At 44.1% G+C, this 72,089-nt stretch overlaps 1 protein-coding gene across 2 annotated transcripts; it reads left to right on the top strand.

The window, feature by feature from the left end:
* The first annotated feature begins 28,363 nt into the window (after positions 1-28,363).
* Positions 28,364-37,083, top strand: PPP1R3B (protein phosphatase 1 regulatory subunit 3B). Of its 2 annotated transcripts, none has more exons than XM_081129541.1 (2): positions 28,364-28,704; positions 32,499-37,083. In XM_081129541.1, the coding sequence occupies exons 1-2, from the start codon at positions 28,568-28,570 to the stop codon at positions 33,379-33,381; spliced, it is 1,020 nt and encodes a 339-aa protein (XP_080985667.1). In that variant the 5' UTR covers positions 28,364-28,567; the 3' UTR covers positions 33,382-37,083. The 2 variants fall into 2 exon arrangements, with proteins under 2 accessions (XP_080985667.1, XP_080985668.1); XM_081129542.1 differs by lacking the exon at positions 28,364-28,704 and adding an exon at positions 29,326-29,420.
* The last annotated feature ends 35,006 nt before the right edge of the window (positions 37,084-72,089 follow it).

Genomic DNA, 72,089 nt, shown 5'->3' with positions numbered 1-72,089 from the left:
GGTCCTGATGCAGTGACAGACTGTGGGCTGAGGGTTTTTCAGTGGTGCCCAGCGCCTGGCACTGCCACCCGCACAGGAGTGGATCCCAGCACGCTTTGGTGGGTATCTGTTACGCACACAGTATTGGCTAAGGGGACTGGTAAACTGCATACACATCAGCCCATGACAGGGCTGCTGTCGTTCTCAGCTAATCCTCTAGAGAGTCCCATATCTGAAGAATTGTTAGAAGTAAGCATTATGTCTTCCAAATTTGCTAACATTAAATCTCACCAGTTCACAAGATTGGGGGACCTGGAGTGGACATCTAGGTGGAGAAGCACACGACCCAGAGATGTGTCTGATCCAGCCTGAATCATGACTGGCTGTGCATGACTCCTGCTTCTCTGAGGCTCTCGAAAGAGTCAGGTCAGCCTGGCAGGGCAGAGGTTTACGTCCAGAAAGGGCATGAGTATGGCGCCAGGCAGACCTGGATCAGAACCCTGGGCTCTCCCACTGAGTGACCCTGGCCTTTGAGGTCAGTGACCTTCTACTTCCTTACTTGTGTGATGCAGACAGAGTCGTTTAAAGACTAAATAGCCTAATAAGCTGAAAAAGTGAAAAACAGCACAGTGCCTGGGCACGTAGGAGGTACACATATTCATTTTCTGCCCTTTATTGGACAATAAACCTGTGTACATTTCCCCAAAACTTTAATTGTGGTAAAATACACATAACATAAAATGGACCATCTTAGCCATCTGTAAGTGTACCGTTCAGTGGTGCTAAGTGTATTCACATTGCACAACCCATCTGATCTCCAGAACCCTTCTCATCTTACAGAACTAAACCTCCGTACTCGCGACGCGGCTCTCCATCGCCCCTGCCCCCCAAACGTTTTCATTGAAAAGAACAAATCAAAACCAAGAACTTCAACCATTACTTTGAATAGCTGCTAAAATCAGGTTTTTGAATTCAACTGAGTTCCAGATTTAAAAAAACAAAACAAAAACATAGACATCATAGTTTTTAACAGTTAGAAGTTCATAAAGGAAAGACCGATGAATTACAGCTGTCAATATAGGAAGACTGACCTGGTAAAACTCCATTTTATCAAAATCACTATATTCCATTCAAGCTGCCGAATGGGGGCGTACAGCTTCGTTACAGACAGCGTGCATGTGCGCCAGCTATTTAGCAGGTCTGTGTTACTGGGGCGGGAAAGAGAGCAGGAGTGTCGAGTATACAATAAAGCAGTGTTTTCCAGGCTTCTCTGATGATAAGAATCACCCGAGATACTTGTTAAAAGTACAAATTCCTGGGCTCCATCCCAGACCCACTGAATCAGAATCTCCAGGTTGGATTCCAGATATAAAGTTTTAAAACAACAGTCTTCTAGAGGGCAAGAGATCTGTATCCAAGCACATGTCCATCTTTCAGAAAAGCTGCCTGGTGCTGCTGATCACAATATAAAACAGTAACTGGGTGTGGCAGCTCCGATCTGTCAGACCCTGAGACGTAGCTTAAATGTTTATTCCAAGCACAGAGGCACACTTAGCCACAATGGGGCTAATTGTTAGGGGACACTGTTAGGGGCGCTTGGAATAGAATCAGAGACAAAGTGGCTCTGGGATTTGAGTATAACATGGGAGGGGGAAGGGCTGATGCACACCCATGTCAGAGTGACCCTTCAAACATCCAAGAGAGAAAAGCATAACTTATTCAAACATGACAGAACGTGGAACCAGTTTATAACACATGGCTCTGTTTGTTCTTTGACAGTAACAGCATTGCCAATTTTTCATCAAGATGGAGAGTGAAAACAAAGAAAAGCCAAGCACCACCTCCTAGAAGACCTGCCTGCAGGGCGGGCCTACTGGACCCACTGCAAGTTACCAAGCTGATAAAAAGAGATCCTGGGGACCGAGATGGAAAACTAGATGACAAGGGGGGGGTGAACTCTGGGTCTGTGTTGGGGTACCTGGTTATTTCATGCCAGATGAAGCCCCCAGCCCTGTGTCCCCTGCCCAGCTCCCACTAGGATGGGTTCTAAGAGAACAGCCCCTCATAAGCTTCTAACTTGATTCTTCCACTCACAGTTACAAGAGTTTTTTGTTTTTGTTTTTAATATGTTTTTATTGATTTCAGAGAGAGGAAAGGAGAGGGAGAGAGAGAGAAACATCAGTGATGAAACAGAGTCATTGATTGGCTGCCTCCTGCCCATCTCCTACTGGAAATTGAGCCTGTAACCTGGGCATGTTCCCTGACAGGGAATCAAACCGTTAGCTCCTGGTTCATGGGTCGATGCTCAACAACTGAGCCACATCGGTGGGGCACAAGTAAGGGTTTAATGCCACCATCAGTAGCAATGATTCCTTGCTCAATATTGTTTATTTATAACAATACTTCTGACAGCCATTGGAAAAGGAAAATACAGACGAAATACTTCCTTGCAAAGCTCAATCAATGATCTCAATTTGCTGAAAGTTTTTTTTGAGTTTGTTTCTGCACGTCTTTCACTTGCAATAGTCCAAGCCCTGACTCATATACAATTCATTTTGCCAGGTTTTCCATTGCTTTTCTTTCTCACTGTTGAAGGATTAATAGATTAGTCTTCGCCAAAGTCATTTAGAAGGTACTGGTGTGGGTGGGAGAGAAAGTGGGGATTGTATTAAAACCATGCGCTCCGTGTTTAAAGAAATTCCACGTACTTCTAAATTCTGGGCTGAACCGCATGGCCTCAGATAAATCAGTCTGCTGCAATTCCTGCTTCCTTCAGATCTGCATTAATGAAGCATAACGCATCATTCTGAACGAATGATGTTCTTCAGCTTGCTGATGAAAAGCTCGAGCAATTGGAAACCCCTTTTGCTATTGCAACATTCCATAGATCTGCGGCTGCTGAATCACGGCTCGGCAGTAAAGTGAGAACTATTCAAGGTCAGAGCCTGGTGGGCATGGCAGGGAGGGAGTGCTGGGAAAGATGGAAAGAGTTGAATACGTTTTCTAGGGTCCTTAAGTTTTGAATATGATTAGATTTTCAAATCTGCCCAAACTTACAGCATGTTTGCAGTTCCTTCAAATGCACATACGCGATTAAAAACTGTGCCAAATTCTCAGCAAATACGTAGGAAGTGGTCTCTACAGAATAGAGTAGATTTTTAGAGGGCTGCATTTCTCTGATAGGAGGATCTTAGAGATTACTTCTGCTATAACTAAAGAATTAGAGAGATGTGTTTGAAGTTAGATTAACCTTTCAGACCTCCTAAGAGTAAGATGTGTACTTGGGAAAGGATGGAGGATGAGACTAGAACTCTATCCTCAGTCCCAGGGAGAAATGTGATGAGCAAAGTAATTTTCAACAGCAGAAGGTACATTATTTTTCCCAGGATTTCCAGTCATCCTAATTATTCATTGGTCATTGTGTCAAAATAATAGAGACAGAGAGGCATATTATACATAGGGATAGAGTTACAGATACCAGGAGTTTGTCTGGATTCCACAAAGGAAATGCCCAGGTACAGTGCTATGAGAGAAAGTGCCAGGGGAAATGAACCTAAAGCAGCAACCCCTAGAAAGAGGGAGGAAAGCTCAGCCAATGCAAGCTAATCCCATGGCAATTTATGAGAAAGTTGGCGTTGCGCGGCCAACGTGGCTCAGCGGTTGAGCATCAACCTATCATCCAAGAGATCGAGGTTCAATTCCTGGTCAGGGCACATGCCCGGGTTGTGGGCTCGATCCCCAGTAGGGGCGTGCAGGAGGCAGCCGATCAATGACTCTCTCATCATTGATGTTTCTGTCTCTCTCCTTCTCCCTTCTTCTCTCTGAAATCAATAAAGATATATATATATATATATATATATATATATATATATATATATATATATTTTTTTTTTTTTTTTTTTTAAACAAGAAAGTTGGCATTATGGGGGCCTTCAGCTCCTAAGAGAAGACCACAGTGACCAGGAAAGCTGTGCACCGACACTGGTGGCAAGAAGTCTGGTGACACACAGGGTCCCTGGGGCTTGGAAGATGAACTGATAATGATAATTGAGCAATTAATATTTATCAAGCCCTTCCTACCTTCCAGGCACTATGATGAGGGCTTGACATACATCTTCTCGTCTAATCTACACAATATTCCAATGAGGTAGATGCCATTATCGTCCCAGTCACAGGTTAAGAAACTAGGTTTTGTTGGTGAAGCAAGTTGTTCAAGGTCACACAGCCAGTGAATAGAACTTCTGTTCATGGTAGAACTCGCTGTGTCTCCTTAAGGTCAGCGTCAGAGCTCTGTAGTTCTACCATTTTGAACCACAGTCAAACAGGAGTGTTGCCCCCCTGTTCAGAAGAGCTTTCTCCCACCTCCCCTTGGCTAATCAACCTCTACTTTCCTTCCAATCTCAGTTCAAATGCCCCCCCCCCCCGGAAGCTTCCGCTCCTTGGTTTTCCCATGGTCCTTACACTTCCCTGCCATTGAACTTAACTCCCAATATTGCAAGTGCTCGATGACTTGGGTTTTTCCCGATTTCCCCCCAGAGGACTACCCTCTTTCTGCTGCACACTGTAACACCCATGGTGCTTAGCATGGTGCCTGATGCACAGCAGGTGCTCGAAAAGATATTTCTTGAATGGATGAGTCATCAAACTGCTCCATTTACTGTTAAGGAAAGAAAAATTTTAAAAGGTATATAGCTTGCACCCAAGAAGCTGGGGTGCAGGCAGGAAGCGAAGACGGAAAACCAGATCTCCTAACTCCTGGCTGGGGCTCCTACTTTGCTGCTGCCGCTCTCTTACCTAGAATGTCTCATTTCTCCTCTTCACCTATGAATCAGCTCATCCTAGAGCCCCCGCTCCTGTCCCCTCCTTGCTCAGACGACCCATTCAAGGTCTAACGCAGTCATCAGCTGATGGCTCACAGGCCAGCTCAGGTTAGAAATTCCACCTTGATTTCCAGTTGCTCCCTAAATCTCCCCTGCCTATAGCTGATGTTCTTCAGTATCCCCAGCTATACCTCCGCTTGGCTTTATAGCCTGGAGCAGAGGCTCACATCATTATGAACTTGATTTGGTGGCACCACACAAAATGCAAATGACCCCCTCCTCTTTCCCAGGGCGATGGCAATGAAACAATAAACAAAGACCCACTCCTCAACCCCAAGATTGCCAGAGAAGTCACAAGGTATTCTCATTCCATATTCTTGCCTTAGTTCTAAGAATGCCAACATTTAATACCCAACAATCCTAGCCCCAGGGGCCCCATGTTCCCTGATACCTCCTCCACTATATATTTACTGAATGAGGGGCCTCCCCTGTCTCCATTACTCAGACCCATCACTTGCCCTGTTAGCTATTCTCCAAGTTGAGATATTAAAGCCAATTCATCAGATTACCTCCAGAAATATCACAGGCTGTCCAAGGGGGAAGAACAAATATCATGGAGATTTCAAAGCCATTGCCCAATGGTGGGCTAACGGGTGAAAACTGAACCTGAAGGAGAGAGAGGAAGAGCTTCAAGGAAGCCGTCGAAATGCCCGAGAAATAATGTAACGCAGGTGTGGACGGAGGAAAGGGCACAGGGCCAAGGAACCAGGGTTTCTCACCCCGTTCGTATCAAATTGTCACTCTGACCCTAAATCGAGAAAAATAAGAGGAAAACCACAGTCTGCCCTATATGCATTGTCCCAAAGAGGAGGAGATATTAAAATATATTACTGAAGTGTAAAAAAAAAAATCTGGTTTCAGGAGCAAAATGTTGGCACATTTTATTCCTGTTACACGGTAAACACATTCATTCATCATCTAGCCACCCTATCTCTTTGAAATTCTGTAAAATGCTGCCCACTTCATCTTGAACTATCTGTGCTTGGAGAAGAAGAATGTGCAGTTTAAGCACAAAAGCTTTAAAATGCCACAGGAGTAATATCAAAAATCAGCTTAAGAACTTAACGCAACAAGACAAAAGAGCGATAAATCTCGTGTGTGAGCATTTTAATAAGAGAATTCTTGAGTACAGCGTTACCGCTTTGCTTGCCAAATATATTTTCCAGTATTCTACGTTCATAATTGTAATAAAAGGTCTTATTGTAAATGCTGCAGCTAAGAGCAGGGGGGGCATTTTGGATTTAAGAGTTTTATTAAGGAGGTTGATTTACGGTTGCTGGGAAAACTTACCATTGATTTTACCTCTCAAATCTTAGATCTGAAGTTAGGCAATTGATTCTTGCCTTTTTACATATTTTTTCCAAACACATTTCAGTTTTTTAAAATGGTTGTTATGAGGGAAGATTTCACATCTTTTATCCCCCTGCCCTCATTTTTTGCTGGATCAGAGACACAGTATTTACCGTAATAATAGCCCACACATTTGTCTCTAAGTGTTCAGAAATATGCAGGAGTGCTGTTTGGTGTTAGGAAAAATAACATGTTCCAAACCTTCACTTTGAAATATCAGTTTCCATTCACCATGCAGCAGGTGAAGCGAAAAGTTCGAGGTGTCTGGGCTGCTGGAGGCCTTGGAGCAGACGAACTGCCATCAGGGTCAGCAGGTTGAAAGGCGGGCTGAAAGAAGGGCATTGGGCCACGTGTCCCTCCAGGGACATGAATTTGCTTTCCTGCATCCCCATGTGGGTGAGACAGAGTTAGAGCAAAAGTTATTTACACATCGATGCTACTGAAATGTCCTATCAGATGACAACTTGTTTGTGGACAGAGAGGAGGGAAAAAAAGACAAAGGATTTTTTGCCACTCCTGAAATCATGAGTAAACGACCTTCACTTTAGGATAAAATCAAGGTGAATCTCTGACTGTCCACTTTCTGTGACTGGGAAACACACAGACATACACACATTCCCCTGCCTCCTGTTAAAACAATTGAGCAGCACTTAGAATGCAGGCCCTCCCTCCCTAGAAAGGCCAGGCAGAGAAAGCACAGCCATTGCAGACACCCAGGACAAAGCCCTGAAAAGGCGACTCTGAGGAAGCCTTGCTTAGGCCCCTCAGGTGTCATTACAGGCAGAAAGTTTGAAATTGAATTTTAATGTTATTCAGAAAGGAGGGTAAGGTATGGGGCCCCATGTAGCCCAAGGGAAGGACCTGAGCAGCAGGTTTGAAATGAGTAAGACTCATCTTTCTTAGAGTTGAAGTACGACATCACCGTTGGAGTGTGTGTGTGTGTGTGTGTGTGTGTGTGTGTGTGTGTGTGTTGAAAGACAGCACAGTACTTTCTACCAATCCCCTTTGGGCTCATAAGCAAGTGTTGTTTACAGGAAAAGAAAAGAAAAAGTGGCTCTTTAGACCTCATATCGACAAAAGGAGCCATACAAGGTGTGTCATTGATCAACTTGCTGACAGCTCAAACTCAAAAGGTCAAAGCCAGAGAGGAGAAGACTGGACGGGAAGGCAGCAGACTTGGCCAGAGTGCTAAGTGCCAAGTCATTAGCTCAGCTTCTGATCCCACTGGCCAGAGAGCAGAATCCCTCGTCTTAGCTCCTGGCATTTATTTCTAGACTCAGAGAAGTTTATCTCCCAAAGGACCCAGAACAGTCTCCCGTTCCCCCTGCCCCATTTTATGATTGACAAAACTGAAACCCAAGTAGATCTGGGGGTTTTCATGAACTTCTCATAACTGTAACAGGTGGTGACTAAATGACAGACTGCAGATATGTGCAACATGTGACAACAGTGGGAGTGGAGGTAATGGGAGCAAAAACCTGTTCCCAGTCTTGTCCTGCGGTGGTGATGACATGCGCTCCTGTCCCCATATTAATAATGACTAACATTGCTTATATAGCACTTTGACATTTAAATTCTCCTTATAACCTGCATTCCTATTTTACAGATGCAGAAACTGAGGATCCAAGAGCTGAGCTGACTTACCAAAGTCACCTAGCTCATAAGTTACTCTAAATTTTACTCTGCTGCTGCCCCTTTCTGCTGGGTCCAATATTTCAAAACTAGACCCAAGGCAGATGTCCACTCCCTTACACAAACCTTACAAAGATAAAAAAGAAGGGAAGGAAGGGAGGAAGGAACTGAGGGAGGGAGGAACAGAGAGGGGGAGAGAGGGAGGGAGGGAGGACAAACAAACAGAAAGATCCGTATACCTATTTAGTGCTCAGAATGCTTGTTTTAGATCCATTTTCTATATAAAGGCGAACCTTTGTTTTTGCAGTATAAATTGAATTAAAATTGAAGAGAGGTTCTTCAAAGAACGATGTGATTGCGCCCTGATTCATAGACTATTGTTACTGCCCTGTGTTTCTTTAACTTTTAGGAATGTCTAAAACCCACGCTCCTTAATGGAAAATTAAGATGGAGTTGCTATCATTATTACAGTTCTCTGGTAGGAGTCCATACTTAAACCTTTCCATTAAGCCATGGTTCATCTCTATTCCCCCAGCATTTTTTCATTGAAAATGAAAGTCTAACCCTAGGCCAGCCCCAAGGACTGCTCTGCACGTTTGCAGCCTCTCTGCTCCAACGCAGAGGATTAAAGCTGTCAGCTGCAGCCCTTTAGAGGCCGCTCCCGGATGTCAGCTGGGAAAGCAGCAAATCTCCAAACCAGGGTGTCTGGTCTCCGAGCTGTGCTCAAAGCAGATGTATATCATGTAAATGGTGTTCTAATATATAGATTGGTGCATTAGCCAAAACTCAGGGACATGTGAAATGTATTAGGTAATTTACAGTCCAACATGTTTCCTGTGGCGAAGGCAGCTAGAGAAACATGTCCAAAATAAATGTCATTAATTCTTAATTGAAAAAGAATCATCATAACCACCACTAATTTCCCCTTTACAATTCTGCATTATCATCTATAATGGGCCGGACACTATAAAACTGCGAGGACCCTCTGCCCCTGCTAAAACCAGTTTGAGGAAAACTTAGCACCACTTGGCATTACAATCACATCTCTCAAATGTGCAGCAGTCCCATTCATTTCCAGGAAATATATAAACCCAAGGACTTGGCATTATTGTGTAGACCGTGTTAAGTATACTTTCAATCAACAATAATTGCATTTGCTAAAAATGATCTTTAATCGTTGTACATTTTGCCACATTTAAAATACCCATGACATTGCATTATGGAAATAAAAAGAAATGGAAAAATCTCTCATTACCCGCAGAGCCACGATTCTATGTAACTATAGCTCTAAAAAAAATGGTGCAATGGAATTAATGGTAAAAGAAATAAATTGCAGTGATAGAAACTTTTAAATTTTTCATTTGAAAAACGAGACACCAGTTCATGCAGGGGGTAGCACGTTCTACTAGTAGAAATTGCCAATAGCAGATAATACTCTAGAACTTTCCATTTTCAGTTCAGCTGAGTATTATCTACCATGAAGGCTGCTGCTGCCTCTCAGAGCCTTTGTGCTAATTAGGAAAAGATTCTCTTGCTTGTTTCCCCTCCACCTGCCCTCCGCCTTGCAGCCTGGGGATGTGAAGTCCTGGGTTTCAGCCTCCCCCCCACACACAGGAGCCCTCATGCGAAAAGGAAAAGACACTCCTTGATGGAGGCCCTGTCTGTACAGGTAAAGAAATTGGGGAGCAGATCAATAAATCACGGGCTATCTGTATGAAGTTAGATAAACTCTTCAGGACCATAAGATAGCTGCGTAGTTAAGAGGTTTCAGGGCTGGTATTTCAAGTCATCAAAACTGTGTTTTAAAGAATGTTTAACTATTCAAACTATTCTTTAACTATATCAGTGAACGGGTAAAAAAACTTTATAAACAAGTTATCAGATGGCAATAAGCTGAGAAGGTGTACCTCAAAATGTTAACAGTTATCTCTGGATAACGCAACTACTGCTAATTAATTAGTTTTGTATTAATAAGTTTCTGCATTTGAAAGATTTTCTTCAATGAGCCTGAATTACTTCTCTAATAAAAATGAGTTCTAAGTAACAAAGAAATACCTATAATCCAATCTGCTTTTCAATCCGGGAAATAATACCGTCTAGTAATTTACTGTGACTCAAATTCTAAGACATCAGGCCAACTCCTCACTCCAAGGTATGTGGGGAGACCTGCCATGTGGGACTAGGAAATCCAGGGGGTGAGACTTACAACAAGTTAGATAAGCTCTTCAGGACCACAAGGTAGCTGCTTGGTTAAGAGGTTTCAGGGCTGGTATTTCGATTCCTTCTAGGCTTTACTCCTACTATTAGACTCAGACACTCTACCCTAGAATCCTAACACTTTTACACCATCTTTTTTCTCTAAGTCTCCCTGTCACTTTTGCTTCGTTCGTTTTGCAGACAGCAGCCTGTCTGAGGGACCAGGGTTCAGCGCTGAGGGCCAGGACCAGGGCTGTCCTCCCACACCACCCTGAGCCCCCCCTCACTCGGGGCACTTTAGAGAAGGGGCGGCCACCTCCCCAGGGCAGGGTGGTGCAGGTGACAGGGTGGTGCAGGGCTTGGGTTTACCGTGAATTAACTCCTTGAAGGGGCCTCTCACTCGCCTGGGCCCCCCTAACCCTGTAGCACACTGTGTCTTATGTGCTTTCCTGTGCGGAGGGCTCCCAGGCTGCACCAGCTCCAGCCCCACGCTCCCGCACCCCCACCGCGACTGGGCGAAGCAGCGAGAAGACACAGCGGGGGCGGCCCCCCCCCCCCCCCCCCGGCCGTCTTCCGCGGGGTGCCGCTCCCGCTGCCGGTCCGGTGCTGGTTCGAGGGCTTGGGGCACAAAGATACAATGGAGCAGGACCAGAGGCTCAAACCGCCACCTCCCCGGCCAGCACCGGCGGAGGCTTCAGAGGCGGGGCGCGCTTTCCAGCGACCCGAGAGGCCGGAGTCCGGGGGGGGGGGGGGGGGGGGCTCAGAAACGGTCCGGGTGGGCCCCCCAGCGCGGAATTGGCCACACAGCCGGAGCCCTCCCCCCCCCCCCCCCCCCCAGTCGGTCCGTGCGGCGGCGCATCAGGGGGGCGGGCGCTGAACGGCTCAGAGCAACAGGCGGAGGAGCCCCGCCGTGTGTCCTCGGCGCGCAAGGCCCCCCTGGGCCTCCATTCAGCCCCACGCGCCGGACTCCGCTCCGGGAAACCGCTCCCTCCGCCTCTTGGCGCCTTCGCTAGTAGCGCTAGTAAATGATCTTTTTCGGGAAAAGCAGGGTAAGATTTTTTATATTCAGTATTATTACAGCCACATACATATTTTATGTACCCAAACGAAAATACATCAAAATATCAATAGCTATTATAATAAAATAGTGATTTCCCCCCAAATCTTCTTCAATATATTATAACATAAAAGGGGCATTATAAGCTTGGGAGGGGAGAACATTTTATCAGTGGTTCCGTCCCCAGCACTGGGCCTGCTGAAAGCACCCAATATCTGCTGTTCGCAATGAATGATCCATAGGAAGAGCTGGGGATGCCAGGCTTGTCAACAGCCTTTGGGGGAAGCCACCGAAAAGCGGAGAGGCCAGCCCGGTAGACGAGGCTGCTACCCTCCTGAAACCATTTTCATTAGACTCTGCCTCCACATCACTATTCCTCTGGCCATTTGTATAGGTCCAGCAAAGCGGAAAAATGTGATGAACACACACCATGATGCTGCTTTAAGTGACAACAGAGAAATTAAATTTTTTTTTTTTTTTTTGCCCTAAAATCCCTAGGGAATTTTGAACCACCTAAGTTCTTTTGCAAAGTTGATTTGTGATTCTTCAGCTTTTTTTATTATTATTAATTTTCATTTGCACAACAGAAGAATATGCCTCTTGTTTCAAACAGATGGGCGAGTTTCAACTGGAGCCAAGGCAGTTATAAAAATTCTGATTTAATGCTGACCACCTGAGGGTCCCCTCCATGGGATAAGTTGCCCTGGCAAACCTTGTGTATTTATGTTAAGTACTGTACCCTAGAAGAGGGAAAACACCTGTCTTGGGGGGCAAAAAAAGAGAAAGAGAGACAGGCTGAAGCAAGGTTTATTAAAGTTTCCTTATCTTGCTGAGGAGCCCAGCCTAAGTCACCCACCCTAATGGTCCTGAGCCAACGTCAACTTCAACAGCATTTTAATCAGGCTGCCTGTTCTCCATTTAAACTCTGCCCATACACTTTCTCCCCCAACGGCTCCTCTACCTTGGGTTGATTTCTCCCTGCTCCTAACTAGCTAGGTGTGTATAGTTGGCAGGTGTGTGGTTCCTTCGGTTCCCACCAAGAGGGGATGGCCATAAACAACCTAGGTTAAGAGCCACTTAGAGGAAAATATCTCTCTGGTAACTGTTGGGACATGATAGAGCCAGGTTTATACCAGTCAAACCACTGAATAGCTCCAGGCAGGATGGAGGTCAGCCCCTGGTTTTTATAAGCCCACAGGTTGCCCAAGGCCACAGAGCTAGTTTGTGGAAGAACTGATTGGGAGCCCACATGCCTCCCTGACTCCCTTAGTTCCAAGTAATGAGCAACTTGATATCATCCATGGGTGACTCGGAAAAGTCTCAGGCTTTCTGGTGGTTCAGCTACTTACAGTGACTCTGATAGACTTTTCCAGCATCAAAGCCCATCTTTCATAGATATGCAGATGCATTATTTTCGAGGGTGTGTGTTCAATGGAACACTGGTAACCAAGAACTCACAGTAGGGTGAAGTCTTGTTAATAGAGTGTGGCAGATGTATTTTCCAAAAAAGCTTACAACAATACTTCCAGACCTACATGTTCTTCCAGAACCTTGATATTCACCCATCAAGTGGTAGAGTCTATGTCGTCTCCTACTACCTGGGCAGGCCTTTGTGACGGCCTGGATCAATGGAATGCTGTAGAAGTGACACTGCAAGACTTCTGAGGGTGGGTCATAAAGGCAAAATGGCTTCTGCCTGGTTCTCTCCCCAACCCCCCTCCCATGTACCTTCTGAGCTTTGAGCTGCCATGTAAGAAGTCAGGCTACTCTGACATAGAAAGGCAAAGAAAAAGAGAGAGATGCCTCCTGGGGAGCCCCAGCTGTTAGAGTCTTTCCAGCCCAGGTTCTAGACATGTGAGTGAGCAAGTCCTCAGATGATTCCAGGCCCAGCCATAGTCCACCTGCAGTGGTATGAAGAACCCCAGCCATAGCCCACCTGCAATGGCATGAAGGACCCCAGTAAGTGATGGAGGCAAGAACAAGGCACAGTGCATCTCGTGGAGAAGAGGGTGGGCTGGGCTGCAGGTTATCTTCACAGAGGAGGTACAGCTGGAGTTGGGTCTCAAGGGATGAATAAGAGCCCACCAGACAGGCAAAGGAAGAGGCTATCGAGGCAGATGACAAGGCCTAGAGGCATGAAACAGCCACAGGAAGAAGCAAGAAGTTCCAGGGAATGGAAATGAAGGACTCCATTTACAGAACCGCGGAGGGACGCAGTAAAAGGAGATTGTGATCTGACTTCCATTTGAGAAAGATCATTCTGACTGAAGAGAGGAGAGCTGGGGGTGGCAAGACCAGTTAATGCTTTGGGAACAGTTCGGGAGAGAGATGATGGAAGTCCAACCTAAGGGAGCACTAGCTAGTGGAGAGGTGGCAGCAGCTGGGAGAAGGGAAGTGCCTCAGAAAGGACTCGTGACCTGTTAGGGGGAAGAGAGAAGTCTGAGGTGGATTCAGCTTTCTAGCTCAGAAAGCAGGGTGGCTGGTGATGCCATTCGCTGAAGGGCAGGGGGACTCATGCTCTTTTCACCTGTCTCTGTGCTCCCAGGGGGGATGCTCAAGGACCAAGAGCATGTCCAGGTCTCATCAGCAACAGACACATTTTTTTAACTTTATTTTTATTGTCAATACTATTATGCAACAGGTACATTTTTAAGTCCAGAAAATGAGTGAGCCTTGGAAGAGTTAAATATAATGATGAAGGAAGAAGGCGCCGACAAAATCCTGAGGAACGCCAGCCTTTGGTGGCTGGACAGAGGAAGTAGATCCTGGAAACGAGAATGAAGAGAAAGAGCAGAGAAGCAAAGACAAGTCCAGGAGCCAAAGAGCTGAGTACTTGCCTATCCTTGGGCTAAGGCATCAGCTCTGAAGGATGCTCGTCTCTGGATGGGGTTTAGGTGGTGCCCCCTTCTCCTTGCTCTGGGTCCTTTCACAGCTATTCATTCATTGCATAACATTAGAAGAAATGCATGGGCCAGCATAAAACCCTGATTTCTAATTTATCAGTAGGGGTAGTAATAACAATACTCAATGGCTTTAATGGTTTTGGCCAGGGGTTTGCTTAATTCTTTAGGCATTCATCAGAATTTTCAGTAAGAACACACTTGAAATTCAGGAAGCAGAGTGTTGTGGCCTTTGGATGTGGCCCAATTGATACAGTAACCAGATCTGCAGGTATATCCAAATTCCTCTTGGGCACACAGGACGGGTAAGCTTGCACTTTTTTGAGAATACTAAGGAATCCTGAGATCTGCCAGCACTTAATTAATATTGATGGTCCCTTCCTAGAAATGTTGGACTTTGAAAGCACCTTAGATGTCATCAACTCTGACCTCTACAGGCTTTGGGTGGTGTCATTAGATGGCAGGGGACAGGGAGTTTGAATTCAATTGGAAGCAGAAAAGTAGGGGAAACTTGATTCTATGCAGAGCTGACCTGCAGGTGTATATAAATTATTGATGCAGATGCAGCCTGATGAATTTGGGGGTAAAGGTGGGTTGGCTAGAGATGAATCATAGACTTTCTCTCAACTAGAGTGCCCAGGGCCAGGCCTGTCATTTTCCAGATGAAGAAACAAAGGACTACAGAAGTTAAGCAGCTTGTCCAAGGTCAAACCCAGGCTAGAGCCAGAGCTGGATGATTCCTGGGGCTGAGTACCTTGCAGTGTCCGTTTCCTTCTGCAGAGCCATTTCCAGGCCACCTCTGGTTTTGTCTTATGTGTTTTATGCCAAATGCCCATAAATATAGAAAGCAGAAAATATTGTTGACGAATGCTTTTCCAACATCGGCCACCATTTGCATCTGGTGATTTTGAAAAAGTTTTTCAGTGTCCTGCAAATGCAATTGTGGAATATGCAAACAAAATGTATACTGCAGATGGGTTAACCTAATGAATCTTAGAATTAAGATGCTTATTGTATCCTTAAAACAGGTTTGGAAAATTATCCTCAGAGAGAAAATATAATTGTGCTAACTGCTTCTCAAAATCAAATTGTTTTTATTTCTTGATCAAGATGATGGCATCACAGTGTGTTATTAGGGACCCAGCGGTTACAGCTTAAACGTCCCGGCTCCCAGCACAGAGCTCCCTTGGGCAGTCAGCAGGCCCTGCCTGTGCTCTGGGACGTGCAGAGGTGAGGTGAGGAGACGTTGCTCTTCCTTTCACAGAGCTTGCTCTCCCCTTGGTGAGGACAGAGCACAAACAAGAAAATAAATAGAACTAGAAACAACTACAGAGGGTGACAGCTATGAAGGAAACAAACAAGAAGGAGCAAGGGTAGCTAGGGTGGACGGTGGCCAGGGGACCTCTCTGGGCATGTGACATTTAGGTTGTGCCCAGGAGGAAGAGGAAGAGTCTGCCAGGGCTCCCTGCACAGCGTCTGTCAGTACATACTTACTAATCCTAGAGTGGGAACTTCAGCTGGAGTCTTTCAGAAACGGGCTGGGTGTCCAGCTCCCACCACATATACATAGCAGCACCACCAAGAGGCAGATGGACGGAAAGGGTGACCCTTGAAACTGGGCTCTTAGGGAATGCTCGCAACAGCTGGACAGCAAGGTGCCCTTGGTGACTCTCAGGCCGCTTCCCATTGTTTGCAGGTGTCTGTGGTAAAGCGTGCAGTTAGAGTTTATAGCTTAGTAATAGCTTGTAGTCCATTTTTGAAGATTAGGCCAAGTGGTGTTGATGTGATTACTAGAGACATAAGTGCCCAGCCCATTACTGCAATTAGTGCTTTATTAAAACAGCATTTGCATAGAGTTGGGAGCTTCATAGGCTAGAACACAGGCAACGTGAAAATGTGGCCAGAAACTAGGAAACTTAAGGGCCAAATTCCCCACACACGTCTCTGGCTGACACATATAACTTGATAAAAACCCTTTATCTCTGGAAAGGGGCTTTGTGAGTAGCTTTCTATTTTTCCATTTCTATAAGAAGCAATTCTTCATTCCACCCAATGCTCCTGTGAAGTACACAATCCCCATACTGCCGCTCAACAGAAGTTAGAAAGCAGGGCAGTGCTCGGGTTGAATTCTGAGTTTCCATGTTTTATTTTCTTGATGTTTTTTAGCATCTTCCAGAGCATTGTCTGATAACTGCTTCCAGAGCCTTCAGAAGAAGAGATATATTGCCAAGCCCTGTAGTTAATGTTTGGTTTTATAAACAATTAAACAACCATCTGTTGGTTTGCTTCAGTGACTGAGAAAGCACCGTTTAATTGCTGTAGGCATCAAAATGGATAAGCTACACAGGGACCGACGATCACATTCTGGGCTCAGTCCTGTGGCCCTCGTCATCACATTCCCAAAGAACCTAACACTGTGGCCTGTAGTTATTCATTTCCATCTCCTCTGCCCAACGGGGAGAACAGACACAGCAGGGATCCTGGCTCGAGTGCTCTGCATCCTCAGTCCTGAGGCACTGATAGGCAGTCAATACATTGTATTGAATGAATGAATAAATGAATGGATGGATGGATGATTTTTGATTCCTACAAAGATTAAAAACTCCTCCTTCTAAATTTTGGCTTAAAACATTAGAAATTCATTCTCCCACATTTCTGGAGGCCAGAAGTCCAAAATCAAGATGCCAGTGGGGACACACTCCCTCTGAAGTCTCTAGGGGAAGACCCCTCCTTGCTGCTTCCAGCTTTTGGTGGCTCTAGGTGTTCCTTAACTTGTGGCTGTATTTGCCTCCGTCGTTATATGACCTTATGTGTGTTTCTGTCAAAACTCCTCTATTAAGAATGTTCCCTTTCAAACCTGCACAAAATGTTGCTGCAAGTGGGTTTATTACTAGTCCTAGGCCTGGTGTCAGGCGAACACTGATGTCCTGTCCAGATGTGTCTGTGCTCTGCAAGGATGGCTGTTTTGTTTGCCTTCATTCCTTATGGATAGCCTGGCACTGGCTGGTTTACTCTCCCACTTGGTTCTCTTTTTTCCACCATGGCTTGGTCCTGTGCTTGGGTGGGAGAAAGCATCCTCCTGATTGTCCTGTTCTAGGAAAAGGTGTTCCGTGCATATCTCTTGGAACTATTTCTCTCCTTGCTCTCTGTGGAGAAATAACATTACACAGAATTAAATCAGGCATAATACATGTCCCAATTCTGTTAGAATTACTTTTCTAAAATTTCAGTCGTGGTTACCTATGTTCAATCTTCTTCTCCTTTACTCCTTTCCATGGGTAAATGCAGCATCAGTGCAGCATCGCAGGAAACATGGGTTCTCAGGGCAGCCCGGGAAATGCCTGCTATATAAAGAGCCAGCTTCCCCACTGCAGGCTTCATCAGAGCCTTCGGGATGCTCTCAGGCTCTAGGAATCTCCAAACGGGGCTCCAGGCTGTAACCGTCTCCAGATTTACTTGATCCCAGAAACATTTTGGTGACAAAGTTCTCAAGAAACTAGCATTTCAAGCAAGGCCCTTTGGGGAACACAGGGTATAGCTCCTTGACTGTTTTTCTTTGTTTCTTTATCCAATCTTTTCTCGAACGTTTCTCTAAATATAAAATTATTTCCCTAGCTTTTCCTTTACCCAGCTTTGGCTTACGCTCAGCCAAAGGTCTGACTCAAACAAATAGGTATTAAATACATTTGAAATTAAAATTAAATTAAATACGTTTAAGTGTTTGGCAAATAGAGAGGGCTTAGGGAATCTCAGGCCCTGAGAGCTATGATAGGCACAGCCCCTGTTCTGCCTCCCCTCGGAGGCCAGGCGGGCTCTGGCAGCTGGGGCTAGAATAGAGTGAGGGTCTGGAGGTGTCTCTATAGCGACAGTGATTAGAAAGCACTAGAAACACCAGGAAAGGTTTTCCAGAAGCCTTATAATCCCAACGTGACTTTCCAATATCTTCAAAAGCCTTAAAATGTTAATTACTCACTTTTGTAACATTTCCTTTATTCATAAAAATGCCAGATGGCGCATATTCATGTTTTAAATCAGAGTGAATTCAAATTAAAGTTAGTCTTTGTTTTGGCAAGATGGCTGTGAGGCTGGGGTGGCCCCCTAGAGAAAATTGTCTGGTTTCAGATCCCAGAAGTCCTAGAGGTACAAAGGTGAGGGGAACATAAAATGTCCAGGATGATCCATGCCCAGTTCTCCCCCCCCCCCCCCCCCCCCCCGCCATCACCACCAGTCTCCTGATGTCTTACAAGAGTCATTAGCTTGACAGGCATGTGACAAGTGCCAGCCCTGACTGAGGGCCATGGAAGGGGGTCCGGAGATGAGAGGATGGGGGTCGGTCACCCAGAAGCCTCCTCTCCCCAGCACAAACCACAAACTCTTTTGCACACTGTAGCTCTGTGCCCTCCACCCCCACCCCTTGTTGTGACAAGCCAGAGACGACAGAAGATTTCTGGCTGCTTTGGCCCCAAGGTATTGACCATCCTAAACAACTTTTACAAGGCAGTTCTGAATAAATGAACTCCTTCCAGGTTTACTATAGAATTTCCTACCTTCACTGCAGGTTGGTTTATTTTATTTATTTATTTATTTATTTATTTATTTATTTATTTATTTATTCATTTATTTATATTGCTGTCTCAGGATGTGGGGTGTACTTAATTGTTTGGGGCCAGAGGGCTTTTTTCCATGTCTGGCTTCCTCCTGAAAACACAGATATTTGGCACCCATTCATCCATTGTGTGGCCTTCCCCTTTTATCCTGTGCAAGCTCAGAAACCCTCCCCACATGTCCCCGGCCTTCCTCCCTTCCCCTCTGGTTCCTCCCGCCCCCCCAGATTTCCTCACTGCCCACTGCGCAGCAGCCACCGGGGAAGCTGCGGACCTCTCTTCCTGCAGCCAGAGCCACAGCCACAAGTAACCTAATCATCCTTCCCTACTGCCCGCCCGTGAATGAGGTGGTTGTCCCAGCAGTTAAATTGAATTAAAGGCTCTGCTTGCAAAATCCAAAACTTATTCTGCTGGGGCCCCGGTTAAGGCCCTAAAATTCAATTTAGCAGATGGGGCAAGCAAGACAAGAAATCCCTGAGGTGGGCCTCTCAGCCTTTCCCACCTGGTTGCTGGGAGCCGCAGGCTGATGTGGTAGAAATAGCCTGGACTTTGGGGCCAGACACATTTGACTTTGAATCAAGACTTGGCCATTTGCTGCTTTGTGAACTTAGGCAAGTTACCTAACTTCTCTGTGCCTCGGTTTTCTTACCTATAAAAGGGGGCTCATAAAAATACCTATCTTTATGGTGATGGGCGGAGACTTGACTTGGGGCGGTAAACACACAATACAGTGTACAGATGATGTTTTGTGAAATTGTGCACCTGAAACCTGTACGATTTTGTTAACCAGTGTCACCCCAATAAATTCAATAAAAAGGGAGGAAAAGAGAAATACTTTTCAGGCTATTGGTATAAAGTATATAAAGTGCCTGATACTAAGTGAATGCTCATTAAATGAGAGTCCTTACTGTTTAGATTCGGCCTGTGGAGCATAAAAACAGCTGGCAAGAGAGCTTTTTCCTGAGGAGGTTGTAACTTTTGCTTTGCTCGAGTTCCACCAGATGTCTGGACAATGATGGGACCAAGACTAACCGGGTCACCAATACTGCTCAGAGCTGTGTCCCCTAAGGTTCGCCCACGTTCTGCTCCCCACCTGATGAACCATGAGGGCAGCAAGAACTTGGGTGCCTCCTACTCCTCTGTTTGTGTCTTGCTTGGTACCAAGTGAACTTGCCCTCCTGCACTTTCTGCTGGTGACCATCACATAGCTAGGGGAGGGAAGAGAGCACCACCATGACCCTGGAAGGAGCTCTGAGAGTGGAAATCCTCCACGAAGCACAATGGACTTCTGGTCACCACTGTAAGGTGCTAGGTACTTGCTCTCTTTGGCTGTCCTTCCTGACCAAGAGACAGCATCCTCTTCCCTCTGGAAGTAGAGCTGGCAACGGTGGTGAAGGGGAAGGCAAAGGAAAGGGATTATTCATTTCTTTCCTCTTTTCTTAGAAATACCAGGTGGCAGTAACACTATATGAAACCTGCTATGGATAAACAAGCAACGGCACCTTTCTGGGTCTCCATTTCCTCACCTGTAAATGTGGGGGTCTAGACTAGGAGACACAAAGTCCTTTTAACTCTAGTAGCCTATGATTTTTCAATAGGATTTATAAACTAAAGTCTTGGCATTTGGAGTGAAATTAAGGAGAAGAGTTGGTATGCTGAGCTCTTCCACCTGAGCAAACACTACACCCACAAAGTGTAAATTCCCACTGGCAAGGAAAACAATAGACCACCCTTGGAGTGGGAGAGGTGAGATTAAAGACGTCATTGGGAGGGAGACCTCTTTCCCAGCAGCAAAGAGCACTACAGCTGCCAGATGAGATGATCTGGGCAGCATAAAATAGACTTTTAAATGTAAAGTTAGAACCTCATCATGGAAAGAAATTAGCATGGTGGATAAGCTATAACTACCTTTTTTGACTACCACTCAGTCTCATTGCTGTATTTGTAATGTGGGGGGAAATGGGATGTTTCAGGAAAAGAGGTCATATACACAAAAAAGTAGTCTTGGTCAAGCATAAAATTGTTGTAGATGCTTCTCCATGGTTTCTGACAGTTAGTGCTACAAAGAGGTCAGAAGCCATCTGGTATTTGCTCTTCCATCAATAACTGGTTTAAGGGGGTGGCGGGGTGGGTGGGGGGATAGTTATTTCCTACCCCGATACTTGTAGCTTTTTTTTGTCCCTGTAATTAAAAAATGTTTTCAGTATTTGTCTAGGTGTGGGTCTTTCTAAGCTGGTTTTATCTGAAATATGTGAGCCCCATTCTCTTCTTCAGGATCTCTTTTCTTTTTTTCAGTAATCCTGTCTTTCCTCTTACCATTTCTGACTCAGTGTTCCTTTCCTGTACATCCTGGTGGACTCCTGAGATTGAGCTCCAAATCACTGATTCCATTTTCAACACTGTCAATTTTGCTTATTTCCACTTCCACAATGGAGTTTAATTCTTTAATTGCATTCTTTGCCATCCACTCTTCTTTCATCTCTTTTCATATGTCATCTTACCTTTTTTAACACCTTTTATTAAAGAGCAGTTTCAGGTTCACAACAAAATTGAGAAGAAGGTGCAGAGATCTCTCATATGCCCTCTGCCCCACACATACATAGCCTTGTCCATTACCAACATCATTCACCAGAATGGTATTTATTTATTTATTTATTTTTTACCAAGGATGAACCTACATTAAAACATTATAATAACCCAAAGTCAATAGAGTTAACTCTTGGTGTTGTATATTCTATGGCTTTAGACAAATGTATAGTGACATATTTTCATCATTATAATACCATACACAATATTTTCACTGCCTTAAAAATCCTTTGTGCTCCACCTGTTCATCTCTCCCTGACCCACCCCTGACAACCACTGACCTTTATACTGTCTCCACAATTTTGCCTTTTCTAGAATGTCATCTAGTTGGAATCACACAGTATGTAGCCTTTTCAGATTAGCTTCTTTCACTTAGCAATATGCATTTAAGGTTCCTCCATATCTTTTCATGGCTTGATAGCTCATTTCTTTTTAGCACTAAATAATATTCCATTGTTTGGATGTACCAGTTTATTTATCCATTCACCAACTGAAGAATGTCTTGGTTGCTTCCAGATTTTGGCAATTGTGAATAAAGCTGCTATAAACATCCATGTATAGGTTTTGTGAGGACATATGTTTTCAACTCCTCTGAGTAAATACTAAGAAGTGTGATTGTTGGCTTGTATGAGGAAAGCATGCTTACCTTTGTAAGAAACCATCTTGCTGTGGGGTTAGAGATGATTATAATTCTCACCTCTGTGGGGAAGAGTGACAGGAATTAGGAATAAAAGGGGCTTCTGTGGTGCTAGTGGATAGATATTATGACAATTTATTAATCTGCACACTAAAAATGTGTTTACTTTTCAAAATGCATGCTAGAGTTTACAAGGGTTTACAGCAAAAAATATGATATGGCAGAACTACCTAAGAAAGCAATGAACCGTGTAGGATAAATGCACATATTTCTAAATAAAATTTTCTAAGTAAAAAGAAATCACCTTGCTAACTTCTCATCTAAGTCCCTTCTCTTTCTGTAGTTTTCTATAATTCATAAAGACCATGTCTTTTTATAATAATATCTTAATTTTTTCTTTTGTTTTCTATAGTAAACATGTTTCAGAGTTCTGCTCTTTTTCAGAGCCTTTAGAAATATCTTTTTTTTTAAATAAGTTGAATCTTAGTAGTTGTTTCTGTTCATCTATCCTCAAATGAGGGGGTATTTGGCACACTAGTGATGCCCTTGGAATATTAACCACGTGCTCCATAGTTTACAAATATGTCAGCATTTAAACCTGTGCTTTATTCTCACACACCCCAGCAACTTAAACCACAGAGAAAGGTGGGTCTTTTTTCCTAAGTAGTGGCTCTTTTAGCCCTAATGAGGTGCTAACAGCTCCTTCCTGTTTCAAAAGCATCTGAAGAAATTGCCCCATATAAACCTTGGGAATGTTGGGTCCTTCCAGAAAGGGTGCAGGACTGTCCAAGATTGGGAGGGGATAGAAAATGGTGTTTCTATAGGTTTGCAGAAAGACCCACCCCAGAGAGTGGGTGAATTCCCAGAGCCCGTGAGCTGTGGGATCTGAAGTCTCTACAGGTGATAGAAACTCACCCTGCTCAAGCGGAAGGGGCTGAGATCTGGGAGGGCCTGGACTTCACAACAGGCCTGCTGACGAGGCATCACCTTAAAGCCCGCCTTGAGCAGCAGCTGCGGTGAGTGGTGAGGACCTGACCTCCACAGAGGGTGGGCTATAGAAGTAGCAGCATTATGAGCAGGGGCCACAGAGTCTAAGAACAAAGGGCCTGTTCTTGATTTTGAGGGGCTGTGTAGGCCAACTGATACTTCTTGCTGGCCTTGGTAAGTAAAGGGTTAGGATCCAGGTTTTTATTGTATTTAAAATAATCCAGCCGTGAAACTTTCATTGCACTTGGGTTTTATGAAACAAGTCATCCTGGTTACACATAAAATGTTCCAGGGAATCACCAGGTAGGCATTAGCATTCCCATTCTACAAATAAGAAAACAGAGGCACAGAATTGGGATGTGATTTTCCCAAGGTCCACAGCTCATTGTGGCAGAGTCAGTATTCAAATTCAGGACCAGCAGATGACCAAGCTCTTGACCACTACATTTCATTATCTCTAGGGCTTGACAGTTACGTGAGCCTTCATCTTTTCATGTGTCTTCCTAGGAATTTTAGCAAGAAATTAAACCAGAAATCTCCTTTTTGTGATGTTTCTCCTTCTCTATGACTTTGAATTGCCCCTTAAAGTTGATGACTAATGCTGATTTATAAGAAAGAGAAATGCTTATTTACTATCCTTTGAAATGACCAAAGAATTAACAGAGGAAAACAGGAATGATGCCAAATATTGTTGCTAAGGCTTAATGTATGGTTATGTCCATTTCCAAGGCTTAGATGAAAACTACGTCAAAGTTTGGCTTTATATATTTTATAGTCCTGGCTACCTACCAAGTAAGACTCATACTAATAGTTATCGGGTTGTTGTTTTTGGTGAAGTGTAATTTTATAACAAACTCGAGTAGCCTTTATAACAAATGCGCTATTGTCCTCTGCATTTTACTATGCAGTAGATGAAATAGCGACATTAGACGATGGCTCCCTCGCTCTCCCTGAGCTCTGTGCCTCCTTGGAAACGCGAGCAAGGCAAGGGGCAGAGAAGCAATATTCTCAACATGTGGTGACTTCCCAGCCTTAGCTGCTCTGTCTCTAGGCCCAGAACAGCCCTTGGCTGTGTGGGGAAATCGTTACCATGAGTTTGGAGGGGGAAGAATGCAGCCTTTAAGCAGTAATTCTCCAGGGGATATCAGATGATCACAGGGAAAACCATGAAGTCAGTTCAGCTTCTGACTCTAAATTTCAAAGAAAACGAGGAGTGATAGAAAATTAAAGCTTGTTGGAAAACAGAGCGGTGCACATTTTAACATCACGGTACATAAATATTTCATTTTTTACCTCATCTCTCAAGTGAATCATTGTTTTCTTAATACGAATTATATCATCGCCTGTTTCTAAGAGGATGATCCAGGCAGTATTGTAAATACAGGATGGAACCGGCTGGAGAATATTTGCTTACACAAAACCCCGGAGAACTTGCTGTATCCGAGGCAGCTGACTCCAGGCACACAGCAGAAACAGCCCAGACCTCGGTACAAGGCACGCGACAGCCAAGTGGTCTGTCCCAATGCCACGAGCAGTGTGACATGTCCTCCGCACAAAAATGTATGCCATGAAAATCTGGATGCTATGCATTGCATCATATGTATATAGTTACATATTTAAATATAATTTACAGCCACACCAGTCACCAATGGAAGAAATGAGCAAAGAATATAAATATATACTGGGTTCTGCCTAATTCCTTTTAAGCCTGTGGCCAAGCAGTATTGCCCCATTCCCAGCCTCTCTACCTTCTCTCTGGCCAGCCACCACTTGATATCATTTAAGTCAATAATATGGGCTATGAAGTCCTCATTGACAACACAAATTGGCTGTGTACTTCGAGGTTCAAAGCTAAAGCAAAAGATGAGAACTGCAGCTATTTTCACCCAGGTACAGAATATACGACTCATTAGTCAAAATTCTCATCTAGCTGTTTTGTCAGATGAGATATATAATTTGCCCAAAGTCCACAAACCAAGACCTTATTAGGCTCATTTAACTCTCCATTTTCTCCAGGAGTGGGAATAAAAAGTCAATACTGATCTTTCTAAAAACAATTTGGCAATATAAATCAAGAGTTTGAAGAAAGTCTGTATTCTGTGGGGAATGGGTTATAAAAAATAATCAGGGGCGTGGACACAGATTCAATATAAAGGTGCTTATCAAAGTGTATTTACAATAGAGACAATATGGAAAACTAAGTACCCCACAATAAGAAAATAAAGTATGATCCCTCTATATAAAGGAATATTGCACAGCCATTGAAAAAGCATGTCTGAAAAATTGTAACAACACTAATACAATAAAAATTAGAAGCAGTCATGAGTAAAAAATAATGATATTAAACTTCATATATACTATGATTGGCCTAATCTAATGTTTATGTATAGAATAAATACTGAATGAAAAGATAGTGAATTATATTGGTAGTTATTGCTGGGTGGTGCTGATTATTTTCTTCTCTGCATTTTTCTGTATTTTCCATAATGTCTACAGTGGCCTTGTATTAGTTTTATAATCATAAAAATAATAAACAATACAAATAAAAGATATCATATCAGGTTTGTACAAAGCACTGCACAAGGTATGAAGCTATGGAATAAAAGCTGCTCTGTATATATAGCTTTTAAAGGAGTGGTTCGCACATAAAATTCACCCAGGAACTCAACAGTGAGGAAAATGCCCTGATGGGCTCGAGGAGTTTTGACATATAAACCAGTCTAGGTCTTCTCCCATGCTAAGGACATATCCTCCGTAGACAGAGGCTTACAGAATCCCTCCATTAAAGTATTCATCTGCCTTTCCCACAAGACATGACCTAGCAAGTCACTTTTAGTCAAATCTGAAAGAGGGGCAGAGGGCCCCAGGTAACATGATGCGCCCAGAACATGTCTGCAGCTCTGACAGGTGCAAACAACTTCACTCGTCTAAATATAAACCGACTCAGGCAGTTTGGAAAGTCTTTCCCTCTTTCTATTCTCATCGGCACAAGAATGTTCTCTTTTTTAGTTCTGACTCTTGGTGCTGGTTATTTTCATTTAGATTTTCTCTGCAATACTTTTTATTCAAAGAGAAGCAATATTATAACTCTGAGAGGGGGGAAAAAAAGACTTTTCTTCCAAAATCTTGGATGAAGATAGGACGTCAGTTTGGGCTGTCTTTGAAATGTGTTAAGTAGAAAAGGAGATAAGACATGAACAGTATTTTTAAAAACCTTCTGGATGAGCAAAAAGCTGATGTTAACACATGCATAAAGAAATGTTTTAATCAGCACAGTGGAAATTCTTTGGGGGAAAGTAGAGAGCTCTGCACCTTTGCCAATTCCTGCCATGCTCTCTCTCATTACCCCTAAACTCTAACTCCCCCTTCAGGATGCTGCTCAGTGGTCACTTCTCCAGTAGCCTTCTCTGACCTTCCCCTCTCCCTACCCCCACCTCCACTGCCACAAATGGGCAGCCTACCTGTTAGCTCCCAAAACACAGAGATTTGCCTTCCATACATTTCTCCCACATCATTATTTAATCTCAGAAATTCTTAAGAGTAAGATAAGAAAAAAGACAATGCTACTACTAATAGACACGAAAAAGAAAAGTTTAAGGGAAAGTAATAATTAGCTGTGATAAGTCACTGCTAGTCTTTTTGGTTTATCTGAGGAGGGAGATGGTTGGCTTATTAAATGAAATGAAAACTAAATGCCAGATATTATAAAAGGAACTTGGTATGCATTGGCTAAAAGGTTGGAATTGTCCATTTTGGCTTCCTTTCTGCTATTAAATGAGAGCACGAGGCAAGATCTCGATGTCCAAGGGCCAGTCCAGCTGTCAGGTTCTGGGTCTCTGGGACTGCTATGAATTCTGCTGGAACAGTCCTCCAGAGCTTGCGTCCCAGCTCTATTCGGATCGCAAATGAAACTGTGCTCTTTTCAGACTCGTAGATGCCACATTCCTACCTACCAAGACTGTGGTGTGCCACAACTAAGTTTAGCCCCACTCTCCTGGTCTGAAATAGTCATCTAAACCACAGGGGAAATTATTACCCCTGGTTTCCTAGATCTATGTAAGGAAGATGCTTCCAAATCCTAATGCTGTAAAGTTGTATTTACCTGTTTCAACCTTTTCCCAGTTTGGTGCAGATCACCCTTTGGCTGCATACATTTTGCAATACCTGTTGGCTCCTTTTCTTTGCCCACTCCGTTAGCATGCTCACTACACTCGAGAAACACAGCCAACACTTGGCTTAATAAATCTTCAACTCACTCATCAGCTAATAAAGGGAGTTTAGAGTTGGGAAAGGCAGTATTGCACAGAAACTTTATTTGCCAACCACCTACCAACAACAGCTGATTCACAGGTGGTCCTTTATCAGATTTGCCCATTGGGAAAGAAGGGAAGGACTAATGATTGCCCTTCAGACAGGGAGACTATGTCTGGGGACACTCTCTAAGCTGAAGGCCTGTATCAGATTTCTGTAACCAACTAGCATTTTAGTCTTAGATCCCTAGTAAAATTAGGATATGCTCTTGCACCCCTTAAAGCAGAATTTCCCAGATACCACATTCAACATAATGAATTTTCATAAAGCTAAATATATCCAATGTAAAGGATTTTACTCTGAGATTATGTTCTTCCTGCATTTTGTTGTTATTACTGTTAAAAAGAACTTTTTTAAAAAAATAAAAGAATAGTAACAGAAGATCGTAAGTTATTTTTTTTTAATTCAACGACTTTACTTGGCACTTTAAAAAGCTGGCAATCTCTGTATCAACTTCCAAAAGTCATTAAAATTAGAAATTTTAAAGCTTTGAGCTGGTCATCCCTAAAGTGACCAGCTCAAAACAGATCCTAAAGAAGATTATATATCTGGCTATATAAATGTATATTTATTGATCTCATAGGAGAGGAGAGGCTTTTGGTCTCTTATAATCTCATTATTCTCTACGGACCTCAGGATCTACCATAGAGACCATGAAGGCCCTGTAGGTCCAGGTCGTTTTTATAACAGATTCAGGTCAGGTAATTTCCTCTAAAATATGCGGACCTACCTGAGAAACCCTCAGCTATATCCATAAGGGCACATCTGTGAGATGGGCCCCAACAACCACCTTATAAAAAGAATTGTACTACATTCCTTTCACAGTAACACCTGGACCGTGACGGGCACAAAGCAAGCGTCCAATAATTGTTCTGACATTATCGCAGGAGCTAGGAATAACTATCCCAGAGAAACGCCACCTAAATGGGGGGGCAAGGCAAGCGTTTTCTCAGGGCCTCCCGTCTCCGCAGGTGGTGGGGAAGTCACGGCGTCGGTGAACCCCGCGGCTGAAGTGCAGACGAAGGCGGGGCCCGCGGACGGTGTGGGAAGCTCTGCCCGGCTAGGACTGAGCCTCGAAGGGGGAACTTGGCCGGCCGCGCGTGCCCAGGCCTCCGGCCGTAATGGGGTGCTCTGCAGGCAAGTGCCTCTGCCCCCTGGCGCCCGCCCCGGGCTCCCGGTGAAACAGCGACCCCCGCCCTCCCGAGGCCGCGGGATCACGTGGTGCAGGGGGCGCTCCTGCAGCGCGGCTCCGCGGCGATTGGTCGCCGCTCGCGACCCGGGCACGCCCATTGGCTGCGGGGGGCGTTCACGTGCAGGGGGTCTGGGATGGCATCCCGAGAGCGGAGAGGTGGCCCGAAAGTTAAAGGGAGCCGCGCGGCGGCGGGGAGCCAGAGTCCCGGGAGGCGGGCCGTCCCGAGGAGGCGAGCGGGCTTCCAGCGCGAGGACGGATGCGGCTGCCTGCGGAGGGCACGGACGTGAGTCTCGGCCCCCGCTCCTGCCGCCGCGCCGGCTGCCCCGGCCGCTGTGGCACCGATGCAGCCGCGGGCTGGAGCCTCCGCACCTCCGGGCTTATGAGCTGGATCAGGTACGTCCCCCCCGCACACACCCCCGTCCTGGAGTCCGAGCGCGGGGCCGCGGACACGGCGGCGGGGGCGCGCAGTGGAGACCCTCTTTGGTTCCTGCCGTCTGCGCTCTCTCCGTCCAACTTGCAGCTGGACTCCGGGTGGGACACTCTAGACGGGCTCCAGGAAGCTGTTGCTCCCACATGGAGCGGGCAGCCGGGGACGAGAGGTGGGCTGGCACCGGGCCAGACCCGCGAGCTCCACCGGAGTGCGGTCCCCGCGGGGCAGGGGCTGGGACCTCAGCTCCCTTTGCCCTCTATTGTCCCTGGAGAGTGCCGCCGGAGTTGGGCGGTGGGGTCTGGAGCACTAGGAAAAGTCCATTCTTCTCTCTCGGGGCCTCGCTTCCCCGTAAAACTCAGGGAAACACACTTGCTCGTCTCAGCCGGGGAGAGAGAGGGGGCGTAGAGCGCCGCGTCGGCCCGGTCCCTGGCCCCGGGGCCCAGACTGGGGCTGTTGCGATCCCGCCGGGGCGAAGCGGCCTCTTGGGGACGCTCGCGCGGCGCGGCTCGGCCGGGGCCGGGGCCGCCCCGCCACCCCGCCCCGCCGTGACAATTTGGGCTCCTCCCCCTCCGGGAACCGAGCGTAGTCCGGTGGCGCCGGCCTCCCCTGCCACCTCCCTCCGGGCTCTCCGATGCAGCACCAAGCGAGCTGGGGCGGGGGCTGCCCCGCGGCCCCACAGGTGGGTGCCCGACAGGCGAAGGAGGACCCAAGGGGGGTTGGGAGGTGGGGCCGAGAGGGGCCGAGTCGGAGTGACCTGTGGGATCTTCCAGCCTGGACGCTCCACTCTTTTGAACGCAGAAAAAGAGGTGTGGAAGGGACCCTGCCAAAGAGAGGATCGAGGGCCTAGAAGGACATGCTAGAAGATTTGGGGCTGTCGTGGCATTGTTCCCCAAAGAAGAGGAGAAGATTGAGGAAAGACTTGGGGGCGTGGAGAGTTGCTAGAAGGTGTTAGAGCCTGTGGTTTTCGTGGCCAGGCCTCCCCGGGAGACCTAGGGTCCAGACCAGAGCATTAGGGCTTTGAGCTGGGGTGCGGAGGCAGAGGAAAGGGTTCATCTGGCAGGGTTGCCCAGGAGCCAAGACTGAAGGGAGCCAGCTGGGGGCCTTACCACAAAAGTCAGGTTGAGGTATTTAAGGAAAGGTAGTGGGAAGAGAAGAACTATCAGGCATTATTAGCAATCACGAATGTCAGAGTCAGAGGAACCTCGGGAGCCCAGAGAGTTTGAGTGACTTGTAGCAAGTGGCACAGCTAGGTGGAGGCTTGCCTAGGCCAGCACTCTGTGTTTCACTTTGGACATTTAGATGGCAGAGACTATGCCATTTTAACTTATCTCTTTTCTGTAATATGCAGCCTCATCCACAGATGTTTATCTCAAAGATGCTTTGGATGACAGTGACAGGATAGAGGAATTCAAGTGGCTTTTAAGACCTTGAATAAGGGGTGCCATGATCAGAGTACAAAGAGAAGGATGTCAGCTTTATTCACAGTGTCAACCAAACCTTTTGGGAGGGGATAAAGGAATGCTGAAGGGGTGGATGGTTATGTCTTAAAAATTATAACCTGTTGTGACTGCTTACCTAATGTTTTGGTGTTCCTGGGGGCAGGGGTTATTGGTGCATCTTATTTTTCTGTCTTTACATATCAAAGTACAAGAGAATGAGGGGGAAATGTTTTGGCGTCAATACAAAAAAAAAAAAAACTTCCTATAAAAGGCACAGCCAGAAAGTCAGTAGGTCAACTGCCTAGAACTGTGAAGGTCATGGGGTTCTTTTTTGTACAAGCCTATAGTTTTCAAGAGAAAAATCACCGTGACGTCTAGCCCTGGCCAGCTGTCTTGAGGTGGTGTGTTATTTGTCACTAGCGAAAAGGAAAGCCTTTATGTAAAACTATCCATGTTTTGTAATTATCATGGTGTTAGGGTTTGCCCTCTTTTGACCAGGATTGCTGAAATCTACCCTTGGGCATGGCCCAGTCCGTAATGGGGCCAGACTGATCTCAGGCATCTATTTGGAAGCAAAGCTTTTGAGCATCCATACTGGCCTGAGTAACAGCTACTCATGCTCTCATGATCCTGTCCTGCAGTGAACTGGTATCCAGGTCCTACCTGCCTGGCCAGCCTTGGTCACTCATATTCCCTGGTCTGGGTGAGGGAAAGGGCTGGAGCAGCAGAAGGGTCTGTCAGGAGAAGGGGCCTGAGGTACAGCAGGTGCATCCTGCATTGGAACTGATCATTTTCAAGCCACTTGAAGATAAAAATGCCTGTCCAGGTGCCTTCCTTCTAGGAATTTAGGAAACTATTACCTTGCATGTCTCTGTTGCTAGGACTACTTCTGAGTGATGGTCATTCCTGTCACAGTCCATTGGGGAATTCCTGAGCAGAGGGTCAGGAAGGCCTACACCAAACCAGCACTTGGGTGACCAGTTCTTGGAGAATGCTCCAATTAATAAAAACTGGAATCTGTGTGTGAGGATAGGCAAAGTAGCTGACAGTCACACCATATCTGAGATTAAGGTGCCAGGGTTTAATGTCCTCACCACCAGTCATGGTGACACTGAGAAAGCGAAGGGGTTCTGGGCAGGGGCTGCTTGTGCAATACCCCTGGGGCAGTGACCCTTGGGTCGACAGGTGATTAACCTTACTTTTGCCTTTCGTGGAAGAATGTTGCAAAACCGATTAGGCTCTAGAAAGTGCCAGGGGAATTGTTTAATTAGTTCTGGCTGGAACCTCACCTCCTGACCCCTAGTTCCACTTGTTCTTACAGCTTGGTGGTAAAAGGGATCTCGGGCACATTTACACCACTGGGTCCAAACAGTGTAACTTTACCAAATCTTCATTCTTTTACTGATCCTCTTATTTTAAAATTCAGTTTACACAATATCATCAGAGGTTCCCAACCTTTTTCTAATGAGCTATTTTAATGTCATGCAGGAAAGCACGTATGAGGTTGGTTTGCAGACTAGTTGGCCGGCAGAGAGAACTTGCAGCTGACCTTGTGCTGACTCAGGCAAGGAGGAAGCCACTGTGGCCAAAGAGGAACCCCTCCTCCCTCAGTTCATACCCTGGTTGTCGAGAGTGGTCAGAGTAGGAGGGGTTGGATGCAAAGCTTTGCCCCCTGTTTGGTTTTTCATTTGTATTTAATAAAAACCAAACAAGCAAAAGCTGCTTGTGTTGAAGTTAAAGCTAAAGGTGTAATTCCAGTACATTCTAACAAAGTTTTGCAATGGACCAGGGAAAAACTAAAATGCAAGTACTTTGTAAGTTTATTTGTGCTGTTGGTGTTTTTTTTACATCGAACCGATCGATTGTCAACATTCTTAAAAGTTATATTGCCCAGTTCAGTGAGAGCTCTCCTTTCCAGAACAATTGCATGGCTCTAAGAACAGATAATAGAAAGCAAATTGCCCCTATAATTTTCACTCCTTTGACTTTAAGGAAACAGTAAGACAAATGCCCTTTAAAACAAATGTTTAGATAACTACACTATGGCTATAAATTACTGTTGTGTTTGTCTCTGAACCTGTGTGTTTCTCCAGTTGATCATTGCTAAGCGATTAATGCATCCTATGGAAGTGCTACCATTCTTTTGGAAAATGGGATCAAACCCATTATGTTTTGTCCCTTCTCATTTTTTTTTCACTGTCTTTGGTTAATCTGGACCGCACTTGAATTAATACTGAACTGTAGCTGCGTGGACAGAGGTGAAGAAAAGCAACGTCAGTCTGATTTCATTGCCGTTTTTTTCTTTCCCCCTTGGCCAGCGTCCTAGACTACTCATCTAACCCAACGATGGCTGTGGACATAGAGTACAGATACAGCTGCATGGCCCCTTCCTTGCGCAGAGAGAGGTTCGCCTTCAAGATCTCACCAAAGCCAAGCAAACCTCTGAGGCCTTGTATTCAGTTGAGCAGCAAGAATGAAGCCAGCGGAGTGATGGCCCCAACCGTCCAGGAGAAAAAGGTGAAAAAGCGAGTGTCCTTCGCAGACAACCAGGGGCTGGCCCTGACAATGGTCAAAGTGTTCTCAGAATTTGATGACCCGTTAGATATTCCGTTCAACATCACTGAGCTCCTAGACAACATCGTGAGTCTGACGACAGCAGAGAGCGAGAGCTTTGTTTTGGATTTTTCTCAGCCTTCTGCAGATTACTTAGACTTCAGAAGCCGGCTTCAGAGCGACCACGTCTGCCTGGAGAACTGCGTGCTGAAGGACAAAGCCATCGCCGGCACGGTGAAGGTGCACAACCTCGCGTTCGAGAAGACGGTGAAGATCAGGATGACGTTCGACACCTGGAAAAGCTTCACAGACTTCCCCTGCTGGTATGTGAAGGACACTTACTCTAGTTCAGACAGGGACACGTTCTCTTTTGACATTCGCTTACCTGAGAAAATCCAGTCTTACGAAAGAATGGAGTTTGCTGTGTGTTACGAGTGCAACGGGCAGACGTACTGGGACAGCAACAAAGGCAAAAACTATCGGATCACCCGGGCGGAATTAAAGTCCACTCAGGGGACAGCAGAGTCGCAAAACGGACCAGATTTGGGGATATCCTTTGACCAGTTTGGAAGCCCTCGATGCTCCTATGGGCTGTTCCCGGAGTGGCCTAGTTACCTGGGGTATGAAAAGCTAGGGCCCTACTATTAGTGACTGCGAGTGGCGGAGCATGGCTGAGCGGGCGCAGACGCCTGGCTGCAGTCACCGTGGGATGGAGACGGAAGCCGAGAGAACAGCTGAACTGCCATCAGGCACAGTTTTGGAAAAGAAAGGATCCTATTCACTTTTTTCTTCAACCAGCAAGTCCAGCCCGGCTTAGACCACAGAACCGGCTTCATGCTCAGAGCGGCTGCGGTGCACTGGTCTGCTTGGCACCCGTGGCAGCCCCAGGGTATAGGTGGGATGGTGCCAGAAAGGGTCTGGACGGGAACCAGGCCTGCAGGCAATGCTGGCGAGGCCAGAGGATGGTGGCTTAATAACGACGCAACTCGGAGGGTGCCCGGGCTGTGTGCAGGAGCCTCGCTTGGGAAAGTCAGTCACGTGAATGTCACTCCATCCCCAGCCACCTTCTGGACCCCTGCTGTTCGTTTGTGTTCTCCACCCAGCCGGGCCCTCCTCTGTTGCTGCTGTCCCACGTGTACACATTCTTCATACTTTGTCTCCCTGCAGTTTTTTCTTCGGCAGTTCATCTGATGTTCAGGAAAAGATAATAAAGGCAGATGGGCCTGTGAGGCAGGCATTTCCTCTTTCCGACCCCGTGTGTATTCCAGCGAACAGCACGCCAGTGATCCGAAGTGACCGGCTCCCAGGCAGTGTTACAGATTGCTGGCTCATGACGGGCAGGACAGCCGCGAGTGGGACACATCTCACTTCTCCTCTTGGCTTTTGGGGGGGCTTTCTAAGTACTCAGACTTACCTGGAGTCACCGGAAGGCTCACTTGCAAGGGGCGTTTTAACTTGCTCGGCTGGTTTGCAGGTGTCTCATTCTTCGTACAAGGATTTTAGATCTCCCTTTCCAGGGACTCATCTTTTATGCTGTGTTCAGGACATTTGGATTTGCAGATCCAATATATCCTCAAAGCCTTCTGAGAATGCTTGCTTTTATTTTGACTGTGATTTACAATATCCGGGACACTTTACAAGCACCCAGGGACTTTGATTTGGGTGCTGTTATTTATGGTGTGTGAGTATGTGAAAGGGGTAGGGGAGAAACCTCACTAAGTTCTCATGTATTTGCCAACTCGAGCTATCAGACATTTATTGATCTTCACCATATTGGACTAAAGAACAAAAAAAATCTGTGGGTTCATGCTATTGTGAGACTCCTGGGACTTTCATTGTCAGGTGGATCCCAGATCCTGTGATTTTTCTTGGGCAAGACTGGTTTATACTTGGGGATGTTTAAAATATTTTTACATGTGTATTTGTAGAAGGTTGGGGGTTTTTCTGTTTTGTTTTTGGAGATTAAATGACAGTCTCGTTTTCCTTTTGCCTGATTTACTAAAGTGAGGTTTTCCTAAGGGAAGCAGGAAGCGGGATGCACAGCTACTGGCCTCTGCAGGCAGAGTCTCCTTTGGTTTGCATTTTCCAGATCAGTTAGGAAACCGCCCAGCTTCTGTGTAGACCGTGTCGGGCAGGTACGGAGTGTCAGGTACAGAGTGCCTTGGCTCCTGGATTTTGGTGGTGGTTTTTTTCCTTCTTTGAACTTTAAAATGTTTTAACTTTTTAAATGCTCTTTGAGTGGTATTTGATGTAATTCTTATTCCTAAAACAGTTACTAGTTTGCATTCTAGTGCTTTATTTCTTATGCCTCTCCTAGGCGGGCAGCACTGAGGGATTCCATGATAATGTAATTTGTGGGAAAATCACATGTTTACTTATGCTGAAACTGGGCAGAACTGTGTTTAATCTAAACATAGCTTACATCAAGTACACGAAGAGCACTCTGTGATACAAATCTGGTGATCAGAACTAATAAGAGTATAAATCTAAATTGAATGGAAGCAAAGCTGATTTTATATAGGTCCTGATTTGATTTTGTTTTAAGAAGCCCCCTCCCTACTCCTCCCTTTCAGGAAGGGTACAAGGTGCACTGTCGTTTACATGTTACCAGGCTACAGGTAATGAGCTCATTCTGTGTTCATGAGAAAAATGCCTCAAGTGACTTCTGTATGGTTTTCAATAACAGTGATCCTAAGACATTCCTGTGTCAAAATTTGAAATAGGGTAATTCAGTGATAAGTATCTCTTCTAAAACAGCCATAAACCCTCCCCTTCCCCTTCTTTGCTCCCAGCTCCCCCCACCCACCCCCACCCGGCCCCGCTCTTTTCTTTGGCTGCTCTGGTTGCAAGACCCAGCCAGCGCACCTGGGACACTCACCCCACCAGGCAAGTCCTCACCCGCTTGCAAAGACCCTCCTCTGACTAAGGAATCTGGTTGCCTAGCTTCCCTGTCAGCATTGCCATTCAGTGAGGTAGTAGCATCTGAAGAATACTGTCTCCTCTTTACCAAGTCTTTCTCCTTCTGTCCAGTTGTGTCCCAGAATATTTCAGATAGCTCAGGAACTGCCTCAGTGGAACCCCTCCATGGCTCTCCATCAGCAGACAGGTCTACACACTTCAGAGAGGGGCGGGCTTCTAGGTTTTAGACGTCTTGCAGCCTGACCTTGTAGGCTTGGCCCTCAGACAACTCTTGGTTATGATGACAAACGGCCCCCTTTCCTAGTTACCCCAGAAGGCCCAGCCTCCTGCTACTGGGGCGGTGGTCCAGGAATGGGGAAGCAGCTCCATTTTTGTTTCATATTTATTCCCCCAAATGCCCTGGGGAGCCTTTACAAATTAGGTGCAATAAATAAGCTGGACTATATAAAGATATAATAAACAAGCTTTCAGTGTTTCCTGGAAGAGATGAAGCATTTGAGTGGGTTTCTCTCTCTCTCTTCTTAATAGTCTCGTTATAGGGGAGCTGGTGAGAAATAATGGAGTTATAGTTCTCTGGAAATTAAAATTTCAGAATCAAGGTAGAATTTACTTGTTCTCTAAGATTTAATTTTAATGGTGGCAAAACATTACTCTGTCAATGTTTTTTAAAGATGTAAACTTTGAACTGCTAAATGAATTTGTGGTTTTGATCTTTGCATATAATTTGCTTTTTAAAAACAAGCATTACTTGGATGTTAAATGGGGGATATATATATATATATATATATATATATATACACACACATATATGTCCAAAAAGTGATTGTTTGCTCACTTTGATTTTTGAAATGCCCATTTTCTGGCTCTTAATGGACAGTGAATGAAAACCTTGGTTGTTTTCCGCTTGTTTCCTCTTTTAAAATCCCTCGACCGGATGTGGTTTGCCAGAGCAGGCCTCTTGGCTCTTTGCTCTGGGAGGTCCCAATCTACTATTCTCTTCGGATGTGATCACTGAAATTGGGAAGAGTGAAACATAAAATGGGATCTTACAGGGTCATCCGAAGACAATTTGGCAGCTATCCTCACTTCCTGAAGTGAGACACACCTGAGGTGAGGAAAGGTAGCTGTGGTTCTGGGCGGCTTTTCTCAGTATGGTTGGAAAACATTGCAGCCCAGGTTATAAAGCTGTGAATGTTTCACAGTTTTGTTATCAGTTCCTAGAGATTGCTGGGGCCAGGGGGGAACTCCAAGAATGCAGCTGTGATAATGTTGTTTCACTTTGTGAAATGTGAATGTTGAACTAAAAACTCAGCTTCATTTGATGCCTAAAAGTGCCTTGTCAAGAAATGTCCACGTTTTAAAAAATAAATATTTTTGTACACAACGTGAAAAGGGAAATGCACTTTAATTAAAATCACAAGAATGGATGTATTTTGTGTGGTATAAGAGAGTGGTTTGTATCAAATGCAAAAATGTAATAAAGGTAGAAGAAAACAAAATTGAAACTGTCCTATTTTAAAACCACCTCTCTTCTGGGAGTCAGAGGCTGGGGAGAAAGGGTCTCAAATAATGTGTTTCCACATACAGAACATAAGTTTGCAAAGGGATGGATCGTGACCAGTGGCTGAGCTAGCAAAGCCGTAAGCACAGGGGAAGGGATGCAGAGTTGCTTTGTATGTTGTCACAGCAGCTGATTTATAGCTCGGAAAATAAGTGCTGGGGACAAAGGAAAGGGCCAGTGTTGTTCCGAATACATTTATGAAATATATTTTATTTTTTAAATTAAATTTATCAGGGTGACAATATCATATAGGTTTCAATGTACACTTCTATGATACATCACCCGTATATTGTATTGTGTGCCCACTACCCAAAGTCAAATCTTTTTTTGTCACCATATGTTGACCCCCTTTACCTTTTACCACCCCTCATGCCCTTCCCTCTGGTAACCACCATGCTGTTGTGTGTGTCTATGAATTTTTTTTGTCTTATTGGCTCATTTGTTGCTTTCAGTTTTACATCCCACATGTGAGTGAAATCATATGGTTCTTCACTTTTTCTGTGAAATCATATGGTTCTTAACTTTTTCTGTCTGGCCTATTTCACTTAGCATGATGTTCTGAATCCATTTTTAATGATCCAAGGGCATATTGCTTCCTCCTCTCTCACTTGCTCTTGGTTTAGTGTATTCAAAGGTGGGAAAGCTGTAAGTGGCTCTCAGAGCTTTTAACTGCTTGATCACACTGTAACCAGCAAAACCAGCCAGCTTCTGATGAGACCCCTCTCCACTGGTCATCTGACATTCAACCTAAGTAAAATTCCCAGAGTTGTTATTTCAAAGTTCAGAAGGGGGAATGGAGGCAGAGGTCAACTGCAGCCAGATGTTTCCTGCAAATTGGTCTCTGCAACCCTGAGTAAGAGCAGTGGTTCTTCAGGGAAGAGGGGAGCACAGGAAAGCTTCATCCCCAGTAAATAGATGCAAAAAGTGAACTACATACATAACCACCTTTCCCAAGAAATCAAACATTGTCCACAATTTGTCTTTGTAGAAATGAGAAGGGGGCCTGGCTGGCGTGGCTCAGTGGTTGAGCGTGGACCTATGAACCAGGAGGTCACTGTTTAATTCTCAGTCAGGGCACATGCCCAGGTTGTGGAGCCAATCAATGACTCTCATCATTGATGTTTCTCTCTCTTTCTCCCTCTCCCTTCCTCTCTCTGAAATCAATAAAAACATTTTTAAAAAAAGAAATGAGAAGGGGGAAAAAATAACAATTTTTTAATGAATGTCTGTCTGAGCTTCAGTATGGTTTTCGTAATCATATAATTCTGACTTGTGAGAGATATCTCAGAGATGTCTGGAATAAAAAAGAAAACCAAAACCAGTTTCCTAGAGCTATGTTCCCAGAATAGCAAATATCTAGCTCTCTGAATAAATCAGTTGAACATTTACCCCTGACTTGCCGTGTGCAAGACGGTGCTAGGTGCCTTCTCTACCCAACCCTGAAAGAGACATTCATGTTCAGGTAAATCCCCTGTAGCCATGAAAGCAGTGTGTGCTGCTGTCCAGCGGTGCTAGGAGTCAGAAACCATGGCTTCTGGCCTTGACCCTGCCATCCCCTGTGAACTGCTGTGCTGAAGGGGCTCTTAGTGTTTCTAGCAGGAATAGGAAACCAGGGGCTCTCACAGTGCCCTGAGTGCTATTGAGAGTTGGCCAGCACGTTCCTTTTTAAAATGCTGCTAAATATAAACTTGAAAGAAACACCATATACACTATATGCATTCTTCATAAAATCACGGGAACGAATAGCATTCCAGACAACAGCTTGGACTCCAAAAACTCATCAGCATTCCAGCTGGAAGGGACAGCAGAGCTCTTCTGATGGGTAAATATACACAGGCCCCGAGTGTGTTTCACATAGTCAGTGACAAAGCCTGAGGACCATGCAGGTCTTTCTGGCTTTTTCAAAGAACTGTTTCCCCAAACTGGAGTCACTCTCACAGAACTGAGACCAAAATGGTGATTCTGAAAAGAAGGCCTCACTTTGGAGATGCAATTCCCAGGGACGAGTGAACACTCGCATCTTTGTGTACACCAGGTACATCCCTCCCGAAGGCTTCCTCAGCACATACTAGGACCCCAACCCGGGAAGGGGAAGCTGGAGACACAGAGTTCTAAACATGTAAATCTCTGAGACAGTTGACAACTAATTCAAACACATTTTAAAAACTGGCATGGGACACACACACCTGTGTTTGTGCATGACAACTTAAAGGTGAACATTAAATAATCTGGGTATCTGAGGGCCCAATCAGACAGCAGGGTGTGATTGATGGTAGGAAGCCACCAAAGGGGCCTGTTGCTGCAGGGGCATCCTGGGAGACAGGCTTCGAGGCCTCATCATTTCCCTTCACCAGACAGAAGCCCCACTGGAGCACAGGAAGGCTTTAGCCCTTACTCCTCTCGCTTCACCGTCCCTAACCCTTGGAGAGGAGATGGAGAAGGAACCTCAGCTGATGTGTCCACACGTGATTCTCTGGTAGGTGACATGTCTCTACAAACACTGATGGCCTCCCGGCATCAGGTGCTCTGCTGAACTTGAATTCGGCAAAGTAACGTGAGGATACAAAGCACACTTTTGAGGCCAAAGACATTCATAATGACCCAGGATCCTGGCCTTCTACCCAGAGATGCAAGATCGGGTGGCTAGATCAAGGGTCGGCAATCTTTACCTGTAAAGAGCGAGGCAATAAATATTTTAGGCTTTTCAGGCGCATAGGGTCTCTGTCACATATTCTTCTTAAAAACAAAACAAACAAAAAAACTTTAAAAATGCAAACACCATTCTTAGCTGTAGGTCATACAAAACAGGCCAAGGGCTAGATCTGACCTGCTGCCTGGAGTTTGCTAACTCTGGCTGGACAGTCGTATAGGAAGAGTGAGACTTCGGAGCCAACTTGCAGACCCTCAGCTGAGGCCTGGAACCAACTTTTCAGTTTGTTTGTTTGTTTAAAGACCATATAATTGATGGTTCAAACTGGGATGCTTGGAGAATGAATGGGGTGCTATTAATTATAGGAGCAGCCCGGGCAAACCCTACTGTGTGAGCCTTGGCAGTGCTCACCTCCTCTGGGCCTTGGGCTCTTCTTAGACTTTTGGGGAGCTCAGAAAACCAGGCCAGTCATGGACCAGAGTCAGTTCTGGCCAGACGATGCCTTTTTTTGGATGGGTTATAACAGACTGGTAATTTTGTCTGTGGTTTAAATGTGTTTTTGTTGGTTAGCTTTTCTGTTTCTTAACTGTAGTGCTGATGACCAAAAGCCCTCTGGAAATTCCAGCCAATTCACTCTTCAGGGTAGAAAGTTTAGAAGGAAAGGGGTTATTAATGGTTTGGGCTTATGTCCTACTACCTCTACCCCTCCCTACCCCTGTCCCCAACAAAGAGGGCATGGCAAAGCCCCCTAAGAAAGTTGCTCATTGTAGGCATAGACACAGGCTGAATCTAGCATGAATCCAAGCCCCAGTCCCAGAAAGTAACACTGAAGTGCTCCCAGGAATTCTGCCAACTACAGGGTCTCAGATCATCTTTCCCTGGCCCAGCAAGTTCAAGATGCCTTAAGGACCACAGGAGGCCAAGGAGGTTGACATTCATCTCTGTAATGCTCTGGGCCTTGACCCTGAAGAACCCTCTCCCTTCCTGAAGGCCATCTTTGTGATATGTACATGTTGTGGGTGGGAAACAGGCTCTTCCACGGGATTGCAAGAAAAGTGTTTCAAGGGTCCACACACAGGAGACTGTAATGTGGCAAGGTGGTTTATTTGTGATGTAATATCAAAAGAGTTCTCCTCCTGGCTTTCCAATGTCCCATCTCCCTCCATCCCACCATGGAAAAGTTCAATCTCATCTCCAACAAGGCCAAGGTAGAGGCCAATGGCCAGAATTTTTGCTTCATAGTTCTTAGGAGCCCATGCAGTCTGTCTCGGGCCCCAGGTGGCCCGCATGGTCACGTGCTCCCAGGTGGGAGAGAACTTGAATGAACCGGAGGAATGAGAGTCCAGAGCAAGAGAGAAAGCTTCTTTGTTCACCTTGAATTACATATTCTTGGGCTTGGGAGGATCCAGAAGCTTATTCAAAATAACTAATCAGCTTCCCAAACTTTCTGGGGCTTGCATTGGGGACCATCCACTAATGATCTTTTTTCCAGATTAGACTAACAGGCCTCTGGAGTCAAGCACCTCCTCCTGTGCCATTTTGACTTTATTGCACATGGTCCTATCTCCTCTTGTTCCTCCCACCACAATCTAGTACAAGAGGTAGGAAGGGAGGGGTGCTGATCCCCTTGGAGGGACAATGCTGGGATTCCTGGGGTGTGAAGCTGTAACTTCCTGGTGAAGCAAACAGGCCTCTGCTTCCCAACTGAAGATGCTCAACAATGTCAGACTCTCCCTTTGCTCTCTTCCTTTCAATAACAGACACACATGCTCTTCCTTTTCAGTTTTGTCACCTTCTCCTGCTGGCATTTACCACTACCTAGTGCTGGGGAGGGACTGTAATGTCAGTGCTGTGGGCACTTGGAAAGGTTTTTATGAAGCCCCAATATATCTAAGAGGAACTCTTCACCACCAAAGTGGGGTAAGCTTTCCAGGTTTCACCCCTCTTTCAGAGAAAGTAGGGTACCACACATCACTACCTGCACTGTTAGAGTTGGTGCAAAGGAGAAATCAGCCACTACTTATTCTGGGCTCTTTCCCAGCGTCACCTATTTTCCTTTGGTGGAGACCTTGGTGCCATTTGAATGCAGATTAGCCAGGTGACATTTCACTGATCTTATTGTCTTATCATTTTATTAAAAATTATTTTTTCATTAATTAATCACTGTTAACCAATTAGCCATTTAAACAACACTGAAATAGCCCCCAAATATTTTCATAAGTTCTTTTTGCACACTGTTTTGCATATTTGCTCATGCAATAAGCACTTGCTAATTTGACTCCTCCAGTTTCCAGTTGCATTTTTTCATCAGTTGATCCATCACCTCGCTCCCTTGGATCCTCATGCCTTGTACTAGTCATGTGTTCTTGCATACACACATACACACACAGACTTTGAAAAATCAAAGAAAAATTACTCTGTGCAAAAAATACCTCTCACACTGGTTCATTTTTTAACTTTGAAATGGGAAGTTTCTGGTCCAGAGCTTCTGTAGGTGAGGTCTCCTCTGTGGTCCCCAGGGCAAAGGGCAGCATTGAATGGGAACACTCTACACCAGGAGAAAAATTGACAGCAGGCACTAGTCCTTCTACCAGAATAGCAAGGCTCACTCCTTATCTGCTCAGCCTCCCCACTATTTCCTCAGACAGGGATCCCAAGAAACTGGGTCTCTAACTGCAACTTGGGCTTCTCAGCAAACACAGACAGGAGCAGCTGGTGGCTTTCAAATGTTATACAAAGCATTGGAATCTGTTTTGAAACCAAATCTTACAGAAACCCAGTTTTCAAAATAGAATAGGAGCTTGCCCGAAGTGGGAATTGCAGGCCATAGGGAAGCAGACCTATTTCCCCCTCCCCACACTCCTGAGACTCCAGAAATCTCAGTGAGAACCTTTTCCTTAGAACTCAGAAGTCACAGCTCCTGCTTTCTAGGCTAGTGAATGTAGTTCAAGGACATTTTATAAAATAAAAGCCAGCTAGCAAACAAAACCTCTATGGGAGGGGAACACAATCATTTAACCCCATATTATGCAAAAGGACTTTGTTTATGTTTTGGTTATGTTATCAAGGATAATTTTCACTTCTTTTCACAAAAAAATCATCAGCTTGTTCACACAGAACCACATTTGAATTGCTTATTTTCATACATATGTATTTTATATTTTCATACAAAAATTAAACTCCTTGACAAGGCAACTTCTATTTCATACTGACAGTAATATATTAAACAAAATTATTGAGTGTTTCTATGGGCAAGGTTATATTTGGGGCCAAGTACTCTGGGAAACAGAGAAAGAAAAAGATATCATTGTCACCAAACTATTTATACTCTATCCAATGATTATTTTAGTCTTTTATTCTCCCAAATTGTACATTTGTTACTTCATTTACTAAGCTCAGACAGACAGCCCTAATGTTTCTTTTTTTTTAAAATTAAACTTACTTTGAGATAAATGTAGATTCACATGCAATTTTAAGAAATAATAGAACCCGTTTACTATTTACTGAGATTCCCCAATGACAACATCTGGCAGAACTAAACTGCAGTGTCACAGTCAGGTCGCCAACGCTGATGCAGCCGGGCCACAGAGCGTTTCTACCACCACAGAGATCTCCTGTACTGCCCTTTTATAGGCACACAGACCCGCTCCCTCTCCCCACTCCCCCTCCACCACCACTCAAGCCCCAGTCCTTGACCTCCGGCAACCACTAATCTGTTCTCCATCTCTATCACTTTGTCATTTTGAGAATGCTATATAAATGGAATCATACAGTATGTAATTGTTGGGGGGTGGCTTTTCCCACTCAGCATAATTCCCTGGAGATTCATCCAACTTATTCCATGTATCAAATGTGTACCTTTTATTGCTGAGTATTATTCCATTGCATGTGTAAATGTTCTGCAGTTTCTTTAATGATTACTGTATTGAAGAGAACTTGAGTTGTTTCTGGTTTGGGGCTACTACAAATAAAGCTGTTATAAACATTCATGCATAGGTTTTTATGTGAAAATAACTTTCTATTTCTCTGGGGTAAATGCCCAAGAGTATAATTGCTGGGTTATATGGTAGTCTCATGTCACATTTTGTTTTATAAGAAGCTGCCAAACTATTTTCTAGTGTGGCTGTACCATTTTACACCACTGATAATGAATCCAATTTCTCCACATCCCTGTCAGCTTTTGGTAGTGTCACTACTTTTTATTTTAGCAATTTTGATAGGTGTACAGTGATATCTCATTGAGGTTTTAATTGCATTGCCCTAACAGCTACTTACGTTTGGCACCTTTTCAGGTGCTTATTTGCCTTCTGTGTATACTCTGTGGGGAAGTGTCTGTTTATGTCTTCTGCCATTTTCTAATTGAATTGTTTGGGGATTTTCTTACCTGTTGAGTTTTGCAAGTTCTTTATATATCCTACATCCTTGTTCTTTGTCAGATGCATAGTTTGAAAATATTTTCTCTTAATTTATATCTTGCCTTTTTATCTTCTTCACGTGGACTTCCTCAGGGCAAAATTTTTAACTTTTTATCAGATTATTAACTTTTCCCTTTATGGGATCATGCTTTTGGTGTCAAGTCTAAGAATTCTTTGCCCAGTCCTAGATCGCAAAGATTTTTTTCTATCTTTTCCTCTAAAAGTTTTATAGTTTTATATTTTAAATTTAACTATATTACTCACTTTGAGTTAATTTCTGTAGAAAGTGAGAGGCCTAGGTCAAGGTTCATTCCTTTTTCCCCATGGCTATCCACTGTTTCAGCACCATTTGCTGACGAGTCAGACCTCCCTCCATTGAAGCGTTTTTGCATCTTTGTTGAAAAGCACAGCTGGGCATATTTGTGTGGGTTTATTTCTGGGTTCCCTACTCTGTTCCACTGGTGTATGCATCTATCCCTCTGCCAATACCACACAGTCTCGATTGCTGTAGCCACATAGCAAGATCTAATATCGGGTGGAGTGATGCTTCCCGCTTCATTCTTCTTTTTCACAATTGCTTTAGCTATTATAGGGGTTGTCTTTTCATATACATTTTAGAATAATTGTCAGCAGTAACTGTAAGTGGCTTTCTGTTGTGCTCCCTGTAATTGCAGGCAAATACACACACACGGAAGAGGAAGAGGTTTGGATTTGAGTATCCAGAGGATGGTCTTTCTAGTGTTATCAGAGGCTATACTTTCACTCTTAGTTTTCCCTGTCTCTTTATCATCCTTGTGCCATGTAGCCATGAATCACAGTATTTATTAAGACCCGAGTCAAACAACTGTAGAGCCACAGACTATGAGAGATCATGAGGTCCAAGCTCCAATTTTACAGATGCGGACAACAAGGCCCAGGGAGATTAGGAGACTTGCAAAAAGTTGAACAGAGAGCTCGTGCCAGAAGCCAGCCTTCAACAAGGGCCCTGACTACAGTCCAGAGCCCAATGTCCTGCCTCTTGGGCCTGAATTTGAAGTAGGGCCATTTGCCAATCTAGATCAAGGTCATTCTTGCATCAACTTCTGCCAGCCTTTAAATCAGGGGCAGGAGGGAGGCAAAGAAGAAGGGAGGGAGAGAAGGTGGAATAGAAAAGGCCTTTACTTCTGCCTCAGGCCCTTTTAACCAGTTCAGAAGGTTACAGCTTTCAGTCCTATCAAAAATGTGAACAATAGAGGTGACAAGAACACTATAGAAAAAGTGACAGAAGTCCTCACCTGGTGTTATGGTTAATGGTCTAGCCAGAAGGAGGAATTGACTACTAATCAGCCACTAATCAGCCAGTCATCATAGATGATTATATAAGTCTCCCATTCCCGCCCCTTGTCCTCAAGGAGCTTATCATCAACTTAGAAGGGCTGGCAAATACTTGTTGCCCAAGTTACTGGAAAAGTGAGCTCATAATCAGGTAAGAGAGGTGAAGACTATAACCTCTTGGTGAGAACCACTGAAAAATCAGTTGGGGTTTTTCCCTTCTCTCGTTAGGCATGACGCATGTCTAGACCAGTTGAAAAGTGGTCTGCTGGAAGTCAGTGCTGACAGCCCCATCCCTGCTGTAGTGGGGCCCAAATGTGCGTGGAATGGACAAGCACCTCCACCCTCCCACCCTCCTGGCCTTCGTTACAGTCCTGATGTAGGCTTAGAGACACATAAGACCCTAATGAGTCAATATTCAGACCATACTGGTAGATGGGCTGGCTTAGAGTTTAAATTCTAAGGTGTATCAGTGAACAAAGGAGCAACCATCGCAGATAATCCAGTTTACCATTGCTTACTTTTTCATCTAATTAATAAAAGTTTGGCTTTCTTTCTTACTTTCCCAATTGAGTCCAAAAGTCATTGGGAAGGCACGAGCAGGGGGTAATAGGCCTGAGCGAGGATGACATTGGAGCAAGGTGGCAGGGGCAGCTGGAGACAGCTAATACCGATGACCTTTGCAAGGATAATGTCCGAGGAGAGCAGAGAGGCAGCCTCATGTAGTTGGGAGGGCTACATACAGGGGACTGAACAAATAAACATACTAATGATAATGGGACCCAGAGAAGGAGAGTAGATGTAAAAGTATTCATGTGTACACATGTATGTGTGTATGTGAACATGCATGTATAAAAATACATATATTTCCTGGCTCCGTCCACTGAGAAGGCCTGGAGTAAGCAACATTCCAGTAGCAAAGGGCATGCTTAGCACTCAAATCTTGACTTCTAAATATCACTCTTGCCCTGGCTGGTGTTGCTCAATGGTAGAGCATCGGCCTGTGCACCAACGGGTCACAGGTTCGATTCCCAGTCAAGGGTACATACTTGGGTTGCAGATTCGTTCCCTGCCTGGGTGAGGGAGTGTGTGGGAGGCAACCAATCAAATGTGTCTCTCTCACATGGATGTTTCTCTCTCTCTCTCTATCTCCCCCCCCCCCTTCCACTCTCTCTAAAAATCAATGGAAAAAATATCCTTGGGTGAGGATTAACAAAATAACTAACTAAATAACTAACTAACTAAATTAAATCAAAATAAAATAAATAAATCTCACTTTCCATGAAAAGGAGACAAGGCTCCTTAGAGAACTGGCTGATCCAGAGCTGGGCAGTGAAAGTACAAGACAAGCCTCTTTTCTACTGTGTTCTAGTCACCTCCGTTGTTCAGTTTTGATAGGACTGAAAGCTGTAGCTTTCTGAACAGCTTTTGTGGAGGAAATGCTCAAGAATGAACGATGGGCACGTAGCAAAAGGACACAGAAGCCAGTTTCACAAGGATCCTACTGTCAAAATCTAGGTCAATTTGAGCATCAAAATAATTAATGATAACAATGGATTATAACCCACTGAATAATAAATTATAATGAGTAATAATTCACTTTTTAATAAACAAATGATTTTAAAATGGGAAATGAGAAATTTTCCTTTTAATGTAGAATACCAACCAATAAATGTGTAAGCAATGATCCAATTAGAAAATTACCATTTGACAAATATCATAGTAATAAATTCAGGCAAGAAAAATCAATGGGTGCTAAAATAAGTTGGCAGAAGTGGAATGAATAATGAGATATCCATGATACTTATTGATTACAAATGAGAAAAGTAACTTTACAGTAGAGAAATGGGGCAGACTCTATCTTAATGAAGTGGTCAAGTGTTACCATCGGGACACAAAGTTATTGGGACAAAGTGTCACCAGGGGCCGCCTCATAGGTTGCAGTAAGGATACAAAATCACTTTTGTGACATTCCTGTTTCTAACCTGGGGCTAATCATGAGGAAGCACAGGACAAACCCAAGTTGAGGGTTCGTTCTACAAAATGTAATCATTGTAAAAGTCAAGAGCACAAAACTCATTCTAGAGAGACTGAATCCTGTGATCGAGAACTGAAGTCTTTGCTAGCAAGCACATTATGGGCAAAACTTGAAAAGGGAATGGGTGAAAGCTATAGTTCTTTGTTCTATTCTAGTAACTTTTCTGTAAGTTTGAAATTGTCTCAAAATTTAGTTTTTTCAAAATTAAGGCAGGTTAATAATTATCGATTGGAAAGATGACATAAGTGACAGTAATGGGCATGTCAATGATTCTCAAAGTGCATCTACAGACAGATGTCAGCCTGCAAATTTCACCTTCTGCATCAGGAGCAGGAGCTGGTGCCATATTCTCTATCAGGGGTGGGGAACCTTTTTTCTGCCAAGGGCCATTTGGATACATATCACATCATTCACGGGCCATACAAAATTATCAGCTTAAAAATTAGCCTGCTATATTTGGTCAAACATTTAATTAACTCACCCCTAATGTGATGGCTGGAACTGCTTCTCTTTGGTGAGGCCTTGGCAGGGCCACCCCTGCTCTATATCAACTGCCTCCCTAAGCACACTGTGCTTCAGCTGAGGGGTTTTTAAAGCCCAGCTTCTCCATGAAGGAAGTAGTACATAGATTACTTTCTAGGCCGAGCCTTTCACATCATCAGAGACTGACAGAGTAGCACTGGTATAAATGACAATGAAACCTGGATTGAACCTTCATAAGGGAGGTTGTTGAATTAGAGTTCTCTCCTGTGAGAGTCACAGTTAAAAATAGTCATAATCGTATGATCTCAAATGTCCAGTTCAGAACGTACTCCTCGAAGCCTTTTGGATGAAAGTGATCAGCACCAACGTGACCAAGCATAAGCTACAAGTGTGGGCCCAATACCATCATGGACTTTTTCTGTTCAAAATATTTTCAGTCTCTTGGCATCTCTACAGTCCCCAAAGGAGGGGAACATCCCTTCACACTCCCTTAGTCCCTCATTGATTCTTCACCAAATGAATAGCGGTCAGACTCTTGCAATGGAGAAAAAAATACTAATTAAAGAAACATGTTTAAACAAATTAGTGAAGAGTAAACGTTTCATGCAGCTTTAAGACCTCCCCTGTACCTAAAAAAAAGATGTTTCTTACAGATACCATGTTTAGTGCTTGTGTCTAGCAAACTGGAAAACAAGCATCTATATTTGATTTTAAAAGTTCTTGGTCATCTATTAATAATTCTCTTATATGAACAAAATCTTTGTTGGCATGCTCTTTTCACGTGGAGACAGTTCTGCCCGTTGGTTTTACATTTTACCCTTTTGGTAAATTCTTTAGGCTAATTCTAAACTGGTGTGAGAGGGTTTTGTTTTGTTTTGTTTTAATTCTCTCCCGAGGATATGCTTATTGGTTTTAGAAAGAGAGCATACGCGAGAGAGAAATATCAATGTGAGAGAGAACACCCATTGGTTGCCTTCGGTATGCACCCTGACCGGGGATCGAACCTGCAACCTAAGTATGTGCCTTGACCTAGAATCAAACCCACAACCTTTCAGTATACAGGACGACCCTCCAACCGAACTACATTGGCCAGGGCAAGCCTTTTTTTTAACTTCCTCTGTTTATGCATTAACCCATACCTCTCTGTTTCTGTTGCCAAGAACGTGCGTTGCCAGGGTAAATAAGATCACCTGATTGTACATTGCTGTTCAGAGTGGCATGGACTTCAGGACCTGGTAGCTTGAAGATTGTACACGAAACTGGGTCACATGGCCTCCTGGGCCATCCAAGTCCACCAGTGGGAGGAACAATCAAAGAACCAGCAGGATCTTTGGTGCCAGCCCAGCATTGTCAGCAATTGCTGCACGTTCGGGAAGAACATAAACACCACTACCTTGACCCACGGAATCGATTGTCCTTGCTGCACCAGTTCTTCTGCAGCACCTGGAGGTGACACAAAACACGGGGATGTCTGCCCAGAGCTGGTTGTTCCCCGCTAGCTAGAATTGTTTGTCCCAGATCTCCAGGAACTGTCTCATCAACTCTACTAGGCTTGAATGTGTGAGCAGCATGCATGTGAGCAGAGAGGGTTTTCAGAGATCAGCAGGAACTCTGAAAAACAGATCTTATTGCCACAAATGTATTGGCTGCCAGGGCAGTCAGAGCCCCGGGGATGGAGCTATATCTGAGGTACCATTTCATTTCCAAACTTGAAAATCAATATGCTTCTCAATGTCGCCTCTACCTACCTCCATCTCCTGCCACCCGCTGACTCACTTTCCACCAATGCCAAGTTGAACGGTTGTCCCCACATACCCCACACTATTTCCTATCTCCAGGCTTTGCTCTAAAATTCCTTCTGCTCTGTCAACTAAAGGGCCAGTGCTTGGCTTGACGGAGGCACTCGGGCATGGTTGTTGAACTAAGCCAGTTTTTGGTTGACCACACAAGCTACTAGAATTGTCCACTGTTCTTTAAAACTTCTTCTTGGTTTATTTCCATAAGTGAAAGATCTAACATGTCTCAGAAATAGGTTAAGCCTATCTCAGTGTTAGCTAGGTATAAAAACTCTCCCAAGATCCTATATATACTGAAGAAAACTCAAGTCAATGATGAGACCTGAAATGCTTCCATAGGAGAGTAAAATCCTCCTGTCTTTGCTGAGCTAGGACATAATAGAGGTCACGGACTTTTACTAATCTTAGTACTTTATAAAGGGTGAAAAGGGGGAGGGGAGGAGCTTGGAGATTATTTTGTTTAAGGAAAGAAGTAATAAAATGAGTAATTTTAGGAAATGCAAGCTTGGATAATGATGATTATCATCTCAGAATTTTAACCTGGAGAAGGTAATCTTTGCATTAGATTAACCAACAATGCAATACAGCCTCTACAGATACCTCAGGTAATATGAGAAATTGTCTCATCCAAACCGAAAAATGCCGAAGGTGTGACAATGTCCATTCCTGTGTTAACAAAGCGATTATTATCAAGGTTCTTAGTTGCTACGGTAATCCTCTGTTGACCTGACTACCATGAGTGAGGATTCCAAGGCCCTGTCATTCCCCATCATTAAGACAACGCTGTAATTCTTCATTCAAACTAGAACACTTCTGATGGTCAGAAGGATTAATATTAATAATTACTCCAATGCAAAATGTATAAATGGGACAATTCCTGGAAAATTGGGATGTATCGTCACACTACTCATCAGGCTTTATGGTGTCCACACAAACAGGCCCTCAACAAGTGTTTCCTCACTGAACGTACTTTCGTGTTTTCTCCCTAGTTTCAATTTTAAGGTCCTTAAGAGCAGGGTTGATTTCTAATGCTTCCTCTAGATTACTCATAATGTTGGGTACATAATAACTGCTCAAAAATACCTGTTAATTGATGCATAGTGAGATGTTCTTCCCAAGGGAAAATTCCCCATGAGTAGCTAGAAATATGAGAACTTTGCTGAGAAGTTAAGGCTAGAATATTTGGGTGGGTTACCAGCATAGAAAAGATAGTGTTAGCTAGGTGTAAAAACTCTCCTAAGATCTTATATATGCCCAAGAAAACTCAAGTAGGAGGGTAAAATCCTCTTGTCTTTGCTGACTTAGGACATGATAAAGGTTATGGACTTTTACTAATCTTAGTATTTTATAAAGCATAAGAAATGGGAGGGGAGGAGCTTGAAGATTATTTTAAGGCAAGAAATAATAAAATGAATAATTTTAGGCAACACTAGCTTTGATAATGATGATTGAACACAATAATAATAAAAAAAAACAAAATCTTACTGTTGACACACAAAAAAACAAACAAATCTTGGTCTGCCTATGACTCCTACTGCTTCATTTTACGGATGAGAAAACTAAGGCACAGAGAAGTTAAATGACGTCAGTTACCCGCTGCCACGCTGAGAAATTCTTGCAGTGAGAATCTGACTACATTTAATTATCCATCAGTCATGACTTACGCAGTCCTGGGAAAACTTAAACCTTCATTCTAAGGCACAAATATTTCTCCCTTGTAGACAAGGAAGTGAAAACTTCTCAAAAGTTTTGCCAAGATAAGGGCTTTCTCTTCGCAGTTGATGACTCTAACCCCCACCAGGTCTGTTAGCAAATGTGAATCCATTCTTGGAAGCAGCAGAAAGGTGAAGAGGGAGAAGGCACGTAGAAGTCCTAAGCAAAAGCAGTGACATGTGGCCCCCATGAGTGAAATCTGGCCCTTGTCATCTTTGGCACATAGACTATAAAATGTCAACATCTGATATAGATATTCCCTGGGGGAAAAAAAACACTGGAAAATTCAGTTTCAGAGTATACTGAGGACATGAATGTATGGCAAAGCAGAAAGCTCCATGTAAATACTGTTCTAGTGTTAGCGGTGACCAGAAATGTCACCCTTGTAAGGTCACTTTATGTTTCCAAGATTCTCCTAGTATTTCAAGGGTTTCCTCATCACAAAATTATGAAAGTCAACATCTTGGTATCTATCACTCACACATGAATCACTAAAAGGTTCAATTCATTTCCCACAGTTACACAGTGAGTCAAAAGGAAAGTACAGTGTATGCTAATAACCTACTGGAGCCATTTCTAGGACCATCAGGAGAATATGCCTCCGTCGGCTGTGGCCCAAGTTGTTCTCAAAAATACTGCTCTAGCACACAGTCTGCCCCATACCTCCTCCTACCACTTTTTTCCTTTTCAAATAGGATGATTTTTTTTCCCAGTATGATTATTATTAAAAAAAAAAAAAAAGGCAAGGTGGTGGTGGGGAAGGGAAGAGATGGACCTTAGAGATCCCAAGAACTGATAAGGTTCTGGTTCCAGGAAGGCATTTTAATCAGGACTGTCATTCTTTAACTTACTTAATGAAAACTTGTGGACTGATGAATTCCTCCAAGAACAGGTGCCTCATCCAGCCCACTGTGCTGTGAGTCTGGGGCTGAGCATAGTGACTAAAGTGCAGCCATGGAGACTGAATTCCACGGGGGAATTTGAAATGTAAACACACTTTCCTCCACCCCTGAACAGGTTAAGCAGGTACAGTTTTTCTGTGGATGAAAACAATCAGCAAGCCCAAGATAGATGACTATTGTACCCTTAAGTCCACTCCTTTTGTAGGAACTAGAGCCCTAGAGGCAAAAAGTGACCCAACCAGAACCAAGGCACTCCTGAGGACTGACAGGTCAACCGCACTGACTGGAACATGGTGGATCCAGATGGTGTCAGTGATAGAAGAACACCGTGTTAAGAAGGAAAGATCCTTGTTTCATTATTTGAGTTTACTTATTGAAAGCTACCTGGAAATTAAAGATATAAATGACGCTTACCATGGATACTGTTAAATTCATGGACTGCAATAAAAATTGTGCTAAGATTTCCTTTTAGTTCCTAGACACCAAAGGTAAACTTTAAAATTAAGCTGTTAGGTAGTTTTGGAAAAGATCTCAGAGTTCATCTAGGCTTCGTGAGGATCAAGGAGAGGTGAAGGAAGGCACAGTGACTTGCCCAATAGCTCACCAGGAGTGGGCAACCAGGGGTTCTGCAGTCAGACCCCTTGACTCTTAGGTGAAAGCAAGTTTGCTCCAGTGGCAGCAATTTCCTCTCATGGCACTTACAGGAACCACTAGGACCTAGAAAGATACTCTCCCTATCTAAGAAGCAGACAAGGGAATCAGAAAGGTAAATATTGAGGGTAGGTATTTACATGATCATGAACCATGCTGCCATGTTTGGCCTACAAAGGAGAGGTAAAACCCTATTCACACTATGCTTATAAGAAAAGAGCCTTAAAGTCAGGCAGATCCATCCATAGTCGGCTGTGTGACTGCAAGACAAGTCACTTGATCTCACTGATTCATTTGCATATTGAGGATAATAACTATACCTAATTTAAAGGTTTGGGGAAGGGCTAAATGAGATTATGTACATGGAACATTTATCGCTGTGCCTTGCAAAGAATATATGAGCTATCATTATAACTTTGGCTTCTGTATGTTAGTTGGCCATGGACAATCAGCTCCACACAGAGTCACCTTGAAGGCTGCCCATGGAAGAGGACTCCCTTCTGTGCACTAGAAGCCAGTGTCCTGCGGTGTGGTTTCCATGGGCCTTATGCCCACTTTAGCAGAACTCTCATAGGAATCCTCAGCCTGGGTCTAATTCTCTCTCTTAACACTGGCCTAAGTACCCCTCTATGCCTTCAAAAAGCTGAAAATATATTTGGGGAGATAAATAAGAAAGACCAAAAACCTCCTAGCAATATAAGGCACAACAGAAGTTTCAAATAATCAGTGCAGGTGCAAAGTCACTGGGTAGGAGGGCGTTTAAGAATGGGTAGCACATGGACAGGAACGGGGTAAGGGATGCCGGGGTGGGTGTGCTGTGGGAAAAGTGCAAAGGCAGGGAGCGTGGCTTCCCAGGAAACAAAGACGATAGTTAGCAAGCAGACTGGCTGGAAGGGAGCTTCCTGCAATAATCCCGCCCTCCAGATGAACAGGGCAGATCGTAACCCGATGTTATTTTGACTCAGTCTTTCACCTTTCAAAAAGCAGTGTACACATTTGGATTAAAGCTATGCAGACAACGATCAGTAACTGTGGGCCAGATGTATCCTACAGGAGGTGGGGAGAAGAAAGCAGAAATCCCCCCTCACCTCATGCAGGGAAGTTATGTTTTTTATGCCAAGCAGAACCCCCGAAATGGTGGAAAAATGCAAGTTTTCTGTGGTTGGCTTGATGGATTTCCCAGGCAGCGGAGTCCAGAGGGGCTCTTTCCTTCCATATGAAACAAAGGAGAATGGTTTGCCCCCAAGAAAAAGCAGGCAGGGGATAAAGCTTTCACAGCAATTTAAGGAAATGAAAAAGTGATGTCACCCAGCCCCATCCTATGGGGATCCTGCTCTTTATTTGATGTTCACTCAGCAGTTTTACAGTCTCTACCTCTCGGAGACACCGCTAATCTAACAGTTTAGGATTTTTCTTCTAATACTTTTGGATTGGGTGTCTCACTATCACTCGATTGCAAGCTCCACAGTCAGGGGCTACTTCCTCACCCCTTTCAGGTGCCCCTAAGGTTCAGGCTGCTGTAGTGCCATGAAGGGGTGCGTGGTTAATGCCTATTCATGAATCCGGAGAAAGCTGCCTCCGCATGTAGGCTCGCTGGGCATGGGCTGTGATAAGCCACCGTTCAGCAGGGATTCTGAAAGAGGTGTCCACTGATAAGCTGGCCCCTGCTGTGTTGTTCAGCGTCTGTAACTCTGAGAGCACAACTGATTTCTCCTATCTCAGTGCAGGAATTCCATGGTGCAAGAGAGGAGGCCTGGCCTTGAGCCAGGTCCAGCTTTGTAAAAAGTGTATAGCAGGCCCAGAGGATGTTTTGGGTCAAAGCATTAGCATGGAAAGAAAGAAGAGAGAGAGAGAGAGAGAGAGAGAGAGAGAGAGAGAGAGAAAGAAAGAGGGAGGGAGGGAGGGAGAGAGAAAGAAAGAGGGAGGGAGGGAGGGAGAGAGAAAGAAAGAGGAAGGGAGGGAGGGAGGGAGGGAGGGAGGGAGGGAGGGAGGGAGGGAGGGAGGGAGGGAGGGAGGGAGGGAGGGAGGGAGGGACCACCATATCAGGGAAGAACTAAGTAAAAACTATACACTTAACTGCAACTTTCAAAAGAACATTTCTCATCTATCTATGGATCATAGAAGCTACAAATAGCTATTGAGTGTCTGCAGACACAAAGCACTAACTAGGGGCCTGCATAGGACGCCGCTAACTACTTAAAGCAGGACTTTGAAGGGTGAGGGTTAGCCTCCCAGGCCTGGAAACGTGGTGCACTATGAGGTTTTAACAAAAATGTTTTTAAATGCATAGATAGCTCCCAAGAAAGGAAGTGAAATTCTCGGATTCCCAAAGTGAAGAGGAAGGTTTAAAACGACACAACAAAACCACCCAGAAAACCCATGTGCTGACACTGCACCTTCTCTAAGGGAGAGGGGTAAGAATGAGAATTATATAACATGGAGATTTAGGGCAGAGCCGCTCAAACCCTTCTGTGCGTGTGAATCACCCGGGGCCTTGTTAAGAGGAGAACTAGAATTCTATAGGTCGGGGTGGCGCTGAACGTCTGCATTTCTAACCACCTCCAAGATGCTGTTGATGCTGCTCACCAGGGACCACACTTAGGATCTTGGCAGCATTAGGTTTTAAGTAAACATTTAGCTTGTGTATTAGACTTCAATAGGCTTTGAGCCTGGTAGAGCTATGGAGCTGGGAACTGAAATTCCTCCAGTAAGCTGGGACCTTCATGTAGCTGCCTCAATTAAAAGAGAGACCAGAAAAATCCACCAATCAAGTACCAAGATATTGTAAGAAAGTTTGTCTGTTTATGGGTGGACTCTGGGTGAGGAAATAAAGTCTCTCCTGAAACACAGGAACTCTGGGCCTATATCTTACATAGATAAGGGATGCAAATTTACCTGTATGGTCTAGAAAACTCTAAGTTCACAAGTAATATAAAAACCTGGTACTGGGCCAGTGGTACCCATAGAGCCCTTGACAAAACCAGAGGCAGCCCACATTTGAAGGATGCTCTCAAAATCCATGCCTCAGAGATTTTCACTCACACACAGTCTCTACTAGAGCACAAATAAAAAATACCCCAAAATACATAAGGAAACAACCCACCATTTGCAAGAATAAGCAGACAAAATAAAATGAGTAAAATGGAGAACTACACTTGATAGGCTAGAATGGGCAATCTGAAAGAAAATATAAAAGAAATATTTGAAATGATTAGATTCCTACCCCAGAAAGGCAAAAACTCCCAAGAAAAGACAAAGCATTATTAAAAAATGAAAAAAATATTTGAAAAAAATTTTCTAGGAACAAATAAATGTCATTAGATTAAAATGCAATGTACAGTTTCACTGCAGATTAGCAAAACTGAAGAGAGAATATGTGAATTGTAAAATAGGTCACTGTCATTTGTAATTGTGAAATAGATGTGTGCAGTTTTCCCATTATGAAGCCAGAGAGATAAAGAGAGAGACAATATTAAAGGGTGTTAAGAAAAATAGAAGATAGAAAAGAAAGACCAACATTTAATTGGAGTGTAGGTCTGGAAAGAATGAGTGAGAATTTATATTTGAAGATATGGAGGCATTAGTCTCAGGCAGAACAGAGAAATAAATCTATACTGACACACCCATGGTGGAGCTACAGAACACACACACACATACACACACACGCACATACACACTCCTTAAAAGCAGCCACAGGAAAAAGTGAGAAAAAGAAAAAACAGAGAAGGGGGAAGAAAAGGGGAGAGAGAAAAAGATAAATTATACAAAGGAACACAGCCTGACAAAAGGCTCTCAACAGCTGCAACAGACACTGGAAGACACTGGAATAATATTTCTGAGTCCCGAAGGAAAAACATCTTAATCTAGAATCTCTACAGGGCCAAGCTGTTAAACAAAAGTTGAGATGAAATAAAGATATATTCAAAGACTGGGTGAATATACTACTCAGGCAGCCTCATGGAAGGGTGTGTTTGAGGAAGGAAACTGAAGCCAATGGAAGAAGCACTGAGAGCTGAGCCAATAACAACATAACAACAGGCGGGCAAAAAAAAGGGTAAGGGGAGCTAGAGGGCATTTCTGGTGAAAGAAATTGTTGAAATGCACCCATGTTCTCCATCTAGCAATTTCGACGAGACAGTGGAGTGCGGCATCTGCCTGGCCGTAGCAGATGGTTCCTTGGGTGGCTAAGTGGGAAATAAAGACACAGAGGCAGATGCTTGCTCCCCTTTCTCTGATAATTTTTTCATAGTACTTTTTCTATCTGACATTATACACTGTTTTATTTTTTCTTGACTCTCTCCTACTAGAATCTAAATTCCATGAGAATAGGGACTTTATCTATTGTATTCCTGGCCTGGCACATATGCGGTGTTCATGTTTTATTGAACACAAAAGGGGAAGCAGGTGGTGCAGAAAGACTTCAAGGGTGTGGAGTCTAGACTTTCTTCTCAGGGGAACAGGTGGGATGTGGTGGGGACATCCCCAGCACTTAGGACCATCTACCAGGCGCTGGACTACACACAACACACATTATCCCATTTCCCATGGGCTGTGGAATAACAAAAAACATATGATAGTGAGCAAAATGAACTGGTCTTTCCATCTGATGTAAAATACAAACTGAGCATTCTCATCTTGGTTTATTGTTTATACACATTACTGCCATTTCTGAGGAAGATGCAAGCTGTGATCTTATGTCCAATGTAACATCCTATGTCTAACTGGTCAGTGGAAATAAGAGCCTCCTCTGTGTGCTTGGGTAAGGCTTGCACATCTGGACCTATCCACACTCAGTACCACTTGGTGATCTAGTAATTCCAGTTTTTTAACACCTACCCACAAAGACCTCACACCACAGGAACCCTGAAATTCCAGTTCTAACAATGAATCACTGAAAATGCCAAGGCCCCATCTTGACTCGCAGCCAGCCCCACCTCCCTGTCAAAAGGCTTCCCCATCCTCTGTGTTCTCAGCTGCACCCTCCTTAGGGCCCCTCAGGCCTACTGTCAAAGCCAGAGAGACTCTCCAGTTCTGATCTCCAGTTCTGATCCTCGCCCCAACAACAACCCTGCAGCCAGTTTTAGATGCACGATGACCAGAACAGTTTTTCTAATGAATGATGTCGGACACTGTGTCCTCACTCAAAGTCCTGATAGCATGAGGGTAACCCTGTAAACACAGACCTGAGGGCAAAGTGCAAGGACTAGTTCCCTTCCTCACTTACAGCCAATACAACAATGGAGACCTTTTGGAGAATAGGTTTAGTGGCCGTCCAGCCACACAGAAAATTCCCTAGTTGTACATCCATAGGACAATAAGACAATGAGAAATAGCCCGATTGAGAAGCCCACAAGGCATAGCCTCATGCCCCTGCCCTACCTCCAGCTCTCCCCCCCCCCCCTGTTTTCTGATGGATCACATTTGCTGTTCCCTGCATGCTTTCTCCAGTACCTTCACTTGCTTCCTTCCTGGGGTTGACACAAGCTCAAAACCACACAAACACACAAACCCTTCCTCTCGTCTTCTCTTCACCATCTTCTTTCTCTGCTTCCTTACTCTCCCTCAACTCCTTTGAAAATGGTCTCCGCTCCTGAATATCTGATTTGCTCTCCTGGCAGCCCAGCCTTATCTAATGGTCCTTCCTTTGTCCTTTTAACATAGCTGTGGCTGTTTTCTCCTAGACAGTAAGCTTCGTGAGTATAAGAAGTTTGTTGGTCTTCTAACATATAAGAAGCTATATGTTGGTCTCCCTTGCTAACCCAGAGTTTTGTTCACAGTAAGTACTCAATAATTGCTACAAGGAAGGGAGGAAGAGAAAGGGACTAGTTTGGGAAATGATGTCAATGAATATGGTATTCTTTCAAAGGAGTGAATTCTGACTTCACGGACCTTGGAGAAATCTTAAAGGCTCTGATTTTAGACCCAATTTGACGATGTGAAATCAAGTTCTGTGACCTCATTGTTCCTAGGTTGAGTGAGCTGGCTGAGTGAGTGTCCTTTTGGCTCTCTCACTAAGTATATTTGTATAAGAGGTTCTGCTGACACTCGAGGCCACATCTTGTTATCTGTAATTCACTAGCCCTGTAATGCAGGTCAGCAGATTCTACCATATTCAGAGAAGAAGTGAAATATTAGCTTGAATGTTCTCCCTTGTCCTCAAAAATGTGAGACATTGGCAAGAAAAGATCTAATATTTGTTCAGGCTGGAGTAGAGTGAATGGAAAAAGATAAATAGAAGACAGATGCAGATTCTGATGAGCGTGCCCTCCTGTATTAACAAGATTAAACCACAAAATAATTTATGAACCCTACATACAATTTTAATCAACACAATAGTTACTATGGACAGGAAAGAGCATGGTTGAAAGGACTGTTAGGGAGACCTTCATGAAGGAGGTGGGGTTGGAAGCTTGTCCTCGTGCATGTGGATGGTGGTAGCAATTTCCGGAGAACCTTGGATCTCAGGTCTACGGCACTATGTAAAGCCACTAGCAGAACTCTACCAGGGAAACTTTAGAAGGCCCTAAAGGAGGGAAGGATGTGACAGTGCTGCAGACACTTTTCATTTCCCTTCAAAGGACCCAGGATGAGGGTAAGGTCAAAGGGAGAGGCACCTGCCATGCTGTGAAATGGACAAGAGGGCCCCCGAGTGTGCTCCCTCATGGCTCTCCCCCCGACGATTTGGAGACCAAGGCTTTCTGCTCACAGAGATAAAGCGTGAGTGCAGCCTGTCATAAGAACATATTTCTTCCTGAACCTGGCCATCCCTGTTTGGGTGATAGTTTCCTTTTAGAAGTGAGCTCCCGTGAAAGCAGACTCGGTTCCTGTGACCTGGGGTGGGGTTTACAAACACTGCAAAGGGGCTGACATGTATGGATGCCTCTGGCGATAGTAGTGATAGTGGTGGTTATATTTAGTCCTGAGCTCAAGTTAAACATGGGGCCGCCTGCAATATGCACGAAGAGAGCACCAAGAACAAACAAGAGTGCAGGGCCAGTAAAAATAAAAGAGCAAAGTGCAGGCTCCAAAGAATAAATATGCACAGGCTCTGGCTGGAGATAGATAGGGTAGGTGGAGCTGGCCACTGGGGCAAGGTCAAGGTCAGCAGAAGTGGGTCACTGCCCAGGGGCTTTTACCCTTGTTCCCTCTGAGTAGGCAGAGCTCTGAGGGCCCTCAGCTGGGTGAGGGGAACTCAGCTGCATTTCCTCACCCCATGCCCACCCCTCACCCATGCTGGCCCTCTGTCCAGGGCAGAATTTGCGCTGTCAGTGAGGTTTACATCCTTGATTCCTGAGCCCTTTCAACCCGCTTGCATGGTATCATTCTCCACCCTGGAACTCTTCTATTTTCTCTTCATGTACCAAGCTTTCCCTCTAATGTGTGTAATTAGTGTGGTAACACACAATTTTGCAAAACACTGCAGTTTTTTATTCACTACACCAAGCTGTAAACTCCTTAAAGACAGCCAGGGACAGGGTTTATCTGTGCAAGTTTTTTGACCCATAATGGATATTCAATACATGTTGAATGAATGAATGAATGAATGAATGAATGAATGAATGAATGAAAAACAGTCTCACAATGGTTCTGAATTGTTTTTGAATCATGGATTTCTTTGAAATTTAATGGAAGTCAGGGACATTTTCCTACAAAATGCTGATGCACAAACTTACAAAATTGAGAATACAGTCTGGGAAGGATCACCAACCTCTAGCAGGAAGGGCTTTAGATTTTAAGCCTGGATGAAAAAGTGTGAGTCCTTTTTTAAAAAAGCAAAGTGGAAAAAGGAACTAGGAACTGACATGCACCAAAACCTAAGGCTTTGCTTTGTAATCTTCTTTAATCCTCAAAACAACCATTTAAAATAGACATTACTATCTCCATTCCACAGGCAAGGAAAATGAAATTTAAATAGGTTTTCCACTGCAAAAGATCAGACCAAGTATTCAATCCAAGTCTCGTTTACTCCCAAACTCATGTTCTTTCTGCTATATCATTCTGCCTCCAAATATTATAGATTTTCAGGATTCCTCATACAGTCCATTCCTATTTATTGTGTTTTCATGGATGAAGTCCTCCTAAGAACTATGATCTAAACCTAGGGGAAATATATATGTATTAAATATAGTCATCTATTTGGATTAGGCAACTTTAAATGATTTCTATAGAGTTCTAGAGAAATCAATAAATTGATTTCTAAATATATTTGCACACTATATTTTGCTTAGATTGTTAGACCAACAGTTCAAACAAAACAACACCAGCATCTCAACTAAACAGAACCCCTATTATGGGCACAGAATGCTGTGTTTACCCCCTTTCCCCTTCCCCGTCTGACAAGAAAGTAAAGCACAAGACAAGTGTCTTGATTTTAGCTTCCACTGGCTCAGTCCCACTCACATTGTGATTATGAATACAAATTTTGGGGTCAGAAAGGCCTGAGTTCCCTCTTCTTTGCTAGTAGATAAGAGACCTTGGGCAAGCTACTTAATTTCAAAAAGTCTCAGTGGCATCATCTGTAAATAAGGATAATCATAAGGCCCACTTCAGAGGGTTTATTGGCAGTATTAAGGACTAATGCATTTAAAATTCTTAGCACAAATGCCTGGCATTGAGAAATGTATAATAATTGTCAGCTATTATTTTTCTTCTTCACCATCATTGTCTGTGTCTCCATAATTCCACAGTGAGCTGAAATGAACAGAATGAAGACCTGGAGGTCAAACAGACCTGGAAGTTTCTTAGAAAGTTAAACATAAATTTACCGTATAACTAGGAAATCCCACTCCTAGTCGTCTACTGCCAAAAAAAATGAAAGCATATAGCAACATAAATATGCAAAGGTTCATAGCAATATTATTTATAATAGCCCAAAGTTGAAAACAACCCAAAGGTCCATCAACAGGTCAATGGATAAACAAACTGGTCTATCATACAATAGAATACTATTCTACAGTAAAAAGCATGTACTATTGATACACACTACAGCTTGGATGAATCTCAAAATAAATATGCTGAGTGAAAGAAGCCATACAAAAATATGAACATATACTGTATGTTTATTTACATAAAATTCTAGAAAATTCAAGTTAATCAGTAGCATTACAGATCGGTTATTGCTTGGGGCAGACCATTGGGAAAGGAGGGAGCACAAGAAAACTTTGGGAGTGGTGATGAATATGCTCACTATATTGTGGTGATGGTTTTATGGGTATACACACAACTCAAACTTATCAAATTGTGTATTTCAAATACGTATGTGCAGCCCTAGCTGGTGTGGCTCAGTTAGCTAAGCATCATCCTGTGCATTAGAAGGTTGCCTGTTCGATTCCCGGTCAGGGCATAGGCCTGGGTTTCTAGCTTGATCCCCAGTAGGGGGCGTGCAGGAGGCAGCCGATCAATGTTTCTCTCTCTTCAATGTTTCTTTCTCTCTCTCCTTCTCCATTCCTCTCTCTTAAAAAAAATATATATATATCAATGAAAATGTTTTTTCGAAATACATATGTGCAGTTATTGTATGTCACTTAAATCTGAATAAAGCTGTTTAAAAACCCTTTACAATGACTTTCATTACTTTCAGAATAAAGGCTATACTCTTTATTATATATTATGTATCATTTATTTTCTTTTCCCTTTCTTTCTTTTGAAATCTCCCTTCTTACTAAATGATAAATTCCTTCCCGGAAGAGACCACGTTTGTTTGGCTCATTACTGGATCCCCAGTACCCAACATAGTGCCTGGTATAAAGGCAAATTGTTAATGAATAAGTAAGAAATATAAAATCATTAAGGCCAAAGAGTAGTATAGAAAATGCAAACTAAACTAGAGGCCAGAGGAAGGGGAAGAAACAGTGGGATTTAACTGCCACAAGGACTTCATGGGAGGTAAAGCCCAGTGTCCAAAGGCAGTAAGAGTATAAATACTAAGAGAGAGAAAAGGGAGCCTCCCTCCCCTTCGCTTTCAGAGTAACACTTTACACTATCCAGCAGTGATATTGTCCAAGTGCTTTCACATGTCCTTCTCCTGGGATTCCCCCCATGGGAGAGGAAGGCAATGGCTTTGGGGGTGCTTGGCCCTAGTTTGGGGCTTGCAAAAAGGTCAGCCCCTCAATTAAGAACCAAATGAGGCATCTTTAGACACCCTTGTTCTGATGCCTCACCTTTCCCCATCCTCTAAGGCCCTGTGAGGGAAGGAGGCTGGATCTGTAATCAGGCACCTCTTTCTAAACTCAGCAGGAAGCACTTAAAGGGCCTGGCTTTGTTTTGAAGGGAGAAGAGAGGAAGCAAAGCATCTGAAAGGTACTGTTTGCTTTTCCTTCAATGCCAAAGTCAAATAGAATGTGTTTGCTCTCTGCCGAATACCCAGGAATGAAAGGTTTGTATTTGAACCTCATGAATGGGGCAGAGTAAACGTACTCTCTGCCTCACGTCCACAGCACATTTAGATAGTGCTCGAAGTTTGCCAAGTACTTTCTCAGACATTATCTCACTTGATCCCCAGGGCAACCGTGAGATGAAAGCGGGATTATTATCATTTCACAGATGACCCAGTGCCCTGCAGCTGGAGTCAGGGGCTCAATAGATGTTTCTCTAATGAGGTTACTGAGGTTAAGTGACTTGCCCAGAGTAGTCCGAGTTGGGTTAATCAATGCTTTCCCCCTGCCCCCTATTAATGATCCTCAAACACAGAGCAAAGCTCTATTATAAAGCTCTCCTCCATGGATTTGGGTATCCCTTGCTCACAGGCCTTGAGTTTGCAATGCTGATGCTCCTCACCATTACACAGGAAGATAAAAGTAAGAGCAATGAGAGGCACCAATTATTGAACACCCAGAATGCGCCAGGTGATTTCATTAGCATCTCATTTAATCTTCACAACAATCCCAAGGAGTAGGTTATATCATCTTCTTGCAGATGATGAAAGGAAGGCTCAGCGAGATAAATTAACTTTCTCGAAGTCACAGGCTGTTCCAACAACAGTAAAAAGAATTTGAGATTCAAACCAGACCTTCTGGCTCCAAGGCCTGTTCTCTTTCCATTGCACCAGGACAGCTTTTAACCTGGGAATTACCTTTGGGTAAGTCCTACCACCCACCCCATTCCAGGCACCACCCCCACCCCATACATATACACACAAGCCATACACACAAGCCGTAAAGGAATTTTGGGTTTTTTAAAACAGGAAAAATCTCCCGAAGCTTAATTTGGTTGAGCCTTTCAATTTAGCAAAGCACTTCAGAGTTTCCTGTCTTTGGACAGACTGCCGTTGTTAAGCATTAGGGAAGGGCCAGTCTGGTACGAGATGAAATGCCTAGTAATCCCCAAAGCAATGAACCCCAGCAGGAACTCACATTGTAAAACAGGCCCAATAACGAGAAACACATTTATGTTCCCCAAGCAGCACAAAGGGAAAAGAAAAAAGATGTGATCTTTTGTTCTGAGCAGTTGGGTTGCTGGAAACTTGTCATCCATCGAAACCCTGGACAGAGAGAGTGAACGAGCCAAGCTCTCCCTCGTGGTCAGAGCAAACAGGTAGAGCAGATGGCTGGAAGGTTTGGGCTCATTAAAACAATTCCACAGATTGAAAAGTTTGAGAGAGTTGGTCCTTCCAGTGACTGCAGTGGGAGGGTTTGCTAGGCAAAATATCAAACCTTAACTCTTACAGAGCGGCCTCTGGACTGTTGCCCAAGTCAGCAATGGGAAAGGGGGTGAGATCCTCTGCCTGTGAAGACTCTGCTGACTGCCTGGACTCATTGTGCGAGTCTGCAAGGATCCTCTCTGTCCACATGCAGTAGGCTATTGTTTTAGAAACTAGAGCTTGTCAAGAAATGCCCCAGCTAATTTTTCTATTTCCCCCAATACCTTGTCTGCTATTCGTAATATTCTCCAGCAAGGCTTTTAAGTTGCTAGTAGGTCCTGGCTGGCGTGGCTCAGTGGTTAAGCGTCAACCCATGAACCAGGAGGTCACAGCTGGATTCCTGGTTAGGGCACATGCCCGAGTTTCGGGTCTGTGCAGGAGTCACCTGATCAATGAATGACCCTCTCTCATCATTGATGTTTCTATCTTTCTCTCCCTCTCCTTTCCTCTCTCTGAAATCAATTTAAAAAGCATAATTTTTATTTAAAATAATAATAATAAATTGCTGATAGTTACTATAGTCATTATTAAACAATAAGAATTTTAAAACAACTTTATAACAAATTTTTATAATGAATTTATAACAATTATTAATCATTGTTGAAGCTAGCCGATGGGTATGTGGGGTTTAAAATCATAATTTTTAAAAAGGGGTTTTGTCTGCATTTGAATGATAAACAACATTTAAAATGCATTAGCATCCCACCTTAAAACTTAGAACTACCTCTCTCTTTGAAAAAATAATTATTTTAAAAGTCTTAACTGTTTTACAAACATTGTTTATTGGATGCTGTGCCTTTTCATTTTGTAGTCCCTTGGTGTCCTCATATCGATACCCTATACTCAGCAAGTGGCTTCTTCTGGTAGATAAAGCTTTCCAGAACACTCACAGACTTAGGCTCTAGCCCCTGAAATGTGTGCTTTGCTGTTCTGGACATATGTGAGATTTTCCTGACCCCTGCTCAGAAATTAACCTAGATCTGTCCTCTGAGGATTGGTATAGCTACTCAGTACCCATCAGTTTCTTTGTGAAGGGGTTCAAAGATCAGATTAGATCAGGTATCTTCAGGGAAATATCATAGGACTTCTGTTGTAGTACATGTGCCATGGCTCATGGTACTCATTGCTGAGATGAGGCAAACCTAAGGGACCACAAAATGATATTTTCTCCATCACCATGAGGCTGTAGAAGTTTTCAAGTTCTAGATAATCCAGTCCTACCATGTCCCAGACCCAGGTCACAAAGGTCTGCTCTGACAACACACAACTGCCCGAGTTGAAACTAAACTAGTGTGGAGTAAATAAGTTTCTAAACCAAAATGAGGAAGTAAGTGATGCTATTGACCTTGAACAATGGAAGAAATTCTGTGAAATCATAAACCACATCTCATATGCTTTTCAATTGGTCTATAGGCTAGTTGTGAGGGTTTGCAGCTATTATTAGTGACCCTCAAAAATAATGATACATGAAACATTATTCCACCATCAAATTCAAAGGCAGCACCACAAATGTATGTAATGCATAACTGCTATAATCATCAGCATACACACATTTTACACAGGAATGCTGGAGAATTCAAGGAAAACTCCATATCATGCAATTGGTGTCTAGAGCAGGCCAAATTGGCCTTAACTGTGCTTATATCCCCTCAGAAAATATTACACATGCACACATGTATGTACTTATCTGTTTATATATCTGTTATGGGCTGAACTGCATCACCTAAAAACTCATATGTTGAAGTCCTAACCCCCAATACCTCAGAATGTGACCTTATTTGCAAACAGGATTGTTGCAGATGTAACTAATTAAGATAAGGCCATACTACAATAAGGCGGAACCCTAATTCCAATATGACCGGTACTTTCATAAAAAGGACAGATTTGGAGACAGGGACACACACAGAGCAAACACCACGTGAACATGAAGAAAGAGATGGGAATGCTGCGCCTACCAGCCAAAGGATGTCAGGGGGCCAGCAAAGCATCAGAAGCTGGGAGAGCGGCATGGAACGGCCCCCTCGCAGCACTCAGAAGGAACCAACCCCGCCAGTACCTTGAACTTGAACTTCCAACTTCCAGAACTGTGAGAAAATCAGCTCCCGTTATTTAAGCCACCCAGTTCATGTCACCTTGTTACAGTAGCCCCGGCAAACTAATGCAAAATAGATCTATAAATATATGAAGCACCAGGTCTCCAGAACTCAAAATATGAGGAAGTAAAAAATCTGAATCAAGTTCTAGCGGCAGCCCCCTGCCCACAGCCCTGGGCTCTCACTGCTCCGAGCACTGCCAGCTCACGGCTGTCCCATTTACCCTACGAGGCGACAGGTGTGGGAAGAACTACAGGGGAACATTGCTCATTTGGTGCCAAGTATACTTCAGTTAAGTCCTATGTTTGTTTATCCACGGCAGGAGAAAACCTTAGTTTAAGTAACTACTAACGCCATCACTTACTTGACCATTAACTAGTTTGTGGACATAAATGGGATATCTGCTTGTTCTACTGGCCACAGGTACAATGGGGAACCTGACCACCGGCCACAGGTAATACGGTGTAGACAAGAGGATCCCCAACAGAATGAGAAGCTGAAACCTTTCCAACTTCTCCTTAAGTGCCTGAAGCAATTCCAATATTAGAAGTTAACACTTTTGAGAGAGAAACAAGATGGCGCGTAGGGAACAGCTGCACCCACCACCTCCCGCAACCACATCAAAATTACAACTAAAATACAGAACAACCATCACTCAGAGCCTCCTGAAATCTGGCTGAACAGAAGCCCCACAACCAGGGAACTGAAAGAGCACCGAGAGCGGGAGGAGGGGCGCAGACGCGGGCTGAATCGGGGCTGAATCGGGGCTGAATCGGAGACTTGGCCCCGGGCCCACACCCAGTGTCTCGGTTGAAACCTGGGAGGGAATCTCGGCAGCGGGAGTTTCCCAGAGGAGTGAGGGGTCCCAGCCCCACAGCAGGCCCCCAGCCCAGGGCTCCAGGCTGGGAAGAGACGTCCCCACAACTCCGGGCTGTGAAACCAGCGGGGACTGTGGCTGAGGGTGGCGGAGGCTGCGGGAGCCCCAGCAGCTCCTCTAAAGGGCCCGGCACGGACTCACTCGGACGCTCCCTCTGAGCCCAGCGCCGGGCAGCAGCCTGAAAGGACCCGGGACACTCGGGGAGGAACTGACCTGCCTGAGATCCGGGCGACAGCTGGAGGGCGGCTTCCTCCCAGGCAGAAGGGCTGGCGGAGGCCATGGCTCCTGTGGCGAGTCCTCCCCGCACAGCCGGCAGGCAGGCGCCATATCTGAGTCCCCAGCACCTGACTCTCACCTTTGGCCCCGCCCCGTGATTCCCGGAGGCCCCGCCCTCCCCACCTGCAGCTCATCTGGGCCATTTCCAGGGGCTTTTCTGTGCAAGTGGCCTCTCGAGCCTCATGCTTAGGACTTTCCTAAAATCTCTCAAACAAGCAGCAGCGGGCCCCATACGGATTGAGAAGGGCCCCAGGCCTGGCACTACCAGCAGCCTGCACTGGCTCATAGCTTGGCCTCTCCTGGGCACCTCCAAGCCCAGCACAAATAGCAGCCAACTACGGTTTGCTGTGCAGCTCATGCTGGGTGGCCCTGGGCAAAGCACTGGCACAGGCTGGCTTTGCACCTCCCCGGAGGCCCCAGAGACAGTGCACCTGGTGGTCAGACTCGACCACATTGGATTACAACCCTACCACATCCACGAGTGACACACTTAAGGGGTACACTTGGTGAACACCAAAGCTCCACTGAAGTAAATTCTGCTCCATAGGGGTGTCTCCAGCACAGCAGCTCTCTGGCTGTAGTTGCAGCTGGTCCTCACAGCTGATTGGCCTGGGGGTCAGTTCCTTCCAGGGATGCCAACAGCAACCAAGGCTCAACTACAACAGGACAGTGCACACAGCCCACACAGGGGAGCACCTAGAAGGCCCAGCTCAGGTGACTGGGGAGGCTGAGCCACTGGACCCTAAAGGACACCTACTACACAAAGCCACTCTACAAATTCCAGGAGACACAGCAGTTCTACCTAATACATAGAAACAAATACCTGGAAGCAGCCAAAATGTGGAGGCAAAGAAACATGTCACAAAGGAAAGAACAAAAGAAATCTCTAGAAGAGGAACTAAATGAAATAGATGCAAGCAAACCAACAGATACAGAGTTCAGAATTTTGTTCATAAGGATGTTTAAGCAGACTATTAGGGAAATAACTGAGAAAATCGATAACATAATAAAGTACCAATTTGAAATGAAGGCTACATGAACTGAAATGAAGAATAATTTACATGGAATCAACAGTAGAGTAGAGGACTCTGAGAATCAAATCAGCAGTTTGGAACATGAGGAAACAAAAAACACCCAACCAGAAGAGCAAAAAGAAAAAAGAATCTAGAAATATGAAAATAGCATAAGGAGTCTCTGGGACAACTTCAAGAGGCCCAACATTCATATTATTGGGGTGCCAGAAGAGGCAGAAAGAGACCAAGGAATTGAAAACCTATTTGAAAAAATAATTACAGAAAACTTCCCCTACCTGGGGAAAGAAATCGACTTTCAAGTCCAGGAAGCACAGAGGGTCCCAAACAAGAGGAACCCAAAGAGGCCCACAGCAAGACACATCATAATTGAAATGCCAAAGGTTAAAGACAAAGAGAGAATCTTAAAAGCAGCAAGAGAAAAGCAGTTCATTTTCTACAAGGGAACACCCATACGTCAGCTGATTTCTCAAAAGAAACTTTGCAGGCCAGAAGGGAGGGGCAAGAAATATTCAAAGTGATGAAAAACATGGAACTACAACCAAGATTGCTCTACCCAGCAAAGCTAACATTTAGAATTGAAGGTCAGATAAAGAGCTTCTCAGACAAGGAAAAGCTAAAGGGGTTCATCACCACCAAACCAGCACTACAGGAAAAGTTGAAGGGTCTTTTTTAAGAAGAAGCTAATGAACAAAAGAATCTGACAAACTAAACAGATCCAAAGACATTGACGCATGCAACAGACAATCATATTTCAGAGGAAAGAGGGAAGGGGGGTGGAGGGTGGGAAGAGATAAACCAAAGAAGTTATATGCATATATGCATAACCCGTGGACACAGTAATAACAGGGTGAAGGCCTGGGAACAGGGTGGGAGCAAAATGGAGGGGATCAATTGGGGGGGAAATGGGATACCTGCAATACTCTCAACAATAAAGATAAATTTAAAAATTAAAAAAAAAAAAAGTTAACACTTTTGGCTTAGCCAGTGTGGCTCAGCAGCTGAGATAGGGGTTCAATTCCCGGTCCAGGCATGTGCCCAGGTTGCAGGCTTGATCCCCAGCAGGAGGTGTGCAGGAGGCATCCGATTGATAGATGACTCTCATCATTGATGTTTCTATCTCTCTCTGAAATCAATAAAAAAGAAATTAACACTTTTGCTGCTGGGTCCTTTTGGGGGTATTTAGGAGTGTCTGTCTCTTTAAAACTTGTGCATGGATTCTGAAATACCATCATAAATTCAGAAATGTGCATTGGACTGTCAAATGCACATTTAACATGTTTGGGAACATGGACAGTTTGTTCCTAAGTGCTGCTATATACAAACCAGACAAACATTTTCCCTTGGGATTCTTTTGCAAAATCTCAGAACATTAGACCTTGACCTAAGAACCAGTGGTTAATTTATTTTCCCTGATGGATTCATTTATAGAAAGGCAAAGTTCAAGCTTCAGCAATTGGCACTCAAATGCAAAATAAGGGGAACTTTTTTGTTTGAGCACAACACCACCAATTAATATTAATTAAGAACTCAAACTTTCATGTGTGTTGATTTAGTGGGACAATGGAGAAGGGCTGGTGGGGAGAAAGAATTCACTTTCTGGGTATTCTAGAACAAAAGAATGTTGGCCTGCAATGTTATTTTAAACTTACACATGAGAATAGGGGAACACATATGTGAAAATACAAAAATCCTCGAGTTTTGAAAACCTTTATTTTAAAAAATTATTTATGCCCTTTGCTGAATTCTGAACTTGAATGCAATCTCTAGCTCCCTAAATGCTGAGTGTTAGAAAGTAATATTACACATTATAAAAAGATTTTAAAAACACAGAAAATAAAAATTACCCGTAATTTCAACACTCAGAAACCATTTTAAATATTTCTTTTCTATATTACTCTTTTCCCATCTCTCTTCAATTGTAATTATACTAAAAAGTTGAGGTTTTTTTTAAATGTGTGTCTTTCTTCCACTTACTATTACTTGGAAATCATTTTCTTATTTCACTTCTTTATTTTCTAAAGCACAGTCTATCGCTGAGGATAGTAGTCATTGTCTATAGAGGACTGGGGTCTGAGATGAGAGGGGACCTCCTCATTAATTCCCTCTTGCACTATTTAAACTTTTAAATAATATGCACATATTACTTTTCCAATTAGAATAAAAATGCATCTAAAACCATCTTTGTTGGCTGTGCAATTTCATCCCATAGACGTACTTAAACAAATTTAGGTATTTCCCATGCTTGACTGTGTCAGTTTTTCCCTCAGTATTTTACTCTAATATATAATGCCACAGTGAGTAGCCCTAACATACATACTCATCAGCATTGTGGATTATTTCCTTTGGTTGGATTCCTAGAACAAGAATTATTGGATCAATGAATGGGAACTTTTAAAGGCTTTTACATATTTGTGGAAATTGTTTTCTAAAATATGGCACCAAGGTGCCCTCCCACCAGCAAATATACCTGGCTCACGTCACCTGGCCTCTCATTGCTCTAGGGCCCATTTTTTCTCTCTCTCAAAATACCAGGAAGCTCTAGTAGTGGAATTTCTGGATAATTGGGTCAAGCAAGTGTCCTGGGTCCTTGGATTAGGTTTGCTTACTAAGAGGTGGGATTCTCGTGACCACTCTAGTGTAAGTGATGCCTCTGTGTTGCTCACACACCCATGCAGATAGGAATTGTGATACGGAGTGATCCTGAAGCCAATTCAAAAAATGCAAGTTGTAATCTTATCTGCTGCCAGTTATCCTTCATGTGAAAGTAGCGCACCCTCTTTCCGTCAGCCAAGTCAGATGTTCTCATGGGTAATTTCAGGGAACTCTCATTGCTCACATTCACATCATACTCCTCTGCATCGTATTTGCATTCCCACCAGCAAATGCACCCAAACCCGTCTCACCACACCTCGTATTTCTTCACCGAAAAGCTTGGTGGCCTTTCCTACCTAATCTCCCTCTTCTTGCTAATGGCGTAAAACAAACAACAAAACCCCAAG

This window comes from Miniopterus schreibersii (assembly GCF_964146895.1).
Source record: "Miniopterus schreibersii genome assembly, chromosome: 2".
In the NCBI taxonomy this organism is placed as follows: Eukaryota; Metazoa; Chordata; class Mammalia; order Chiroptera; family Miniopteridae; genus Miniopterus; species Miniopterus schreibersii.
The sequence above is the reverse complement of the archived record's forward strand: the minus strand, read 5'-3'. Positions and strand labels throughout refer to the sequence as shown.

Excerpts from the sequence above, each read along its gene's own strand:
- PPP1R3B (XM_081129541.1), top strand. The coding sequence starts at position 28,568 with ATGCGGCTGCCTGCGGAGGGCACGGACGTGAGTCTCGGCCCCCGCTCC. Across the intron at positions 28,705-32,498 it reads GGGCTTATGAGCTGGATCAG|CGTCCTAGACTACTCATCTA; the intron begins GTACGTCCCCCC and ends CCCCTTGGCCAG.